This window comes from Bombina bombina, chromosome 6 (assembly GCF_027579735.1).
Source record: "Bombina bombina isolate aBomBom1 chromosome 6, aBomBom1.pri, whole genome shotgun sequence".
Lineage (NCBI taxonomy): Eukaryota > Metazoa > Chordata > Amphibia > Anura > Bombinatoridae > Bombina > Bombina bombina.
The window spans coordinates 749,160,958-749,233,046 of NC_069504.1; the positions used below are offsets into that span (position 1 = coordinate 749,160,958).

Below are 72,089 nucleotides of genomic sequence, written 5' to 3' on the forward strand. Positions count from 1 at the left end.
GCTGCACTTAATAATTAAACGCAAGGCAAATACAATTGCGTTTTAAATATACTGAGTGCCCAATAGCTTTGGGGCAGATATAACTTACAGCTAAAGGTATCGTGAATATATACCCAGTACAACTCAAGGTTAATTTTAACTTATTAGGCAATAGCCACTAACGTAATTCTATTGTCCAGTTATTGTATACTATAAGATTTAGAGTTAGCCATTACAGGAGGAATAGCACATTCGGTACCAGCGCTAAACATTAACACATAGTTAGATTTGAGCATTCAATAATACAAGTTAAATCATAGTTGACTACAGTAATTTGCGGTATCTTAAGGCTGTCTAAAAACACAGGAGCTCCTAGGACTCCTCACCATTGCCCTATCGTCCCTAACATGTTTCGCAACTTCACGTTGCTTTTTCAAAGGTCTCAAGTACTAGGAGCAACAATCTTAACTTATATTTATTTGCTGACATCAATAAAATTGGTGCTTAAGTGTGATTTTAAGTTCATTCCTATTTTAAACGCAACCCAATAAAAGTTATATTTTAATTTGTAATCTGTTTTCTCCCCTTTCACTTATTCCTTAGGGAATAATTTGTGTCACCCAGTTAGATTCAATTTACCTTTAGACCTAGGTGTGCTATAAGTGTATACTTTCTCTCTTTCTTTGCTACAATCATCTTTAGGGAACAGGCAGATTTAATAGTACGCTTTGGTAGTGTTTAGTCTTTTTCATTGTATTTTTTAATGTTACTGATATTGATACAAGATTCATATACAAGGAATACATTGAATCCAATTTTGACTTACACTGAATGTTTTAAGGGGTTTTCTCTAGCTTTGTAACAGCTATTTCCCATAGTATCAGCTGTCCCTTTAATTTTAATGAACAGGTGCTCACATTGTGACGTAGGCAGGTAAGCCTTTTAAGCTGTTTGTGTATTGACATGTTAAGTCCCTGACGAAGTGCCTCCGGGCAGGAAACGCGTCAGACGTTTTCAGTTGTTCTCAGTGTACCCCTGAGTCTGTTTACACCCTGTTAATGTTTTTCGACTTACAATAAAGTCTCTTTTTACCTGCACCGTGCCCTGCGGTTGTGTTCAGTCCTATTACGGGTAATCTTTGTCATTTATTATTGCCTGTGCTTTTGGAAATCGGAGGAGTGGTTTCATACCTGTTAATAGGACGGCCTGAGGGGGGACTCTGAAAGCGGCAAGAGTGGTGAGATTATACCTGGTTTACCTTATAACCTGCAATTCATATACCGGAACTATTGTACGGTTGAACATTATTACCACTAACACTTGTTTGCTGCATAATCCTATCCTCAGTAATCATAGACTCACTACCTTCACTGATTATACGTTACATTTTGTCTGGCACTGTTTTCTTAAACATATGGCATATGCTATATGTTATTCACTTGCTGTATTTGCGAAGACTCTTTGTATTCAATCAGTGATTTGATCCACAACGTGCAGCTACTGCAACTGTGTGTTTAATTCACAATTCAGATTTGTTAAGCAATCTATAATTGTAATTGGGTTAACGCTCACTTTTTTTTTTCTTTCATGGAGAAATGTGTTTACTCAGCTAAAACTAAATCTCCTATAATGCCACCTAAAAAAAGATAAAAATAAATCCAATAATAAATCATCTCAAGATAGTATAATAGAAAACTCTTCTGTAAGAATGGATATAGATATACAGCAGCTGGTTAACCCCTTAGTGACCGCAGCACTTTTCCATTTGTTGACCGTTTGGGACCAGAGCTATTTTTACATTTTTGCGGTGTTTGTGTTTAGCTGTAATTTTCCTCTTACTCATTTACTGTACCTACACATATTATATACCGTTTTTTCTCGCCATTAAATGGACTTTCCAAAGATACCAATATTTTTATCATATTTTATAACTTACTATAAAAAATATAAAATATGATGAAAAAATTGAAAAAAACACTTTTTTTCTAACTTTGACCCCCAAAATCTGTTACACATCTACAACCACCAAAAAAACACCCATGCTAAATAGTTTCTAAATTTGTCCTGAGTTTAGAAATACCCAATGTTTACATGTTCTTTGCTTTTTTTGCAAGTTATAGGGCAATAAGTACAAGTAGCACTTTGCTATTTCCAAACCATTTTTTTCTCAAAATTAGCAAGTTACATTGTAACACTGATATCTGTCAGGAATCCCTGAATAACCCTTCACATGTATATATATTTGTATTTAGTAGATAACCCAAAGTATTGATCTAGGCCCATTTTGGTATATTTCATGCCACCATTTCACCGCCAAATGCGATCAAAAATCGTTCATTTTTTTCACAAACTTTAGGTTTCTCACTGAAATTATTTACAAACAGCTTGTAAATGCTTCTCTGGGATCCCCTTTGTTCAGAAATAGCAGACATATATGGCTTTGGCATTGCTTTTTAGTAATTAGAAGGCCGCTAAATGCAGATGCGCAACCACACGTGTATCATGCCCAGCAGTGAAGGGGTTAATTAGGGAGCTTGTAGGGTTAATTTTAGCTTTAGTGTAGAGGTCAGCCTCCCATCTGACATATCCCACCCCCTGATCCCTCCCTGACCCTCAAACAGCTCTCTTCCCTCCCCCACCTCACAATTGTCACCGCCATCTTAAGTACTTGCAGAAAGTCTGCCAGTACTAAAATAAGTATATATCAAAGAGGTTATATACTCTCCCACATTTATGGCCCGAATAATGGGAACAGAGAATTTTGGAATAAAATTGCTAACAAAATGGAGAGAATAGGTAGATAGTAATTTAATAACAGTGGGAAATTTTAATTGTATTGCTCAATATCCCTTAGATTGTCTACATAAAGAAAAGAATAAAGGTTATAAATCTGAAATTAATCCTTTTAAAAAATTTAAAAACGCCCAAATGTGAAGGATATTTGGAGGTTACAAAATCCTGATACTAAAGGTTTTACATGTGAGTCAAAAACCCACAGGACCTTATCAAGAACTGACTATTTCTTAGTCATTGAGAAACTAGTTGGTAACGGACTGGAAGCAGACATTTTGCCAATTATTATTTCTGATCATGCACCAATTTTATTACATATTCCTTTTGACATGCTGTAAAGACCCCTCTTATTTATATTCCCAAAATATGTGTACACTAATGTTGAATTTAGGAACTGGTTAGTTGAAAATGGAAAGATTTCATGTATTATAATGAGAATTCTGTGCAAAATCCAGAAATACTTTGGGAAGCTTCTAAGGTGGTTTTAAGGGGGGAAATTAAAGTCTATGGTGCTAGATGTAAGAAAAAATTAGGCACGTAGTATTCAGCTCTCTAACCCACTTATTAATATATTTAACACGTATTTAAGGGACAACTCTGTAAGGAATTGGAAATTATATGAACAAGCTAAAAAAAGAGAGAGAAATTTATCTGCAGCAGAACTTAGCAATTGAAGTATTACAAGTTAACTCTAGAATGTATAGACATGGGGGTAAAAAGGGCAAATGTTTGTCCAATTTAATAAAACAAGCAAGGGGCAATCATAGTTATATATGCTGAAAAGGCCTTCGACTCAATTAACTGAAGTCATCTGTTTGGGTCCTTAGAGCAGTTTGGCTTTAATGGCCCCTTTACCACCTTTATACATACTCTTTATGATAAGCCTTGTTCTGCTCTGATAGTTAATAGATATATTACAGATAGTAAAAGGTTGCCCACTCTACCTGCTTCTCTTTAATTTGAGCATTTAACCTCAAGCAGTAATGCTTTTAACTAAATTAAGTGATATAATAGAAGGCTCTAAAGAAATACAAATATTCTTATATGCTGATGATCTGTTGGTTTTTATCAGCAATACAAGGGAGAATATCCCAAAACTTTTGGAAATTCTGAAAATCTTTACTGCATTTTCAGGCTATGTGGTGAACTCATAAAAATCTGAATGGTTGTGGATACAGAAAACTAGATACTCGATGGAAAATATACCATTTAAAAATAATTATAAAGAAGTCATTGTTAAAGTGCAGAAAAATCTTAAAAAGTGGGTGGCCTTTCCTCTTTCTTTGGCAGGAAAAATGTATTTAATTAAAATGGTCATCCTCCCCAAATTATAATATGTAATGCAGAACATTCCTCTTTTTTTATAAGTCGTGTGATATAAAATTATTGAATACCACATTTGGGAATTTCTTATGGGGGCATCATAAACCTAAAATTTCGCTATTTAGATTGACTCAAGGGAAAGAATATGCAGGTTTTAATCATCCATGTATCCAAAAGTATTATTTGGTTTGTTTAATGAAGATCATACCCGATTGGTTGTTAGACACCGACCACTATTGTTTGAAGGATATTGAATCTAAACTTTTTGGACCAATAACTTTAAAAGCTGCTGCTCATTTCGATGTTCATGATTTACCTATTATTATTATAAAGATGATTACTCTTAAAACCTTTGATTGTGTGTATTGCAAACCCTGCTGTTATAGAGTGCTAAAGATACGTGCACGCTGATGAGCTCCTATGGGCAAGATTTATCATTGCTATTCTCCGAAAAATGTTCATGAGGAATATTTCCCCTATTTATCATTCACAACTGTGCCTAAAATTGGGCAAGTTTGACTGTAAAGTTCTCCTACTCTGTTCCCATTCTCCTCGGAAAAACATGTGCTAAAAAAAAAATTATTTCATTTTAGTCACATTTCCTATAGTACTCCTCATTCTCCTAGTTACATAAGTATCATTTATTTTCTTCTATAGAGGACTGAAAGTTCTCCTGCAAATTCCTGCATTAAAGTTCACCATAACTACTGAGAACAGCATTAGAGAGTGCTAAAATATTAGCACAAAAAACAATGAAAAATTAGATCTATTTTCTTCCATGACAGTTTGTTGAAGAGGGGCGTTAACAAAGCTACCATTGGGGCTGTATATTTATATTAGTTTATATATGACTTACTTGGGAGAATAGTTTATTTTTTAATAATAAATAAGGTGCAGATACTAATCCCATATAGTCTACCTCAATTTACTCTTCAACAAAGGATCCAAATAGAAATAAGCAAATGTAATATCAGAAGTAAACTGGAAAGATTGCATGCTTTCAGTTTATTTTGACTTTTCAGTCCCTTTGCATAATTATGATATGTATTCTTAAGAAAATAAATGTATTAAATACCACAGCCAAGGAAACCAATCAGTGATAGTACAACTGGCACAAAACTTATACTTTAAAATACTCCTGCTTTTTTGTTGATAGGCAAATCATGACACACAGTGCCCAACATAGCATAAATCTAATAATAGCTCGACTGTCTTTTGTTAATAGGTGCGTAACTCTCTGATATGGACGCGCGTTTCTTATCTCTAGGGATTGCTGACTACCACGCCGAGATAAACTATAAGGGAAAGGCAACTTTCCGCCTACAAATTAAACTAAAATAAGATCTGCAACAACATTATTCTCCCAATCTCATTATACTATTTTAATATAAAGTTAATTTTCTCTTTGAAAACGCGACCTGCGAATCTAACAGACGACTACATTTTCTTGAAATCACGTCAGAAAAAAAAAGGGAAAGGGAAGTGGGAACTACTCCCATTCAGTCAGATGGAAGTGACGTCAAAATTCTGGCAGGGAGTCGGAAAGCGGTAGCAAACAGCGTATAGGAATGAAGCAAAGGAAATGACGTCGAAGGGTGGGCAGAAGATTGTCAGAGCTTTCCAGAAAGGAGGTTCGCTTTCTGTAACGAAGTGCTGCAGTTGCTTGGTGGGTATCAAGATATTTTTTTTAATAATTTTTAAGAACTGTATTTACTGGTTTATAACTTCATTTATGTGAGACATATAAACTATATGCACATGCTTCTATATAAATATGTTTCTATATACAGTACACATAATCAGTTACGTACTTATATTCTAGAGCTAGGTTTGTGCATGTGTGATTAAATACTGGCCTGTGCAATAGATCTGCAAGTTGCAGGAAACTTATATGTGTGTAGTTATTTATAAGTGTTGTAACTGTGTAGATGTTATATATTATATCTCTTTTTTTGCACAACCTTGTTATAATTAAACAGTATTTGTAATGTTCTGTTTCATTGTTAGGTAAGCTCCAGCTCATTTTGTTGTGAGCTTCAAACTCACCCTCATTTGCAGGATGGTGGATTACAGTGTGTGGGATCATATTGAGGTATCTGATGATGAAGATGACACTCATCCCAACATTGATACTGCCAGTCTCTTCAGATGGCGCCATCAGGTAAAGAAAAGAGAGATGTTGTTTTTTGATCACATATAAAGGGACATGAAATCCACAATTTTTATTCTAATTTACTTCTATTATTACGTTTTCTTTGTTCTCTTGATATCTTTTGATGAAAAGCAGGGTCGTAAGCTCAGACACATACAAATGTCTGAAGCACTATATGGCAGAAGTTTTGCTAGAATGTAATACATTTGCAAGCGCACTTGATGGCAGCATTATTTACCTAGGTATTACCTGGACTATTTGTTCATATAGGTGTATATTTAACAGGACATGAAATCCCACATTTTAAACAAGTTTTCAGTTTACTTCTGTTATTGAATTTGCTTTATGCTCTTGGTAGCTTTTTGCTGAAGGAGCAGCTAAGCACGACTGGGAGCTAGCTGAACACATTGGGCGAGTCAATGACAAGAAGCATATATCTGCAGTCACTAATCAGCAGCTTGCTCCCAGTCATGAATTGCTGCTCCTGAGCCTTCATAGTTGTGCTTTTCATCAAATGACTTCAAGAATACAAAGCAAGTTAGTATAGAAGTAAATCAGAATAATAATAATGATAATAATAATAGAAGTAAATCAGAAAGTTGTGTAAATTCTCAGGGTCTATCTGAATCATGAAAGTTTAATTTTGACTTACTGTCGCTTTAACCCTAGGTTCTCAATTTTGTATTCAGCTCATATGCTTTTACATAAATGTACACCCCTCTTACTTCTACAAGCCGGGTCTCATTTGTCTACATCGGAACAAAGTTCCAATGTAAACAAATGAGTAAAAATGTAAATCATGCGATCAAGTGATTGCAATGATGGAATTGGGTCAGGGGGGAGTGCCTATAACGCTATACACGCCCACAATCCCATATAGGAAGCGGCTAAGGTTTCAGGACAGCGGAACAGGTAGGACCTGCCATGCTTAAAGGGACACTGAACCCACATTTTTTTCTTTCGTTATTCAGATAGAGCATGCAATTTTAAGCAACTTTCTAAATTACTACTATTATCAAATTTTCTTCATTCTCTTGGTATGTTTATTTGAAAAGCAAGAATGTAAGTTTAGATGCCGGCCCATTTTTTGTGAACAACCTAGGTTGTCCTTGCTGATTGGACAGCACCAATAAACAAGTGCTGCCCATGGTCTGAACCAAACAATTGCTAGCTAATTAGCTTAGATGCCTTCTTTTTCAAATAAAGGTAGCAAGAGAATGAAGAAAAAATTATAATAGAAGTAGATTAGAAATTTGCTTAACATTGTATGCTCTATCTGAATCATGAAAGAAAAAATTTGGGTTTAGTGTCCCTTTTAAGCCCTGCACAGTTATGAGGGCATAGAATGTCCTAACGGCTGGAAGGTGTTAAAATATTTGTGAATAAGTTAAGTATATAGAAATATTGTTTTGCTTACAATCCTGCCTTTTGGCCCAAAACCTTCCTCTTTTGAAGAAGCGTTAGGGGTCGATTTATGAAAGCCTTCGCACCCCTTACAACTGCAGGTTCTCACAAGAGAACCTGCAGTCCGTATTTAACAAGCAGCGGTCATCAGACTGCTGCTTTCCTAACCTTTCGCCAAATTTCAATTTGGCAAATTTCAATCTCCCGGTCTCGTCCGACAAAAAATATACAAAAGAAAATTGTTGAAAAATATATACTCCATGTAAGGAGAATGCATACATTGCATGTTTATATGACACTTTTGAAAAATATAAATATATATATCACTTGCCCATCAAACTGCATACCTTCTAAAGGAAATATGAGGCCACTTATGGACCCCTTACTGATATAATGGATACTAATTAACAGAAGGTGTTCTTGAACAAAAGGACACCACTCTTAGGTCTCAAATGGTGAAACTCAATTTATTTTTCTATATATGGTAAACTTGAAATATGACAATGCAAAAACTGAGCACTTTTGGACCTTGCTCTAGCTATACCATACAATTCCACAGTGGGTAATTTAAGAGTCAGTGAGAACTTGTAAAGTGAACCAGCTGTCAATGACTATAAGGGCCACACTTAGACCTTGGTGTTCCCAGAGGGATAATATAAGGGAATATGAGACAGTTTTACAGTAAAATAAAAATAATTTGTTTCTATGATACATATTCTTTGGATATGGACTATGTCTATAGAATTAGGTAGGGTTAACACCATCGTATGTATAGTGCAAAGGACATACATCTTCAAGGACATAGCTATACGTGTAAACTACTAACATATTAATAGGCAGACTATCGTATATGAGGAAGGGATGAAGTATGGACCTAGGTTGCTAGTGAATCATAGTCAGTATTGCATAGTAGTATATATAGACTATTGATGACCAATTCTCTAGCTAAAGAACCTCGTACAAAATGTGGAGCTGCCTGGACATGGATAAGTAGCAGGGTAATGCACACACAAAAGTATACATAATAAAGAATAGACGTATGTAAGGAGCATTTCCTGTCTGATAGATATCTAGAATACAACTGAAGCTAGTTAGCTATATGAACCGAGGCTTAAAACCAACACACGTAAGAGTCTCTTTAAACTAAGTGTCTAGTCATAAACAGTTGTGCCTAATAAAAGGTATGGTACAGATATACTCTAAAAAAATCATGCCAGACCATCTCAGCTGCTAGCAGTCATGGGGCAGAGCACATTTTTTACACAGAAGCAATATGTGTACAACGGGTTATGAAACACAAAATAACTTTTCTCCCGTGTTTCAGGTAGAGCATGTGATTTTAAACAACTTTCCAATTTGCTTCTTTTAGCTAATTTGTTTTGTCCTCTTGATATCCTTTGTTGAAAAGGATACCTAGGTAGGCTCAAGAGCTGCTGATTGGTAGCTGCATGTTATTGGCTCACCCAGTGCATTGCTGCATCTTCAACAAAGGATACCAAGAGAATAAAGCAAATAAGATCATAGACGTAAATAGGAATTTGTTTAAAATTGCATACTCTATCTGAATCATAAAAAGTGCACTGTGACTGAAATACACAAAGCATTACAGGTTTGGATATAAGCATTTTTATTTTAGTCAGTATATTAGTGATCACTTTTACAGTACATGGGCATGATGGTATATTTATATTGGATAGAAATATCCATATTAACTCTATCCAAAACCTATATTGAAAACAACAGCACCTCTTATACACTTGCTGCTTATTTAGTACCATATAAAGAACCTGATATATGTGTGTACACACTGTGTGTACACACTTTCCTGTCGCTTAGCCCCATGCATTAGTTGGCTTCTTTGTATGGCTTATGCTCAACATAGTAATCATTTACATAAATATGACCGTTTTAATCTGTAGAAGGATTCCTGCCAGCCGCCAGTGATATCATGTGCTATTGCTGTGCTCTGATTAGAGAAACAGTGAATTACATCATGACATCTATTTTAAACCAGAGTATGTAATAATTGTATTATAATACTGGTACTGGCCGTTCTTGTACATCTGTTAGCCACTCTGACAAAATGCATAAGAAATATCAGACTGCCTGTATGACGTAGTTTTAGGAAGTTGTTCGATTTCATTTAGACTGACTCTAGCTGACACTCTTAGCCGGATGAGACCGTAATCGTGTATCTGCAAAAAACTGACCTTTTAACATCAATAAATAAAAACAAAATATACAGTGACATATATCCACCAAAAATAAAAAACAAACTAATCCTATACGTCAATACAACCTTCCAAATCTAATGTGATACTTAAAAAAAAAATGCCTGTCACTATGCAAGCCCGATCACCGGGGTAGGAGCGGGTGGGAGCCCCCAGATCTCCCTCAAGGTGGGAGGGTGCTAGTGACGGCTCTGAGCCGTCATTAGCACCAGAGTGGGAAACTCTGTGACGGCTCAGAGCCGTCATTAGCACTCAAGGGGTTAATTAATAAAAGCCCTTTATTTAAAAATATTAAAAACATGGGCACTTTAATTCATTACAACGTTACTTTCTTTTTTTTATATATACTTACCATTTTGTTACGGTAAGCATACCGCCAATCCCCCGTCCGCATTTCCTTCTGTATTGAGCATATCGATAACGAATCCGGCATCCACCAATCATTGCGTGCCCCTTGAGCTGAACGCCAAAGGAGGCAGGCAACGATTGGAGGAAGCCGGATTCGTCATCAATATGCAAAATACAGAAGTTGATGCGAGTGGGAGATCGGTGGTATGTTTACCGTAACAAGCATTTAAAAAAAGAAGCGTCTTTGTAAAGTTTAATGAATTAAAGTGCCCCTGTTTTAAGATTATTTTTAAATGCTGGGCTTTAAATCATTAATCTGTAATTAGCTGATGGTTGTCACATGACATTTTACTATCCACTCTGGTACTGTAGAAAAATATAAATCTAACCAGCTTCAGGTTTGCACATAATATCCCATATATTGTTAGTATATGTAACTGTAAAGCACAAGTGCAATACTAAATGCAGAGTAAATTGAGTAGTTGTGTCTATTTCCCTCGTAGGCCCGGGTGGAAAGGATGGAGCAGTTTGAGAAGGAGAAAGAAGAGTTAGAGAAAGGAATGTCTGACTGCAAGAGGAAGCTGGCAGAGTGTCAGAAAAAGATGAAAGAGCTGGGCGTCCAGGATGCTCAGAAGCTGCAGACTGATATAGAGCAGCTGAAAAAGGAGGAAAAAGCTTGGGCCAGGAAGGAAAGCGAACTGAGAAAGAAAGAGAAAACTTTGCCGTGGAACGTGGACACACTGAGCAAAGAGGGATTCAGCAAGGTGAGTATAAAAACTCTTGTAGAAAGAGCAATCCTGAATCTCCTTCTTTTGTGTTCTTTCGCTGCTGTTCTGTTTAACCCTTTCCTGTCGGGGTTAAAGTGTCTACATCAAAACAATTGTTCCGATGTAGACAAATTGAAATCACGGTATCGTGCACACGATCACAAGATTTCAATTATTGGATCGGGTCTGGGGGGCGTCCCTATAACGCTAGGAACGCCCCCAAGAACGCAATCAAATCCAGGAAGCGTAGTAGGCTTCAGGACAGCCGTTGGCTATGACGCTCTATTCCGTCATAACGGCGCTAAAGCCCAGTGTAATTATGACGGAATAGAACAGCATAACAGCGTTAAAAGGTTAAAGTGATTGTATAGTTTAATGAATTACTGCCCAGTATCTAAAAATAAACCTTAAAAACAGGGGCACTTTAGTTCATTAAACTTTACAAATACCGTTCTTTTATTAAATATTTACGACTGCGTTATGGTAAACATACCGCCGATCCTCCGCCCCGCATCTCCTACTGTATTTAGCAGATCAATGATCCTCCAATCGTTTCTTGCCCCCTTTGGCGTCCAGCTTGTAGGGTACGCAACAATTGGAGGAAGATAGAGATGTGGGCGGAGGATGAAGCATTGTAAATGTTAATGAATTAAAGTGCCTCTGTTTTTAAGATTATTTTTAGATACTGGGCAGTAATTCATTAAACGTTACAATCACTTTAAAGTTAAAAGGACATGAAACTCAAAAATGTCTTATGATTCAGACAGCACGTACAACTTTCCAATTTACTTCTCTTATCGTATTTGCTTCATTGTCTTGGTATCTTTTGTTAAAGAAGCAGCAGTACACTAGTGGGAGCTAGTGAAAACACACGATGAGGCATATATGTGCAGCCACCAATCAATACAAAGAGAAGAAAGCAAATTGGATAATATAAGTAAATTAGTAAGCATGCTTTATTTGAATCATGAACGTTTTTAAAGAGACAGCATAAAATGTATGAAACAGTGTTCCTTTAGGTTTATTTTCTATATGAAATGGCTGGGTTTGTTCTTTTACCCCACAACTCATTAAAATGGGTTAGGCTTACAGGGAAATCAGACGATCTGCTTATTTTAGAACCTTCTATACACACAAATGCTTCCTTATCTTATCTCCATCTCCATTTTTTATGGCCAAAACATAAGTTCAGAAATACCTCACTAATACAGCAGGTTACAGAACGGAGCGCCACCTTAAAGCGGAGCAAGACAGTTTTAGCTTTCTTTTTCACTTGCCAGTGTGTTTATAAATTTGAAAACATTTGAACTAACATTCTCTTGGTATCTTTCTTTAAAAAGCAGGAATGTAAAGCTTAGGAACTGGCCCATTTTTGGTTCAAAACCTGGGTTATTCTTGCTTATTGGTTTGCTAAACGTAGCCACCAATAAGAAAGCTCTATCCAGGATGCTGAACCTAAAATGGGCTGGGTCCTAAGCTAACATTTCTGGTTTCTCAAAAAAGGTAGCAAAAGAACAAAGAAAAATTGATAATGGGAGTAAATTCGAAAGTTGCTTAAAATTGCATGCTCTATCTGAATCATTAAAGAAAACATTTGGATTTAGTATCCCTTTTAAACTGCACATTTAATATATGTTAGTTCAAGTATCACTTTAACGCTAGCACAGTACAGTATTCAATTGATATTCCATAAAAACTGTTAAGTACCTGTAAAACAGTGACAATTCCTGTAGTAAAATTTGCCACACTAAGAAAGTGAGAAACGGAGTGCACTGCAATGCTGTAAACAGACCAAACTCTGCATAACAAAATGGTGCCAGTCACCTTTCTCGCAATCTCACGATGTATTAACAAGTCACTGGTTTCAAAGAACAAAAATATTTACTTAAAGGGACAGTCTACAATAGAATTGTTATTGTTTTAAAAGATAGATAATCCCTTTATTACCCATTCCCCAGTTTTGCACAATCAACACAGTTATATTAATACACTTTTTACCTCTGTGATTATCTTGTATCTAAGCCTCTGCACACTGCCCCCTGATCACATGACTTTTTATTTATTATCTCTTGACGTGCAGTTAGTACTGTGTTGTGCTAAATCTTAAATAACCCCTCGGGTGTGAACACAATGTTATCTATAAGGCCCACATGCACTAGCAGTCTCCTGTTGTGAAAAGCAAATACAAAAGCATGTGATAAGAGGCTGTCTGTAGTGGCTTAGAAACAGAAAACAATAACAATTTTAGTGTAGACTGTCCCCTTTTTAAAGGGATATGACACCCCAGAGCATACAATTTAAAAAAAAAAAAAAGAAAATTCCAATGTACCTCTTATCAAATTTGCTTGGTTCCCATAGTATTTTTTTTTTAAATTAGGTGTCTGGAGCACTACATGGCAGGAAACTATCTTGCTGATGTATAACATTCTTGCAAAACTGCTGCCATATAGTGCTCCAGACGTGTACGCTTCTGAGCTGACGTCCCTGCTTTTCATCAAAAGATACCAAGAGAACGACAAACGTTTGATAATAGAGGTAAATTAGAAACTTGTTAAAAATTGCCTGCTCTAATTGAGTATTGAAATAAAACCTTGTTTCATGTCTCTTTAATATGCAAAAATTAACCTAAAGGAGCAATATGCCATACATTAAATACCCTGCAGGTGGAATAACAATAATACAGTGCCCCTTTAACTTCCCATTAACCCCTTAAGGACCAGCGACGTACCCTGTATGTCGCTGGACATTTTTTGGGACTTGATTGTTTTATAGCGCGGTCTTGCCACCAGCGTTGAGACTGCTCTATTCCACAAAGCCTGCTGGAGGGAGGGCATTAATAGCGTGTTGTTGCTAGACTTGCACTATTATGTCCTGAAAAAACCCTTAACGACCAGTGACATACAGGGTACATTGTGGTCATTAAGGGGTTAACCTGTGTGAACAAGGTGGTTCCATAGACCCACCTTTTAGCTTTGACGCCTAACATTGTTATATTGAACACAACCATTGTGTAACTCATTTCGATCTGTCCCTAATTGGTCTCTGAAGAGGAGATAAGAAAACTGCCTTTTAAAAATAGGGAAACAGCATGAATTACAACATAAGGCAGCACTTGGAAGCAGAAAAGGGCGCCCACTATAAATAATTTAACATTTCTATTGCAAACGCAATATATGATAGAACAGTTTGATAATGTAAATAATTTAGAATGGCAACAAAATAAATATATTATAAAATGGATAGATTTTATTAGACAATACAAAAATACTAATATACAGAATCAGTTGTTAACACCATTAGAAAATATGATATAAGATGAATAAGAACAGGTGACGGGGCTGGTTTTGTTTTACTTTCCCCATTTTTTATAGCCTCCTCGGGGGGGGGGGGGGGGGGTTCTATTCCCCTTTTTTATTTTTTGAGGGGTTCTCCCTCCCCCAAGCTCCTCAAGTTAGGAATCTGATAAACGATTCTTTGGTGGTTTCACTTCTTCAAACAAACTGAAGGTCGAATCTGTGAAAGAATAAGGCTGATTTGTTATTAATGGTACTTGTAACTATAAATTTTCCTTATTATATTGCTTCATATATATAAAGTGATTTATTTGTACAATTAATGCTGACACAGGTTAAGATTGTGTTAATGATTGTTTTGTGAAAGAGAGAAAAGTTAAATATGTAAAGTTGGATGTATTGTATTCAAATTTTAAATGTTATTTTTCTCTCTTATTTTTTTTATATATGCCTTAAATGATACAGTTGCTTTTTCTTTTTGTCTGTACTCATACTATGACCTTTAACAATAAAAAGGAAATATTTAAAAAAAAAAAAAAAAAAACGTAAGGCAGCACTTATTACTTTATGGAGGCTAAAACTTTACACTTCCTCCTTCAATATTTTTTTAAAAAAATATTTACTTACTATTCTCAAGCTAATCTGTTCTTTGAATACAGCATTATACTAGTATGTATTTAGTGTTTATTAGCTTTTTAAGAAACAATTTTTAAAAACAAATGCATGAGCAAAAAGCACATTGTTTGATAAACAGGCTAAGTATGAATTATTTGCTAAATTAAAGACTTTTTGTATTTTTTTCTTAATATTACACAGAGCGTTTTTAATGTTAAAGCAGAAAACAAAGAGGACTCGGAAGAGCAGAAGGAACAGAAACATAAAACTTTTGTAGAAAAGAATGTGAAACAACTGAAACACTTTGGTAAGTGATGCTTTGTTGTGTAGTTGCCACAAATCTTAAAGGGCCATAAAACCCCCAAAAAATGATTTCATGATTCAGACAGAGCATACAATTTCAAACAGCTTTCCAATATACTTTGATTATCAAATGTACTTCATTCTCTTGGTATCCTTTAGTTGAAGGAGCAGCAACACAATACTGGGAGCTAGCTGAACACAGGAGAGCCATGCACTTATATGTGCAGTCATCAGTTAGCTACCAGTAGTGCAATGCTACTCCTGAAACCATGTCCCTTTTTAACTTCTCTGGTTTAAAGGGATAGGCTAATCAAAATTAAACTTTCATGATTCAGTTAGGGCATGAAATTTTAAACAACTTTCCAATTTTACTTTTATCATTTGCTCTGTTTTCTTTGTTGAAGGCTAAATCTAGGTAGGCTCATAAGCTAATTTCCAAGCCCTTGAAGGTCGCCTCTTATCTCAGTGCATTTTGAGTGTTTCACAGCTAGACAGTGCTAGTTCATCTGTGCCATACAGTTAACATTGTGCTCACTCCCATGGAGTTACGTAGGAGTCAGCACTGATTGGCTAAAATGCAAGAACTGAAATAAGGCCGATGCTTAGATACAAGGTAATCACAGAGGTAAAAAGTGTATTAATATAACCATGTTGGTTATGCAGAACTGGGGAATGGGTAATTATCTATCTTTTTTTTTTTTTTTTTTTTTTACAATAAATATTCTGGAGTAGACTGTCCCTTTAAAGCTAAATTGGAAAATACTTGTTTAAGAAATACAGGTAAGGTTTGGGGAAAAGCTATATCATCTTACACTTTTTGGGTTTTCCCTTTTTGTTTTATTTACAAATATTTTAGCTTCTCCCATTCTTGCGCAAGAAAGGACTGAAATTGTCATCTGGGAAATTATCATAAATGAGGAAAGTAATTGTAATGTCAAGTTTTACATTGGTCTGTGATATGGTTCAGATAGTTAAAGGGACATGAAGGTCTATCTTAAGCTTTCATGATTCAGATAGAACATACAATTTTAAACAACTTTCCAATTTACTGTTATCAAACAGGAGTGTGCACGTGTCTGCAGCTCTATATGGCAGCAGTTTTGGAACAATGTTGTACATTAGCAGGTGCACTAGATAGCAGCACTATTTCCTGTCGTAGTGCTTCAGGCATGTGCACGCTACCTAGGTTATCCCTTCAACAAAGAAAAAAACATGAGAACAAAGCAAATTTGATAATATAAGTAAATTGAAAACTTTTTAAAAATTGTATTCTCTATCTGAATATTGAAAGACAATTTTTGGGTTTAATGTCCCTTTAAATTGACTTTGTTTCTGTGATATCTTTGCTGATAAGCATACCTATATGGGCTCAGCAGTGCACTACTGGGATATAGCTGGTGGCTACACACATGCCTCTTGCTTTTGGCTTACAATATGTGCTCAGCTAGCTCCCAGTAGTGCATTGCTACTCAGGAGCTGAAGTTAACCACCCAATTAACCCCTTGAGTGCTAACGACGGTTCTGAGCCGTCGCAAATTGTCTCAGGTGCTCAGAAGATCTGGGGGCTCCCACCCACTCCTACCCCGGCGATCGTGCCTGTATAGTGACAGGCATCGCCGGGGTTTCATGTTTTGCGTGGTGACGTCACGTCATGTTTTTTCATGTTTTGCGTGGTGACGTCACGCGCAATGACGTATTGACGTCACCGTGCAACTTTATTGAAAAATTACAATGACAAGTATAGGGAAAAGGGAGCATGCTGCTTAGAAGTCTGTATCTCAGGCATCTACGCAGATCCCCAAGACCCACCGTTGGAAAGGTAATTGCCTAGCTTTTCCAATGGTATAAGTCTTGGGGATCTCAAAAAAAATAAAGTTTACGTTTTTTTATATATTTAAAAAAAAAAAAAAAACTCAAATCAACTTAGCACCCAGATGGGAAAGTGCTTAGTACTCAAAGGGTTAAACACATAATTATATGCAATCAATAGTGAAATTTATTATATTGTTGTAAAATTATTAGATCATTTCCTTTTTGCGCTTTTATTCCTCAATGTATCAGCTGAAGTAAATTTTAATCTCGCGGTCACAGGATCTACTCACAGCCAATCCACCTTCTTTAATCGTATCCTTCTAAAGTGGTGGTTGACAAATGTATATAATACTAAGAACCCAGAACCACTTTATTTTTTATTTTTTTTAAGGGAAGGAATTTTATTTTATGAGCTTTGGCTCCCATGATTTGTTAAAATCAACGTTAAATACAATAATTTCTATTTAACTGTGTTGTATTAAATGATTTAATTAGCCAATCTTGATGCCATGCAGTAAACCACCATGAGTCCCTTTGAAAAGTCCTTTAGAATAAAGTTACTTTATAGACAAATAATTGTAACCCACGTCAGTGTTCTCCACAGAAAATGTTGCCTGCTGCGAGGCATTATGAAGCAGTCAAGCACAAATTAATTTCCTAATTTATACTAAATGCTTTTAATGATAATTTGTGCAATAAAAATTGAACATTTTAATATTAGCTTAAAGGCACAGTCTTAAAAAATAGATATTCCCTTTTTATTACCCATTCCCCAGTTTTTTATAACCAACACGGTTATATTAATATACTTTTTACTTCTATGTCTACCTTGTATCTAAACCTCTGCAGATTGCCCCCTTATTTCAGTTCTTTTGACAGACTTGCATTTTAGCCAATCGGTGCTGACTCCTAGGTAACTCCACGGAAGTGAGCACAATGTTATCTATGATACACACGCTAGCGCTATCTGGCAATGAAAAACTGTTAAAATGCACTGCGATAAGAGGTGGCCTTAAAAGGCTTAGAAATTAGCATATGAGTCTACCTATGTTTAGCTTTCAACAAAGAATACCAAGAGTACAAAGCAAATTTGATAATAAATTGGAAAGTTGTTTAAAATTACATGCTCTATCTGAATTATGAAAGTTTAATTTTGACTAGACTGTCGCTTTTAATATTGACTACAATTTTAGCCAGGTGGTCAGATAGAACACATTATTTGTCAACTTGCCTACATGAAGCTAAATGCACAAACAAGTCCTTGTTGTAGTTCTCCGCACTATTGGTGGGAAACTGCAACTTTGAAGTGAATTAAATCGAAATAGGCGGCTGATGTATTACCTTGCATTACTGTCTACCGGTCCCGGAGCTTAAAGGGACAAAAAACACAAAGACTTTTTTTTTTTTTTTATGATTCAAATACAGCATGGACATTTAAAAAGCTTTCCAATTTACTTATATTTGTTAATTTGTTTTGTTTTCTTGGTGTCCTTTGTTGAAAAACATACCTATGTAGGCTCAGGGGCTGCAATGCACTGCTGGGAATTAGCTGCTTATTGGTAGTTGCACATATATACACCTCCTTTTAATTGGCTCACCCAATGTGTTCAGCTAGAATTGAATGCATTGCTGCTGCTCCTTCAAAAAATGATACCAAGAAAATTAAGCAGATTTGATAAAAGATGTTAAGATGAAAGTTTGTTGTTTTTTGTTTTTTTTGTTTTTTTAAATCCTATGTTATATCTGAATCATGAAATAAAAAAATGTGGTTTTCATGTCTTTTAATTTCCCAGGTGGGGGTTTAGAAAACAGTTAATCTTCAGGGCATGTGGTGTATGCACTGTTGTCACAAGGCTATAAGAAGCTTTACAAATCACTGGGGGAGCTTTGAAGAATAATATCTACCCCTCACAAGGCACTAGGTATATGCATGAGGATCCTATGTGAGGATCTGAATGCAGAAGTAAGCAGCCGCTTGTTCCCTTTGGATATTTCCATTGCTGGATTGAAACCTGTACAAGATCCCGACTCTAAGATCTGGATTGCACATATCTTTGTAGCTTGATTGATTCCTGTAAAAGATATCTGAAGGGAGCGTGCAACTGTTTACTTTCGCAGTCGGATCCTCACAAAGGATCCGAATGCACATCCATACAAGCCAAAAGGGAGTGCCCCCTTTAAAATAAAAGGATCCATTGCATTGCCTCACTAAAAGTACTCAAATGTTAAAAACACTACTTTCTTTTTTTAAGACACGACGAGTCCACGGATCATCTTAATTACTAATGGGATATTCACCTCCTGGTCAGCAGGAGGAGGCAAAGAGCACCACAGCAGAGCTGTTAAATAGCTCCTCCCACCCTAGTCATTCTCTTTGCCTACGTTAGTGATAGGAAGAGGTAATGTGAGGTGTTAGTATAGATTCTTTATTCAAGAGTTTATTAATTTCTTTCATGTAATTAGCAAGAGTCCATGAGCTAGTGACGTATGGGATATACATTCCTACCAGGAGGGGCAAAGTTTCCCAAACCTCAAAATGCCTATAAATACACCCCTCACCACACCCACAAATCAGTTTTACAAACTTTGCCTCCTATGGAGGTGGTGAAGTAAGTTTGTGCTAGATATGCGCTCCGCAGCAGGTTGGAGCCCGGTTTTCGTCTCAGCGTGCAGTGAATGTCAGAGGGATGTGAGGAGAGTATTGCCTATTTGAATTCAATGATCTCCTTCTACGGGGTCTATTTCCTAGGTTCTCTGTTATCGGTCGTAGAGATTCATCTCTTACCTCCCTTTTCAGATTGACAATATACTCTTATATATACCATTACCTCTACTGATTCTCGTTTCAGTACTGGTTTGGCTTTCTACTACATGTAGATGAGTGTCCTGGGGTAAGTAAGTCTTATTTTCTGGGACACTCTAAGCTATGGTTGGGCACTTTTATATAAAGTTCTAAATATATGTATTCAAACATTTATTTGCCTTGACTCAGAATGTTCAACGTTCCTTATTTCAGACAGTCAGTTTCATATTTGGGATAATGCATATGAATCAATCAATTTTTTTCTTACCTTAAAATTTGACTTTTTTCCCTGTGGGCTGTTAGGCTCGCGGGGGCTGAAAATGCTTCATTTTATGACGTCATTCTTGGCGCAGACTTTTTTGGCGCAAAAAAATGTTTTTTCTGTTTCCGGCGTCATACGTGTCGCCGGAAGTTGCGTCATTTTTGACGTTTTTTGCGCCAAAAGTGTCGGCGTTCCGGATGTGGCGTCATTTTGGCTAAAAAATATGGGCGTCACTATTGTCTCCACATTATTTAAGTCTCTTTATTTATTGCTTCTGGTTGCTAGAAGCTTGTTTACTGGCATTTTTTCCCATTCCTGAAACTGTCATTTAAGGAATTTGATCAATTTTGCTTTATATGTTGTTTTTTCTATTACATATTGCAAGATGTCCCAGATTGACACTGAGTCAGAAGATACTTCTGGAAAAACGCTGCCTGGTGCTGGATCGACCAAAGTTAAGTGTATCTGCTGTAAACTTGTGGTATCTGTTCCTCCAGCTGTTGTTTGTAATGAATGTCATGACAAACTTGTTAATGCAGATAATATTTCCTTTAGTAATGTTACATTACCTGTTGCTGTTCCGTCAACATCTAATTCTCAGAGTGTTCCTGTTAACATAAGAGATTTTGTTTCTAAATCAATTAAGAAGGCCATGTCTGTTATTCCTCCTTCTAGTAAACGTAAAAGGTCTTTTAAAACTTCTCATTTTTAAATGAACATCATCATTCTGATTCTGATAATGGTTCCTCTGGTTCAGAGGATTCTGTTTCAGAGGTTGATGCTGATAAATCTTCATATTTATTCAAAATGGAATTTATTCGTTCTTTACTTAAAGAAGTCTTAATTTCATTAGAAATAGAGGATTCTGGTCCTCTTGATACTAAATCTAAACGTTTAAATAAGGTTTTTAAATCTCCTGTAGTTATTCCAGAAGTTTTTCCTGTCCCTGATGCTATTTCTGAAGTAATCTCCAGGGAATGGAATAATTTGGGTAATTCATTTACTCCTTCTAAACGTTTTAAGCAATTATATCCTGTGCCAGCTGACAGATTAGAGTTTTGGGACAAAATCCCTAAAGTTGATGGGGCTATCTCTACTCTTGCTAAACGTACTACTATTCCTACGGCAGATAGTACTTCCTTTAAGGATCCTTTAGATAGGAAGATTGAATCCTTTCTAAGAAAAGCTTACTTATGTTCAGGTAATCTTCTTAGACCAGCTATATTTTTAGCGGATGTTGCTGCAGCTTCAACTTTTTGGTTAGAAGCTTTAGCGCAACAAGTAACAGATCATAATTCTCATAGCATTGTTAATCTTCTTCAACATGCTAATAACTTTATTTGTGATGCCATCTTTGATATCATTAGAGTCGATGTCAGGTATATGTCTCTAGCTATTTTAGCTAGAAGAGCTTTATGGCTTAAAACTTGGAATGCTGATATGTCTTCTAAGTCAACTTTGCTTTCCCTTTCTTTCCAGGGTAATAAATTATTTGGTTCTCAGTTGGATTCTATTATCTCAACTGTTACTGGAGGGAAAGGAACTTTTTTACCACAGGATAAAAAATCTAAAGGTAAATTTAGGTCTAATAATCGTTTTCGTTCCTTTCGTCACAATAAGGAACAAAAGCCTGATCCTTCACCCACAGGAGCGGTATCAGTTTGGAAACCATCTCCAGTCTGGAATAAATCCAAGCCTTTTAGAAAACCAAAGCCAGCTCCAAAGTCCACATGAAGGTACAGCCCTCATTCCAGCCCAGCTGGTAGGGGGCAGATTACGTTTTTTTCAAAGAAATTTGGATCAATTCAATTCACAATCTTTGGATTCAGAACATTGTTTCAGAAGGGTACAGAATTGGCTTCAAGATAAGGCCTCCTGCAAAGAGATTTTTTCTTTCCCGTGTCCCAGTAAATCCAGCGAAAGCTCAAGCATTTCTGAAATGTGTTTCAGATCTAGAGTTGGCTGGAGTAATTATGCCAGTTCCAGTTCTGGAACAGGGGCTGGGGTTTTATTCAAGTCTCTTCATTGTACCAAAGAAGGAGAATTCCTTCAGACCAATTCTGGATCTAAAAATATTGAATCGTTATGTAAGGATACCAACATTCAAAATGGTAACTATAAGGACTATCCTGCCTTTTGTTCAGCAAGGGCATTATATGTCCACAATAGATTTACAGGATGCATATCTGCATATTCCGATTCATCCAGATCACTTTCAGTTTCTGAGATTCTCTTTCCTGGACAAGCATTACCAGTTTGTGGCTCTGCCGTTTGGCCTAGCAACAGCTCCAAGAATTTTTACAAAGGTTCTCGGTGCCCTTCTGTCTGTAATCAGAGAACAGGGTATTGTGGTATTTCCTTATTTGGACGATATCTTGGTACTTGCTCAGTCTTCACATTTAGCAGAATCTCATACGAATCGACTTGTGTTGTTTCTTCAAGATCATGGTTGGAGGATCAATTTACCAAAAAGTTCATTGATTCCTCAGACAAGGGTAACCTTTTTAGGTTTCCAGATAGATTCAGTGTCCATGACTCTGTCTCTGACAGACAAGAGACGTCTAAAATTACCTTCAGTCTCAATCATTCCCTTCGGTAGCCTTATGCATGGAAATTCTAGGTCTTATGACTGCTGCATCGGACGCGATCCCCTTTGCTCGTTTTCACATGCAACCTCTTCAGCTCTGTAGGCTGAACCAGTGGTGCAGGGATTATACAAAGATATCTCAATTAATATCTTTAAAACCGATTGTACGACACTCTCTGACGTGGTGGACAGATCACCATCGTTTAGTTCAGGGGGCTTCTTTTGTTCTTCCGACCTGGACTGTAATTTCAACAGATGCAAGTCTGACAGGTTGGGGAGCTGTTTGGGGGTCTCTGACAGCACAAGGGGTTTGGGAATCTCAGGAGGTGAGATTACCAATCAATATTTTGGAACTCCGTGCAATTTTCAGAGCTCTTCAGTCATGGCCTCTTCTAAAGAGAGAATCGTTCATTTGTTTTCAGACAGACAATGTCACAACTGTGGCATACATCAATCATCAAGGAGGGACTCACAGTCCTCTGGCTATGAAAGAAGTATCTCGAATACTGGTCTTGGCGGAATCCAGCTCCTGTCTAGTTTCTGCGGTTCATATCCCAGGTATAGACAATTGGGAAGCGGATTATCTCAGTCGCCAAACGTTACATCCGGGCGAATGGTCTCTTCACCCAGAGGTATTTCTTCAGATTGTTCAAATGTGGGGACTTCCAGAAATAGATCTGATGGCTTCTCATCTAAACAAGAAACTTCCCAGGTATCTGTCCAGATCCAGGGATCCTTAGGCGGAAGCAGTGGATGCATTGTCACTTCCTTGGAAGTATCATCCTGCCTATCTCTTTCTGCCTCTAGTTCTTCTTCCAAGAGTAATCTCCAAGATTCTGAAGGAATGCTCGTTTGTTCTGCTGGTGGCTCCAGCATGGCCTCACAGGTTTTGGTATGCGGATCTTGTCCGGATGGCCTCTTGCCAACCGTGGACTCTTCCGTTAAGACCAGACCTTCTGTCGCAAGGTCCTTTTTTCCATCAGGATCTCAAATCCTTAAATTTAAAGGTATGGAGATTGAACGCTTGATTCTTAGTCAAAGAGGTTTTTCTGACTCTGTGATTAATACTATGTTACAGGCTCGTAAATCTGTATCTAGGAAGATATATTATAGAGTCTGGAAGACTTACATTTCTTGGTGTCTTTCTCATCATTTTTCCTGGCATTCTTTTAGAATTCCGAGAATTTTACAGTTTCTTCAGGATGGTTTGGATAAAGGTTTGTCTGCAAGTTCCTTGAAAGGACAAATCTCTACTCTTTCTGTTTTTTTTCACAGAAAGATTGCTAATCATCCTGATATTCATTGTTTTGTACAAGCTTTGGTTCGTATAAAACCTGTCATTAAGTCAATTTCTCCTCCTTGGAGTTTGAATTTGGTTCTGGGGGCCCTACAAGCTCCTCCGTTTGAACCTATGCATTCATTGGACATTAAATTACTTTCTTGGAAAGTTTTGTTTCTTTTGGCCATCTCTTCTGCTAGAAGGAGTTTCTGAATTATCTACTCTTTCTTGTGAGTCTCCTTTTCTGATTTTTCATCAGGATAAGGCTGTGTTGCGAACTTCTTTTAAATTTTTACCTAAGGTTGTGAATTCTAACAACATTAGTAGAGAAATTGTGGTTCCTTCATTATGTCCTAATCCTAAGAATTCTAAGGAGAAATCATTGCATTCTTTGGATGTAGTTAGAGCTTTGAAATATTATGTTGAAGCTACTAAGAATTTCCGAAAGACTTCTAGTCTATTTGTTATCTTTTCCGGTTCTAGGAAAGGTCAGAAGGCCTCTGCCATTTCTTTGTCATCTTGGTTAAAATCTTTAATTCATCATGCCTATGTCGAGTCGGGTAAAACTCCGCCTCAGAGGATTACAGCTCATTCTACTAGGTCAGTTTCTACTTCCTGGGCGTTTAGGAATGAAGCTTCGGTTGATCAGATTTGCAAAGCAGCAACTTGGTCTAATTTGCATACTTTTACTAAATTCTACCATTTTTATGTGTTTTCTTCTTCTGAAGCAGTTTTTGGTAGAAAAGTGCTTCAGGCAGCTGTTTCAGTTTGATTCTTCTGCTTATAATTTCAGTTTTTTTCATTATAAGATTTAAACTTTATTTTGGGTGTGGATTATTTTCAGCGGAATTGGCTGTCTTTATTTTATCCCTCCCTCTCTAGTGACTCTTGCGTGGAAGATCCACATCTTGGGTAGTCATTATCCCATACGTCACTAGCTCATGGACTCTTGCTAATTACATGAAAGAAAACATAATTTATGTAAGAACTTACCTGATACATTCATTTCTTTCATATTAGCAAGAGTCCATGAGGCCCACCCTTTTTGTGGTGGTTATGATTTTTTTGTATAAAGCACAATTATTCCAATTCCTTATTTTTTATGCTTTCGCACTTTTGTCTTATCACCCCACTTCTTGGCTATACGTTAAACTGATTTGTGGGTGTGGTGAGGGGTGTATTTATAGGCATTTTGAGGTTTGGGAAACTTTGCCCCTTCTGGTAGGAATGTATATCCCATACGTCACTAGCTCATGGACTCTTGCTAATATGAAAGAAATGAATTTATCAGGTAAGTTCTTACATAAATTATGTTTTTAAAGTAGTGCAAGATTGTGCTGCTTTGTTCTAGGGTGTGACCGTAGTCCATACCAGTCTCTTCAGTAGAGCTTTGGTGGTTTTAGAGCAATGGGAACTTGTGGGACATAAATCTCACTGCGCCTCCCATATTTTCTTGCTGCCCTATTTCCTGCAGTCTGAGGTAAATGTTGACTCAGCACTTTATTTTCCTCAGGTCGATGTGAGGGAGAGGACCTCTCAAGCCTGAGAGCTGCCTTGCTGCCAGGCAGAAGCTAAGGTAAGTTCTACTTTAATTTCTGGGGCACATTGAAGGAAGACTCAGAAACACAGCACACTCTGAACATAAGGGGCTATAAGGAGGATGGCTCTTTATGTTGGGACATTGAGCTTTCCTGAACGGAAGGTGTTTGGGCAGCGTTATTTGGCAGGCACTGGGGCTGGAGTTTAGCTTAAAGGCAGACATGTGTTGTTAGGAACGTATGGCTCTGGTGGTTTCACTCTTTTTTTTTTTTTCTATCTAGAACGAGTTTGGCATAGGTTAACGCCCACGATGGGCGGTCCTTCCTGTTTGCGCACCACTTTAGTTGCGCTTCAGTTCTGAGAAGGCTGAGGGTAATGCGACATTAGGAAGGATTTACTGGTCTGTTCTAGAGTCGCATGCTGAGAGCAATCATGCGTTGCTAGTACAGAACCGGTATTTCCTTTTTCAGCAGCGTATCGTTGTTTGATACTAACGAATCGTCTAGAGCTGAAAGGAGGGGAAAATTGACTGATCTTGGGTCAGGTAGGAGCACTTCAGCAGCTTGCTGAGGTGCAGAGGTTTTATTTTTTTTGTTAATACGTTTGTTTGCTAAGTTGAACGTTTTGCAGGAAAAAGAAACCATTTGAATTTAAAGAGACAGTAACGTTTTTTTCTAATTAATATTTGCAAATATATTTAAAAAAAAATATTTACTATTTGGCCATTTTTGAACAAGCATGGACCAAGGGGACTTGCAAGATGTCACTTGCTCTTTATGTTTTGACGCCAATGTGGAACCACCAATCCTTTTCTGTCCTTCATGTATTGAAAGGACTTTGAATTATAGGGGAAAGTTTTTTTCAGAGCCAGTCTCCTCTAAGGCGGATGTTGTCCAAGAGTCTAATGATGAGGGTCAATATATGCCGCAGCTTTCTCCCCAAGTTTCCCAAATTTTACCGCCTCACAAGCAGTGCCCTGCGCTTCTGCAATAGTTCCTTCTGGGGTTTCTTTACAAGACATAGCTTCAGTAAGTCCTGATGCAATTGTTGCATTTTCGGAGGTACCCTCTCCAGGACACGAAGAGGAGGATACTGCTGTAGCATCTGAGGGTGAGATCTCAGATTCAGAAAGTGTATTGCCTCTGACAGACTCGGAGGTTGTATGCTTTAGGTTTAAACTAGAACACCTCCGCCTGTTACTCAGGGAGGTCTTGGTTAATTTGGACGACTGTGACTCCACGGTAGTGGTTGTCCCTATGAAGTCTAGTAAATTGGACAGATATTTCGAGGTACCTTCTTACTCAGACGTATTTCCAGTCCCAAAGCGAGCTTCGAAGATCATTAATAAGGAGTGGGAGAGACCAGGCATACCCTTTTTTCCCTCTCCTATTTTTAAGAAGATGTTTCCCATAGCTGACTCTTTCAAGGAGGCTTGGCAAACAGTTCCTAAGATGGAAGGGGCAGTTTCCACCTTAGCCAAGAGAACCACTATTCCCATAGAGGATAGCTGTGCTTTCAAATATCCTATGGACAAGAAGTTAGAGGGTCTACTTAAGAAGATTTATGTTCACCAGGATCTGCAATGGCAGCCAGCTGCGTGCATTGCTACCATCACTAGTGCGGCGGCATATTGGTTTGATGCACTGTCTGAGTTTCTCAGGTCTGAGACTTCTTTGGAGGAGATCCAAGACAGGATAAAGGTTCTGAAGCTAGCTAATGCTTCCCTTCAAATTATTAAACTGGGAGCTAAGATTTCGGGCTTCTCTATTCTAGCCCGCAGAGCCTTATGGTTAAAGCCTTGGTCTGCGGATGTTTCTTCTAAGTCTAAGCTTCTGGCTCTTCCTTACAAGGGGAAGAATTTGTTTGGGCCTAGTCTAAATGAGATTATCTCAGCTATCATGGGAGGTAAGGGTCATCTCCCTCAAGATAAGAGAAACAAACAGAAAGGACGACAGAGTAATTTTCGTTCCTTTCGAAATCTCAAAGGAAGCTCTTCCTATTCCTCCTCTAAGCAAGAACAACCGAAACCGGCATGGAGGCCTAACAAGTCTTGGACTAAGGGAAAGCAATCCAAAAAGCCTGCTATTGAATCCAAGACGGCATGAAGGGCGTGTCCCCGATCCGGGACCGGATCTAGTATGGTGCAGGTTTTCTTTCTTCACTCAGGTTTGGGTTCGGGATGTTCAGGATCCCTGGGCAATAGAGATTGTGTCCCAGGGATACAAACTAGAGTTCAAAAGTTTTCCTCCCAGAGGCAGGTTTCTTCTTTCAAGATTATCTGCAAACTAGACAAAAATAGAGGCGCCCTCGGAGTGATTGTTCCTGTTCCAGTACTGGAACAGGGTCGGGGTTTTTATTCCAATCTATTCGTGGTTCCCAAAAATGAGGGAATCTTCAGACCAATTTTAGATCTCAAGAGTCTAAACAAATTTCTAAGGGTTCCGTCCTTTAAGATGGAAACTATCCGTTCCATTCTTCCCTTAATCCAGGAGGGTCAATTTATGACAACTGTGGATTTAAAGGATGCGTACCTACATGTCCCTATTCACAGGGATCATCACAAGTTCCTAAGGTTTGCCTTCCAGGACAAACACTTCCAGTTCGTGTCTCTTCCTTTCGGCCTGGCCACTGCTCCCAGAATTTTCACAAAGGTTCTAGGGTCTCTGTTGGCGGTACTTCGGTCACAGGGCATTGGGGTTGCGCCTTATCTGGACGACATTCTAGTCCAGGCGCCATCTTTTCAACAAGCAAGATCCCACACCGACATAGTGTTATCTTTCCTAAGAACTCATGGGTGGAAGGTAAATTTGGAAAAGAGTTCACTAGTTCCAGACACAAGGGTCATCTTCTTGGGAACCATAATAGACTCCCTGTCTATGAAAATTTTTCCGACAGAAGTCAGGAAATCATAGATTATCGATACTTGTCTAGTCCTTCAGTCCACTCCTCGGCCGTCAGTGGCTCAGTGCATGGAGTTAATCGGACTGATGGTGGCGGCAATGGACATCATCCCGTTTGCTCGCTTCCATCTCAGACCTCTGCAGTTAAGCATGCTCAGGCAATGGATCAGAGATTATGCAGACTTGTCTCCTCGAATAACTCTGGAGCAGGAGACAAGGGACTCTCTTCAATGGTGGTTGTCTCTGGATCATCTCTCCCAGGGAACCTGCTTTCGCAGACCATCTTGGGTGATTGTGACAACAGACGCCAGCCTTCTGGGGTGGGGAGCAGTCTGGGGCTCCCTAAAGGCTCAGGGTCAGAGTCTGTTGTTCCTATAAACATTCTAGAACTAAGAGCAATCTTCAATGCCCTTCTGGCCTGGCCCTGGTTAGCCTCACTCCGGTTTATCAGGTTCCAGTCGGACAACATAACTTCAGTGGCTTACATCAATCATCAGGGAGGAACGAGGAGTTCCTTAGCAATGAGGTAACCAAAATAATCCAGTGGGTTGAAGCCCACTCTTGTTGGCCATCGGCGATCCATATCCCAGGGGTGGACAACTGGGAGGCGGATTTCCTGAGCAGGCAGACCTTTCATCCGGGGGAGTGGGAATTCCATCCGGAAGTGTTCTACAGTGTGATTCTCAAGTGAGGTCAGCCGGAATTAGATCTCATGGCATCGCGACAGAATGCCAAGCTCCCGAGATACGGGTCGAGATCCAGGGAACCCCAGGCGGAACTAATAGATGCGCTGGCGGCCCCTTGGACCTTCAATCTAGCATACCTGTTTCCTCAGTTTTGCTCTTCTTCCTCGAGTAATTGCTTGAATCAAACAGGAAGGGGCCTCAGTGATCCTCATAGCACCAGCCTGGCCTCACAGTATTTGGTATGCAGATCTGGTGGAGATGACATCTCTACCACCTTGGAGACTTCCATTGAGGAAAGACCTTCTGATAAAGGGGCCCTTCCTTCATCCAAATCTAGTTTCTCTGAAGCTGACTGCTTGGAGATTGAACGCTTAATTTTATCCAAGCTGGGTTTTTCTGACTGTCATAGAGACCATGATTCAGGCTTGTAAGCATGTTTACTAGAAGGATATACCATAAGATTTTGCGTAAATATCTCTATTGGTGTGAATCCCAGGGCTACTCATGGAGTAGAGTTAGGATTCCTAGAATTTTGTCCTTTCTCCAAGACGATTTGGAGAAAGGTTTATCGACGAGTTCACTAAAGGGGCAAATCTCGGCCTTATCTATTTTGTTACACAAACATCTGGCGGATGTTCCAGATGTACAAGCATTCTGTCAGGATCAGGCCTGTGTTCAAACCAGTTACTCCTCCATGGAGTCTTAATTTGGTTCTCAAAGTTCTTAAAGGGGCTCCGTTTGAGCCTATACATTCCTTAGATATTAAGTTGTTATCTTGGAAAGTTTTATTTCTTGTTGCTATTTCTTCTGCTCGGAGAGTGTCGGAGCTCTCTGCATTACAGTATGAGTCTCCTTATCTTATTTTCCATTCAGATAAGGTAGTTTTACGTACTAAATTAGGATTTTTTCCTAAAGTTGTTTCTGATCGGAACATTAATCAGGAGATTGTTGTTCCTTCCTTGTGTCCTAATCTTTCTTCTCAGAAGGAAAGACTTCTGCACAATTTGGACGTGGTCCGTGCGTTCGTTTTACCTGCAGGCGACTAAGAACTTTCGTCAGTCTTCTTCTTTGTTTGTGGTTTTCTCAGGAAAACGTAAGGGACAGAAAGCTACGGCTACTTCTCTTTCTTTTTTAGCTGAAGAGTATCATACGTTTTGCATATGAGACTGCTGGACAGCAGCCTCCAGAGAGAGTTACGGCTCATTCCACAAGGGCTGTTGCTTCCTCATGGGTGTTCAAAAATGAAGCTTCTGTGGAACAGATTTGCCATGCTGCAACTTCTTGGTCCTCTCTTCACACTTTTTCAAAGTTCTACAAATTTGACTCTTTTGCCTCGGCTGAGGCTGCTTTTGGGAGAAAGGTTCTTCAAGCAGTGGTGCCTTCCGTTTAGGTTCCCTGTCTTGTCCCTCCCGTATCATCTGTGTACTCTAGCTTGGGTATTGAATCCCATTAGTAATTAAGATGATCCGTGGTGTCTTAAAAAAGAAAAAAATTATGCTTACCTGATGATAAATTTATTTATTTTTTGACACGATGAGTCCACGGCCCGCCCTGTTCTTTTAGACAGGTTCTGGGTTATTGTTTGTAAACTTCAGACACCTCTGCACCTTGGCTTTTCCTTTCTCTTCCTAACTTCGGTCGAATGACTGGAGTGGGAGGGAAGGGAGGAGCTATTTAACAGCTCTGCAGTGGTGCTCTTTGCCTCCTCCTGCTGACCAGGAGGTGAATATATCATTAGTAATTAAGATGATCCGTGGAATCATTGTGTCCAAAAAGAAATAAATTTATCAGGTAAGCATAAATTTTCTTTTTTGTCATATGATGATGAGAGTCCACAAAGCAGCCTCCAGAGAGAGTTACGGCTGTGGTTACATGTGGGATAGAATTACCACCATTAGGAGTAGGCAAAGAACCCCAAAGGTTTAGCCAATGTTGAAATGGCTTCATCGACCTTGGGAATGGATTCCCATAATTTCATGTTCTGATCTGGTATTGGGTACACCTTTTTAAAACTGGAAGATGGAGTGAATGTTATACCAGGTTTCTTTTATCCTTTAGAAATTATGTCTGTGACCAAATTTGGAACCTAAAAAACTTCAAGAGCCTTCGGAGGAGCTTTGAAAACCAATTTACAGGCTTGTCATTCGTTTTGTTTCCGCAGATTTGCGTTTACGCTTACTTGGTCTGGGGAAAGTTGCCAAAAACTCATAGTCTGGCGTAGATTGTTTTTAAATTCAAGGGTAAAATCTGCTCCTTGAGTAATATATACAGGAGCAGGACGTAAACCCTTGGTGGGAACAATGGCTGCAGGCTGATTTACATGCTTGAGATGAGGTATACAACTATTATACTGGTAAAGTTTTGCAAAGTGCACATAGGAATTGCAGAGATGTATGTTCAGAAAATCTACCCTCTGAAGCAACAAACATAATATGAGGTATACAACTATTATACTGGTAAAGTTTTGCAAAGTGCACATAGGAATTGCAGAGATGTAGAAAATCTACCCTCTGAAGCAACAAACATAATAACAGCAGAGACAGGAAAGCTAGGTTCTATAAATATACCGTTTTCTGTTTCAAATAACAATAACAGTGTACAACAAAATTTATGCAAGCAAAAACAGAGAAGAGAAAAAATCTGCTACTGCTGAAAAGCCTAATACTTGCACCCCAGTACACCCAAACAGAGAGAACTTGGTATAGTAAAAAAAAAAGTGTATATAGATAAAAATCCCTATACACCCCTCAACAGCTCTTGCAATTCAGGTTACTCACCCCCTCCAGGGATAAAAAGAGAGCAGGATACAATAATCTTCCAGAAATATTTCAGAGTGCTTGATTCCTGCAGCAATGGCTACTGGTGCTGACAGTCGGAGAAAAGAGCACCAAAAAGCGGTAGGGAAATGGCCCTCAGCGCTCCTAGTAACGCACTAAGCAGAATACATAAAAGTCCCAAAGGTTGCTATTTTATATTAAAATTGTAATAAAAATGCCCCCTGGGGTGATAAAACTACAACTGCTTACAACCACTGCTAAGTGTTAACTGAATTCAGCGCTTAGCGGTTTCTTCAAGAGACAGTACCCCAAATAAAGATACAGTACCCCAAATTTAAAAAAATCCTTTTATTTTATTTTTTTATTTAAACCCTATGCAAATGATGTGTAGTCCTAAACAAACCAGTGTAAACTGCTATGAGAGGGTGTCTAGCCTGTGGGCTGCGTGAGTGCTGAGTTGAGTCACTTACCTGAAAGAATCACCCCTCCACTGAGCTTACCAGGAAATCTGCAGCTGTATCCAGTGGTGTACAGGTAACAGCAGAGGATATGAAAGGCAAGTACCTTGAATCCCATAGGAAGAGGCAAATGGATATGTCCGTACAACACCTGAGGGTAGTTATAGCTGAAATCCCATAGGGAGATAATGTGCTCATAACCTGACACTTCTATACTCCTTTCTTCTGAAATAGTATGTCCAAGGGGTAATAGGTCTGAGCTCCCATAAAATAATCCAAATTTGACAAACTGAAACACCTCTATCTTCACCTTCACTCCTAGGAGGCAAAGAACAAACTGGGAGTTGGGAGGGATTACATGCTCTTGTTATTGGGGTTCTTTGCCTCCTCCTAGTGGTGGGAATTCTATCCCACACGTCAAGGCTTTGTGGAGTGTCATCATCCTAAAAGAAAATAATTTATCAGGTAAGCATCCATTTTGTTATTCAGGGATGCAGTTATCTGTCTATTTTCTCAACTCAGATATTCTCCCTTTATCATATAAATTATAGAGCCCACATGTCCTGTCGGCCACCTTTTTTAGAAGGTGAATCCCTACCCCTCTTCATCAGATGGCAGTTTATGGGCAGGGCCCTCTGACCTTTCATCAATTTTATAATTGTCTTTTTGTCGATTTTTCTTTGGTCATCATAAGTTTATGTTAAATATTAATGAGGGGTTTTATATTGTGTGGTAATCTGTTTTGGTTTTGTTTTTATTCTTCTCCCTACTTATTACTTAGGAATGCTACACCGCTGGGATGACAGTCAAAAATATTTATCTGATAACCCTCACCTAGTATGTGAAGAGACTGCTAATTATCTTGTTATATGGTGCATTGATTTAGAAGTGGAGGAGGTAAGTTCTATCAACAGTACATTTATTCCTAAAATGTGATAGTGCAGCTATGCATCCGACTATATTTTTTGTGGGGTGTTTTTATGAAATGCATGTTTTATCATGTTTATGATACCTAATGGATATCTTAATAGCTTTATCCCTTTCTGATACAGAATTGTATTGTTATTGGCAAACGCTTAAGGGGGAGAAAGCCAGGGTACCTCTCTCTTACCATTCCGTAATTATTTTGAAAAATGCTCCTGTTAAATAATTCTAGCAGTAATAACATAATGTGCATAGAACCTATTGAAGTAATTGCTGTAGGTTGCCTTCATGTGCATTTATTTCAAGTTATTACTGCTGCATCCCCCGCATAATTTTGCTAGAAAGGCAAATGCATGTAAACCGTTATTTTGACAGTGATAACTTAAAGGGACATGACACCCCAATTCTCTCTTTCGTGATTCAGTTAGAGCATAAGTTTTTAAACAACTTTCTAATTTACTTCTAAAATCGAATTTGCTTTGTTCTTTTGGTATATTTTATTGTATAGCATACCTAGGTAGGCTTAGAAGCTGAGATTTAGTTATTGATTTGTGGCTGAACATATTTGCCTGTTGTCATTGGCTTTTGGATGTGTACTGCTAACGCCCAGTAGTGCATTGTTGCTCCTTCAATAAAGGATACAAAGAGAGAAAAGCACAATTGATCATTTAGAAATAAATTGGAAAGTTGTTTAAAATGGGTATGCGCTATCTAAATCATGAAAGAAGAAATTTGGATTTTGTATCCCTTTAACAGAATATATTGTATATTGCACACATGCTTTTGATAGTTTATGAAATACACTACAAATCTATAGTTCATGTTGCTGGATAGAACTGTATTAGTAGTGATGGTTATAGTTATGCACTGCAGCTATTATTTAACAGTAGGAATTGATCTACCTGTAGTCCAACAAGCTGTTTGTTTTAATGGAATAGGAATATATCTTAACGCACATGCACAAAATTACTTATAGTGTAGTGTAAAAATAGACAGATCTTTAAAGGGATATAAAAGCATAAATGTTTCCTTCATGATTTAGCTAGATCATACAATTTTAAATAACTTTCCAGTTTACTTCTATTGTCTAATTTGTTTTGTTCTCTTGGTATCATTTGTTGAAAGGCGTAGCTTTGTAGGCTTAGGAGCTAGCTGCTGATTGGTGGCTGCACATATATGCCTTTTTTTCATTGGCTACCCGATGTGTTCAGCTAGCTCCCAGTAGTGAATTGAAAGTTATTTAAAAATGGTATGCTCTATCTGATCATGAAAGAAACATTTTGAATTTCATATCCCTTTAATACAGGGTGTAATATACAGAAATAGTTTATTAGTTATTATACACAGGTATAATCAGTTGAGTACATGAAATGAAATAAAATGGAATGCACAATAATCCATATTAATAAAATACCAAGTGTAAGCATCTGTGTTAATTTGTAATGAGTATTAAAGGAACATAAAAGCCCCAGTATGCAGCTGGTGACTGGTGCATACACTCTGGTGCACAAGTTTGGATGAGAGATAGGCAAGTGTTTTGGTTGTACACAGAGTTAAAGGGATAGAAAGGTCAAAATTGAAATGTGCACAGGTGCATTTAATTCTTTTATAGAAGCATTTTTGCTGCTTTATTTAAAATAAATAGGCTTCTAGTAAAAATGATTGCTGTTTTTCAGTGGCAAACACACATTGTGTAAGGGCCATGCAACAGTATTCAAAGAGCTGGGGGTGGTGTGTATTGTGCCTATGGACACGTCATTGTTGTCATATAAGCCACTGCTAATTCCCTGAGAAGTTGTGGTGTTTGAAAAATGGTGCAAGGGCCCTCGCAGGATATTTGCGTATGCTGCTGGGAAACAGTAATATCTTTTACTAGAAGCATTTTTGCTAATTGAATTATATTGCAAAAATGATTCTATTTAAAATTGAAATTCACCCATGTACATTTTCAGTTTTGACCTTTCTATCCTTTTAAAGAATGTAGGGGCTGATTTAATTTTTTTTTTCCCCTTTAACATTTATGCACAATAATTTGGAGTGTACTGTGTTGCTTGTGTCATTGTATGTGAGGATTGAATGTATTAGCCTTACAGTGTAAATTAAAACATGCTTAGTGACAACTATATCATTGCAGTGGTCTTTTTTGTGACTCTAGATTATGATACTTTAATCTGTAGCTTTCTGCAAAAAATCGTCATTTTTAATTTGAGTAAAATAAAACTGTATTTTTTTTTCTTTTTTTACATTTAGAAACATGCTCTCATGGAGCAGGTCGCTCATCAAACTATAGTTATGCAGTTTATTCTGGAATTGGCCAAAAGCCTGAAAGTTGATCCCCGAGCTTGTTTCAGGCAATTCTTCTCCAAGATAAGGGTAAAAGTCTTCAATACATTTTGATGGATTTACTAATAAATCTTATTTTTGTCTAGAACACCTAGATAACCGCATAGCAGTTTTATCCATTCCCTCCATTACCAATGTGGCTTTTTCTTAAAGGGAAATTAAACATATATAAAATGATAAATCGTATATATTAAAAAAATCTACAATATAGTTTCATTATTTATTTTGTCTCCTTTTTCTGTAATTCTATTCTTAAAGGGACATTAAACACTTTTAGATGGTAATATACAATTTATCATTTTATATATAAAACAACTCTGCAATATACTTTCATTATTTATTTTGTCCTCTTTGCCTGTAATTCCATTCTGAAATTGTGAGCTTTTCAGTTCCTGTTAGAAATGGAAGTGCAGAACACTGTTAAATCCAGCACAACCATTGGCTGCCGCACTAGTGACCTATTTATAACTGACCCTAATTGGCCACAGCAGAGAAGGTAACACAAGTTACAACATGGCAGCTCCCAGTGTTTTATAGATACTAAAACTTTACACTTATTTTGTCACGTTTTCAACAACTAATGAAACTTTAAAAAATACATCTGCATGTTAGTCATGGACTAATCTTTTCTTTGAATGCATCGTTCTATCTAGCATGAATTTAGTGTTTAATGTCCCTTTAAATTGTGAGCATTTCAGTTCCTGTTAGTCATGGAGGTGCAGAACACTGTTATATTCCACACAGCCATCGGCTGCACACTCTAGGGGTCTATTTATAACTGTCCCTACTTGGCCACAGCTGAAAAAGCAACCTAAGCTACAACATGGCAGCTCCCATTGTTTTATAGACACTAAACCTTTACACTTATTTTGTTACAACTAATAAAACTTTAAAAAAAAAATACATCTACATCAGATTATTCTTTTCTTTAAATGCATCATTCTATCAAGCATTTGTTTAGTGTTTAATATCCTTTTAATCCCCTTTCTATGGCTTTAAAAAGTGACTGTAGGAATATAAGATTTGGGGAGTTGGTCACACCACAAGTGTTACTAATACATTTTCCTGTAGTCCACCCTTGCCCGCTATTGTCTGCTAGTGACCACTTTGGAACTCTAGTAGTATCCAGGCCTTGCCCTTTAACCCAAGGTTATTATGATCAGGCTTTATTGCAATTATCCACTTTTCTTTAGACGGCTGACCAGCAGTATATGGATGCTTTCAATGATGAGCTGGACTCTTTCAAAGAACGAGTTAGGGAGAGAGCCAAAATCAGGATAGAGAAAGCTATGAAAGAGTACGAGGAAGAAGAACGGAAAAAAAGACTGGGCCCAGGTGGACTAGACCCTGTAGAGGTTTATGAAACACTACCACCAGTAAGTTGCCTCACTGCTTTACAGCCTTTTTAAAACATGTTGTGCTTGATGGACCTTCTAGTTGCAAAAGTATCACTATATCAAGAGCTGCTAATACAAATATCTGTTTCATGTATCACTTTAAACGCCTAGTATGTTCAAGGACAGTTCCTTGATCTAAACTCCTTATGTTCATATATTAAATCAAATTTTAAATCCATTATACTCGTAATTGTACCTAAAGGTTGCTAAGATTTAGCTACCACCAAGTAACTAAGCTACTGTTTTAACATAATAATTAGCTTCTATGAGTATCTAAAGTTGTAGTATTATGTGCAGGATTTTACATAATATATTTTAGAAAGAATTGCCATATACAGGTAATTTTGGTAGCAGTGCACATTATGATTCATGTTTTATATGTAAGATTTTGTTTGCATTTGCCAATAACCTGCTAGTCAATCTATTTCTACCTATTTGCATATGCTAGTCCTATACAGCGAGAGAGGGAGGGATGGCAATACCTTTTTTAAATTTTAAAAACTTTCCTGTTGTAACTAGAATTCAATGTAATTTGCACAGATATTAGCTAGGAGCAGCCTACTAGAGGTCTTCATAGATAATGAGTAATACTTTTGCTATTGCATTTCACTTATTTTCATAGGAGCTTCAGAAATGCTTTGATTCCAAAGATATTCAGTTGTTACAAGATACAATCAGTAAAATGGATCCAACAGTAAGTTGAACTTTTATTTTGTTGTCACATTTTGTTTTCTTTAAACTGGTTTATTCCCCTCATCTATTAGGCTACAACAAACATGTATTTATTCATCCCGAATAGCACAAGGTTAAAGGTACATAACTCTATTTCTTTCTAATGACACGATGAGTCCACGGATCATCTAATTACTATTGGGAATATCACTCCTGCCCAGCAGGAGGCGGCAAAGAGCACCACAGAAAAGCTGTTAAATATCACCTCCCTTCCTTCCCTCCCACCCCAGTCATTCTCTTTGCCTATGTTACAGCAAGGAAGTAGTAAAGGTAGGTGTTAGAAAAGATTCTTCAAGCAAGATTTTATTATTTTTTAAGTAGTGCAAGATTGTGCTGCTTTGTTCTAGGGTGTAGCAATAGTCATATCAGTCTCTTCAGTAGAGCAGTGGTGGCTTTAGAGCAATGGGAACTTGTGGGACATAATTCTCACTGCGCCTCCCATATAGTTAATGCTGCCCTAATACTGAAAGCCTGAGTAAGATTACTCAGCCTTTATCTCCTTTTTCCACAGGTCCCTTTGAAGGAGAAGACCTCTCAAACCTATTGAGCTGCCATGCTGCCTGGCAGATTTAGGAGGTAAGTGCTGACTTTATTTTTCTGGGTACAACAGGAAAAAGTGGGCACTTTATTCACTATGGGACACACAGTTTTTCTCCTATATGTTATGGGGAAGATATAATGGCAGTATGTTATGGCAGGCACTGGGGCTGAGGAATGTTAGAAAACAAAAAAGACTCATGTGGTTTCACTTCTCCCGGCGGCTTGACTTATAATATGACCTCCTCAAAGGTCCTGGAATCTCTGCTAGCGGTGCTCTGATTACAGGGCATTGCATTGTCACCTTATCTGACATTCTAGTTCAAGCGTCTTCCTTTCAACAAGCAAGATCTCACATGGAAATGTTATCTTTCCTGCGGTCTCACAGATGGAAGATGAATTTGGAAAAGTGTTCCTTAGTTCCAATTACAAAGGTGATTTTCTTGGGAACCATAATAGATTCCTTATCAATGAAGATTTTTCTGACAGTGAGGAAATCAAAGCTTTTTGATTCTTGCCTAGCACTTCAGTCCTCTCCTCTGCCATCAGTGGCTTAGTGCATGGAGGTAATCAGGCTGATGGTAGCGGCAATGGACATCATCCCAGTCATCCGTTTCCATCTCAGACCTCTGCAGTTTAGCATGTGCAGGCAGTGGAATCCTGCTTTCGCAGAACCTCTTGGGTGAACTTAACAACAGTTGCCAGCCTTCTGGGAGGCTCTCTAAAAGCTCAGCTCAGTCGGAGTGTGTGCTTCCCATAAACATTCTGGAACTGAGAGCAATCTTCAATGCTCTCCTGGCCTGGTCTCAGTTAACTTCGGCCCGGTTCTTCAGGTTCCAGTCTGACAATTTAGTCTCAGTGGTTTTCATCAACCATCAGGGAGGAGCTAGGAGCTCCTTGGCCATGATAGAGGTAACCAAGAGCATTTTGTGGGCAGAGACCCACAATTGCTGTTGCAGATTTCCTGAGCAGGCAGACCTTTCACCCGGGGGAGTGGGAGCTCCATCCGGAAGTGTTTTCCAGCCTGATTCTCAAATGGGGTCAGCCAGAGTTGGATCTCATGGCAACTCGGCAGAATAATAAGCTCCCAAGGTACGGGTCGAGCTCTAGGGACCCTCAGGCGGTACTGAGAGACGCTCTAGCGGTACCTTGGAATTTCAGTCTAACATACCTATTGTCTCCATTCACTTTTTTTCCTCGGGTCATTGCTTGAATCAAGCAGGAGAGGGCGTCGGTAATCCTCATTGCACTGGCATGGTCTTGCAGGGTTTGGTATGCAGACCTGGTGGACATGTAATCTCTTCCACCTTGGAACCTTCTATTTTTATGGGCCTTCCTTCATACAAATCTAGTTTCTCAGAGTCTGACGGCTTGGAGATTGAACGCTTAATTTTATCCAAGCGTGAATTTTCGGACTCGGTCATTGAGACCACGAGAAATATTTACCAGAAGATAGCTATATCAGTGTGAATCCAAAGGCTACTCTTGGAGTAGAGTTGGGATTCCTAGAATTCTGTTTTTTCTCCGAGAAGGTTTGCAGAAGGGTTTATTGGCCCCTAAAGGGTCAAATATCTGCCTTCTCTATTTTGTTACGTAAGCGTCTGGGGATATCCCAGACGTGCAATCGTTTTGTCAGGCCTTGGTTAGGCTCAGACCTGTGTTCAAACCAGTTACTCCTTCCTGGAGTCCTTTTTTAGTTCTTAAAGTTCTTCAAGGGGCTCCGTTGGATCTTATGCATTCCTTAGATATTAAGTTGTTATCTTGGGAAGTTTTTATTTCTTGTTGCTATTCTTCTACTCGTAGAATGTCAGAGCTCTCGGCATTACAGTATGAGTCCCCTTACCCTATTCTTCATCAGATAAGGTTGGCTTTATTTACTAAATTAGGGTTTCTCCCTAAAATAGTTTCAGACCGGAACATTAATCAGGAGATTGTTGTTCCTTCCTTGTGTCCTAATCCTTCTTCTCAGGAGGAACGGTTTCTACACAATCTGGACGTGGTACGTGCACTAAAATTCTTATTACAGGCGACTAAGGAGTTTCGTCAGTCTTCTGTTTAACGTAAGGGACAGAAAGCTACGGCTGCTTCTCTTTCTTTGTGGCTGAAGAGTATCATTGGCTTTGCCTATGAAACTGTTGAACAGCAGCCTCCTGAGGGAGTAACGGGTCATTCTACGAGGGTTGTTTCCTCTTCCTTAGTATTCAAAGATGAAGCCTCTATGGAACACATTTGCATGGCTGCAACTTGGTCCTCTCTTCACACTTTTTCAATCTTCTATAAATTTGTCTTTTGCCTCGACTGAGGCCTCTTTTGGGAGAGAGGTTCTTCAAGCAGTGGTGCCTTTCATTTAGGTTTCCTGTCTTGTCCCTCCTTTATCATCTGTGTACTCTAGCTTGGGTATTGATTCCCAATAGTAATTAGATGATCCGTGGACTCATCGTTTCATTAGAAAGAAAGAAAACAAACTGTATGCTTACCTGATAAATGTATTTCTTTCTTGACACGATGAGTCCACGGCCCGCCCTGTTATTTAGACAGGTTGTGTTAGTATGTTATAAACTTCAGACACCTCTGCACCTTGTTGCTTCCTTTCTCTACTTTACTTTGGTCGAATGACTGGGGTGGGAGGGAAGGGAGGTGATATTTAACAGCTTTGCTGTGGTGCTCTTTGCTGCCTCCTGCTGGGCAGGGGTGATATTCCCAATAGTAATTAGATGATCCGTGGACTTACCGTGTCAAGAAATAAATAAATTTATTAGGTAAGCATAACATTTTTATTTTTATTTATGATTGAGATAGAACATACAATGTTAAACATCTTTCCCATTTACTTCTGATCTCGAATTTGCTTCATTCTATTGTTTTTCTTTTGTTGAAGAAACAACACATGGGTGAGCCAATAACATGAGGCACATATGTGCAGCCACCAATCAGCAGCTTCTAAGCCTACCTATGTAAGCTTTTCAGCAAAGGATACCAAAAGAACAAAACAAATTGGATAATAGAAGTAAATTGGAAAGTTGTTTAAAATTGCATGTTCTGTCTAATTCATGAAAGAAAAAATTTGAGTTTCATGTCCCTTTAAATAAGTGAACAAACCTGCGTGGAAGTGATCGTTGTTACTATGGCAATCAAAGAACCGTTATAAGGACATGAAACCCCTTATATGAATGACAGGATTCCCTTTTAAAGACCATCCTGAATCTAAAAGTAAAGCAGTGGACAAAAAGGGAATTTTAAATAAAAATTAGTTAGAAAGGCTTAAATTGTGTTGCCTTCTGGGTTCTGACTCCCAAAATTCACAAAAGGATTAATTAAACACAGTAACCAAAGGCACTGCTGCCCTTAGCACTTAACATTGTCGTTCAGCTGTTGAAGATAAGTAACTTGTTATTGTTTAAAAAGATAGCTAATCCCTTTATTACCCATTCCCCAGGTTTGCATAACCAATACTGTTATATTAATACACTTTTTACTCTAATTACCTTGTATCTAAACCCCTGCAGACTGCCCACTTATCTCAGTGCTTTTTACAAACTTGCATTTTAGCCAATCAGTGCTGACCCATAAAAAAACTAAACAGGAGTACAATTTTATCTATGGCACACTTGAACTAGCACTGTCTGGCTTTTGTGCAAGATTTTAAAAGCTAATAAAAAGCGCTGAGATAAAGGGGAGCCTGCTGGGGCTTAGAAAAAAAAATGCAAAATCAGGTTATAAACTATATTAATGGGACATGAAACCCAACATATTTCAGACAGAGCATATAATTTTAATCAACTTTCCAATTTACTTCTATTATCTAATTTGCTTCATTCTCTATGCATCCTTTGTTGAAGCATGGGACTATTGTGAGCCAGCTGAAAGCATTGGGTTTGCCAATAACACAAGGCATATATTTGCAGCCACCAATCAACAGTTCCTGAGCCAACCTAGATACCCTTTTCAGCAAAGAATACCAAGAGAACAAAACAAATTAAATTATATAATTAAATTTGAAAGTTGTTTAACCCCTTGAGTGCTAACGACGGCACTGAGCTGTCGCAGAGTTTCCCACTCTGGTGCTAACGACGGCTCTGAGCCGTCGCACTCTACCACCTTGAGAGAGATCTGGGGGCTCCCACCCGCTCCTACCCCAGCAATCGAGTCTGCATAGTGACAGGCATCGCCAGGGCTTCACGTTTTGCGTGGTGACGTCACTCTCAATGACGTGATGATGTCACCATGCAACTTTATTAAAAATTTACAATACAAAGTATAGGGAAAGGGGGCATGCTGCTTAGGCGCCTGTATCGCAACTACAGACCCCCAAGACCCACCGTTGGAAAGGTAATTGTCTAACCTTTCCAACGGTGTAATTCTTGGGGATCTGGGGAAAAAAATACAAAGGTTAAAAAATAAAAAGTTAAAAAATAAAAATTAAAAAAAAAAACAAATTACCTTAGCACCCAGGTGGGAAAGTGCTTAGCACTCAAAGGGTTAACGTCACTTGCTTTATCTGAACCATGAAAGAAAAAAATGTGGGTTTCATGTCCCTTTTAATATAACAATGTTTGTTATGGGGAATGGATGGTAAAGGCGTTGACTCGTTTTAAACAATAAAAAAAAAAATCAAGTAGACTGTCCCTTTAACACACTTTAAAGGTGCATTTATTTTATGAAAAGAAGAGGGCACCTAAGGTGCCTCCACACCTGTAGAAACCTGCACACTGTTGATCCTTTCCAACTTTCTAACCTTATTCAAAAACGCTTTGCCCACACTTCCACGGTATCCTGCCCTGACCTTGCTACAAATCACTATAACAATACTCTCTCTTCTCTGCACTCCTTGCTCCTCCACAAATACGCAAAACCCCACGTCTTCAGCTCCAGCCCTGGCACTCTCAGCAAACACGCTATCTACAAAAATGCTCCCGTGCTGCTTAACGTGCCTGGAGGAAATCTCGCTCTGAACCCGATTTCCTACACTATAAGTTCATTCTTTATTCTTACTCCTCTGCCCTTCACTTAGCCAAGCAAAACTACTTCTCTTCTCTCATATCTTCTCACTCCTCAAACCCTAAATGTCTCTTCTCCACTTTCAACACTCTCCTCTATCCACCTGCACCACCCCCTTCATCTGACTTTAGTGCTCAAGACTTGGCAGACTACTTTTTTTTAACAAAACACTTACCATCCGAAGTAACATCCCACCACAAGACTGCAACCTTCCATCTCGGCCCCCGGTCACCCTCTCCAACACGCAGTACCTTCCCCCCAACCACTGAGAATGAAATTAGTTCCCTATTGTCTTCCTCACTACCTGCCCCTTGACCCTATCTCTTCACATCTAATACCTTCTCTGTCCTCTACCCTCACCCCAGCTCTTACTCACATATTCAACCGATCCCTTACTACTGGTTCATTTCCATCATCCTTCAAACATGCAAAGGTCATCCCCATCCTCAAAAAACCCTCCCTCGACCCCTCCTGCAAATTACCACCCCATATCACTACTTCCGCTAGCTTCTAAAGTCCTGGAAAAACTAGTTTTCGATCGCCTAACACACTTCCTATCCTCCAACTCATTGCTTGACCCCCTGCAATCTGGCTTCCGTCCCCAGCACTCAACTGAAACTGCCCTCACCAAGGTTACTAACTATCTTTCTGCTAAAAGCAATGGCCACTATTCTATACTTATCTTACTTGACCTGTCTGCTGCCTTTGACTCTGTTGACCATCCCCTCCTCCTACGGACTCTCAGTTCCCTTGGGCTCTGTGGCATTGCCCTCCCCTGGATCCACTCTTATCTCTCTAATAGGTCCTTTTCTGTCTCATTTGCTGGCGGCGACTCCTCTCCTTTGCCTCTTTCTGTTGGAGTACCTCAAGGCTCTGTTCTAGGCCCTCTACTCTTCTCTATTTATACTTCCTCACTGGGTAAACTTATCAGTAGCTATGGCTTCAACTATCCCCTCTATGCTGATGATACTCAGATCTACCTATCCACCCCTGCACTCTCTCCTTCTGTCCTTTCCCACATCAGCGACTGCTTATCTGGCATTTCTTCCTGGATGGCCTCTCGCCACCTAAAAATCAACATGTTCAAGACTGAGCTTCTTCTAAAACCCCCCCCCATCTAATTCTACTCCAGTTTCTAACTTTACTATCACTGTTGGTGACACCACTATCTCCCCATCACCCCAAGTCCGCTGCCTAGGAGTTACACTTGACTCCAATCTGTCCTTCATACCCCACATCCAATCGCTCTCTTCATCCTGTCGCAACCACCTACGCAATATCTCCAAAATTCGTCCTTTTCTGAGTGCTGAAACTACTAAACAGCTAATCCATTCCCTAGTAATTTCCCGGCTTGACTACTGTAACAACCTACTAACTGGCCTTCCTCTCTCACGCCTCTCCCCCCTTCAATCCATCCTAAATGCCTCTGCTAGGCTAATCCACCTCTCCCGACGCTCTGTATCCGCTGCATCCCTCTGTGAGTCCCTTCACTGGCTTCCCATTCACAGCAGAATTAAATTCAAAATTCTCACTCTGACCTGCAAAGCCCTTACCAATGCAGCCCCCCCATACCTGTCCTCAATCATCAACAAATATACTCCAGCCCGCCCCCTAAGATCCGACAACAATCTGCTCCTTGCCTCTTCTACCATCACCTCCTCTCATGCCAGACTACTGGACTTTTCTTGTGCGGCACCAACCCTCTGGAACGCACTTCCTCAAGCTGTCAGACTTTCCCCCAACCTCTCCTCCTTTAAACACTCCCTTAAGACCTTCTTGTTCAGGGAAGCCTATCACCAAATCATCAACTAATTCCACTTGCCTAATAGTTGCCCTCATCTAACTCCACACTAACGTCATTCCCACCTTTGCAGTCCCCACCTACTGTTTCTCACCCTCCTACCCATTTAGATTGTAAGTTCCCACGGGAACAGAGTTCCCATTTCCTCCTGTATTTGTTTGTTAAATTTTGTCTGGTGTCTCATATTGTACTGTCCTTTTACCTTTGTTACCCATGGACAGCGCTGCAGAATCTGTTGGCGCTTTATAAATAAAGAATAATAATAATATATCAGAACTCCAAATTCACAACCTCATACTTTAGTGAAGTTATACCCACAAATCCGAAACACCTCTAGGTGTTCTGGGCACACCTGCAATCCCTGAGCTGATTGAAACATTAGGCTTGTCTTTATTTTCATTTCCTGAGAACACTTTCAGTGACTATAGAATATGTCTGGGCTATTAGCTGGTGTAAAAAAATAAATTAAAAAAAACACCTTTATAACCTAACAAGCCATATGTCATCCACAAGGGAGACCAGACAAATATACTAAATCGACATTTAAAGGGGCATATCCCTGGACTACTTTGCATTTGTGGAAACCATCACATTTACAGTCTTCAATACTTTTTTTAAAAAATGTATAGTGTATGTTGATTATCCAATAATTAAACAAGTTCTACTGAATGTGTATAAATATTTACCTTAATATTCAATTAAGAAACATAATTAGTTTAACTATAAATTTTTTTTAGGTTAGAAAAGAGATATACTCATTTTCATTATATTCTTCTTCCATGATGTCCTTTTAGGAAGCCAGATATTATATGAAGCAGTGTATTGACTCAGGACTTTGGGTTCCTAATGCTAAAGGAGATGCTCCAGAGTCTGTGGGTCCTGAAGAGGAACCTGTATACGAAGAGGCCAAGAAAGAGGTCACAGAAGAGAAACCAACATCATAAGAGAAGAAAATTGAGAACTCGATGTTTCCCTATCTGTTATAATAGAATTATCAGAATCTCTTCCACGGACTAGAGGAGGAAATGCTAATTCCGTTAATGTTCCTATAAATCAGGGAATTTTGAAAATATGTGATGTTAAAGTGACAGCTATGAAAACCCCCACATAAATGGATCATTCCAAGAAAGGAGGTGGGAATAGACTCCCTTAATGGCAGCAGCCCCAGCCAGTCACAATAATATATTCCTTTTGAGCTCCTTTGTTGTGATTTTTTTTTTATCATGGAATAAGACTCTTTACATAAAAAAACAAGGTTGAAATTCTCAAAGACTGAAACCCCTGATTTATTTAAATTCAATTGCTTAGCTCCTCTTACTCAAAAAGAAAAGTGAACTAGGGGTATATTCCAGTAATTGTGAATTCTTTAAGGTCTAAGTTTAAATAACTCCCTATAGAAAGTTTCCAGTACATCTGCTGGTTGTTTTTTTTTTTGTTTTTTTTATGTAAAACTAAAAAATTTTTAAATACAAATGCATAGGTTAAGGAAAGACAGCTAAAATATAAAAGTGGGATTTCCAATAAATTTGCATGTTTAGTGAATAATGGAATCTGTTCTAGGCCAAGAAACTGCATGAATTTCAGAAGCCATTGGAGGGATTAAGATTATCAAAGCCGAATGTATCATACAGAAAAATCTAATAAATGTATTTGTTACAACTGTTTTGTCTTCAAGATTTGGTCTTAGCACTTGTTTTTGGGGGTTTTCTGCTCTGTTATTTTGACTTGCAGTGTTACACATAAACATTGAAATTGCTATAAATTCACTTTTTCAACCTTACATTGTGTGCTCTATTATTTCTTAAAGGACCTGTAAATACATTAGATTGCATAATCACCAAATGACAAGACAATTAATAAATGTCTTACATTATCAAATTTTCTTTTTCCTTGATATCCTTTGTTAAAAACCAAAAAGGGAAGCTCAGACGCGTGCACGTGTTAGCCGCACTATATGGTAGCACCAGTCAGTTGAAGAATACATATAGTGCAAGATTACAAGTAGAGCACTAATTAACGCTCCTGCTCAAGCTTTTTGCGCTTGTCGGGTTGCACTCATATTATGAGTTGAAAGTAAACTGTTTTTGCTCGTGCATGTTTGTGTAATCCCCCATAGAAGTCAATGGATCAAGAAAAGTTGTTAAAAATACCTACTCGGATCACATATTCTCATGTGTGCTAACCCAACATGAAAATATGAATGTAACATTCCAATGTTCTGCACATTGCAGAATAAGTACAGTTTATTCATAAATACATATTTATATATATAAAATGTTTTTTTTTTTTTTTTTTACTATATATCTGTATATGTGTGTATGTATATATATTATACACTATAACACTTTATTAAAATTAATATTGCGGGGGGCGGAGCCAACTGCTAAAGAGATCAGTCGCACATAGCAAGAGCTCCTGCATACTTATCGTGCAAAATGGCATTATTTGCCTGAAAATTATGTTATTCTACAATCTTAACAGATAGCCCAGATAATACTGATACCTATTCAGTATCGGTTCACATATGGAGCGTCAATACGGAAGGAAAAGACCCTGAAATCTACGCTGCATAGCTTATAGCAGAGGCGCGAATCTCCATCTTGGCACATGGAGGCTCTTTCCTACTGACTCTCTTGTGACAACGCTGTCGACTGATCACTTGGATACACTTATAATGCGGCTGTAGCGCCTTAGCTATAGACAGCCTGTTATTACTCATACCAGCTGGATTCAGAGCTTACACATTAAGTGTTCTCAATTACCCGCACAGCATAATGGAGGGCTTGAAAAGATGGGAATCGGAAGTGGCACAACTCTTGGCTGACCATTTTAGAGACTTAAAACGAGACTTGGAGATTGTCTTCGACAAGCTGTATGGATCCCCACCTAATCAGATACCGATTATGGAACTATCAAGCCCTGCAGATCACCCTCCCTTACAGAGCACAGGTGTGTGCACCACAGAGGAACTGTCTGTTAAGCAGGGTGATGTAGCTACTGCGATGTGCATTCAAGTCCCTACAGAACCGCCTGACAGTCTGCATGGGCAGCTGCTGGATAATAACGGTCTAGAGGCTGATTTGTCATCCCTACCATGTGTCCCGGGTACGCATCTACATACTTCAAACATCGTCCGATCTAGCAAGAAAGTGGGTGAGATACTGGAGCAAGACCGGAGCTATTCACAGACCAAGAAGAATAACCCAGCAAACACCTTAGCTTGGCGGGGCACTAGTGGTAAACGGTCTCAGCGACAGGGAGTCCAGGAGAATGCTCGCCTTAACGATACTGGGGCCAAAAGCAAGAAAACACGAAGGTCTGTATTTGCAGGGAAACCAGCTCAGCACAGTTGGGACTCACAAAGCGTAATTGAGGCAGACTGGCTTGTAATGATACTCCCTACATTATTTAGTATCAAATCTGGCATTGGTTGAAGACTCTCTATGTTTCTACCGACACTGGCCATTTAGGGACTGTGTTTGCTGAACTGAGCATCAAAGTTTGATAGAGACCTAGATTACCTGGGGATTTGTGTTTGCCCTTGTTCACTGTCGGCCTTAGGGCCGGGGTTAACGCATCTACAGCATAACACCTGTTTTGTTCTCTAGCTCCTTATGGCTATGTTATAGCAACCAATGCGCTCCGATGTTTTTCTTTGTCAATGTTATGGGGATATGTGTACTGTGGGTATGTCAGTTCACGCTTTAATGGTTTATATCTTGTTTCTACTTATGTTGCTGCGACATGTTTAATGATATAACTCTATAGACGCTGCACGCAGGTTTATCACGTCTACATTACAGGCTCTGGACTTTACTATTTTGTTCTACTGTTAGAAGCTTGTTTCAAGGTTCATGTTTCCTTGTTTGTTGTATATGAGCAGTCCTACGCCTGGATATAGAAATAAATCATCGTTACTTTAGTAAAGTTGAAGCAAGCTCAACTATTCAGGACACACTGCTGCAGAGTATATGGATATTTGTTCATACTGTTTACATTATTGCTTGTGCAGCCTCTCATTTACAGCTCTCCCAGATAGCTCTTCTCCATAGGATCATATTTTCATTTAGGTTGCAGTACTTAATGGTGCAGCATATAACACCGGTACTGTCTGGTTTATACACATGCAGAGCTTTGCTTATAGCACGCTCATGTTATGCCACATCCATCTACTTCACTCCAAAGAACCCACTACTACTACCTTGCTCTCTGTTTTTAATAGGCCTTTGCAATGTATCGGCTGTACACTTGTTTACAATTTAATATTCTTACTTTAATGTCCAGAATGTCTGCAATTGCTTAACCTTAATACTAATGTTCTCTGAATTTCTAAAGTTCCAGACCTAGCGTAGGATATGCATGTAATTTGAAATTTTTAGGTTGTTCGAACTGTTTGTAAGCGTACCTTGTATGTTTCATTACCTACCTTAGTCACTGCTCCAGAGACTCTTTTTATTATAGCCAGAGCCCATATGGAGAAAGTTTTTGTATATTGTATCTCCTGCATTAATTTGATACATTAGTACCATGTTTAATTGTTATATCCTACATTTTTAGCACTAATGGGTATTTGGATACTGTGCACCCCTACAAATCAGACCTACTATCCCATATGTATCCAATTTTAGCACAATATCTATGTTCATCTAATATTGTAAGGCTATAGCACAGTTCCTAGTTATGTGTTTACTCTAATACACTTAGCTCATAGGTACTAAGCACCTGTTCGCAAGTTGATGTCTATATGTACCCATAGACATTCCTAGTAGCACTCTAATTTAAAATTTTCAACTACTTTGGAGCACCATTAGTCTTTGAGTCGGCTGTATGGCAGTAATATTGGAGATTTTTCTCTGTAAGAGTATATGTTGAACATAGGAAGGATTCAAGCCCTAGACACAGTTCCTTATAAATTTTGACTACTATTTACTTGCCTAAAAATATTTTTTCAACCCCTGCTTACTGGCCTTGTATTGTATGGAGACACTGCCGGCGGCCGAGGTGGTGAGCCATGCATAACATGATTAATTACATTACAATACAGGGGGTTATTTTCAATTCACATAAGCCACTAACTGTACTGGGTTATTTGAGTGTATATGTTTTCTTTCCTTTCTGCAATATAACCTCTAAAGCCATATAAATAGTAGTTAAGCCTTTGCGCTATAGTTTAATTGTTTGAGTCTGATAGGACTATGATGTGATTTGCAGCTCTGTCACATAGCAGTAGGGGATAGGTTTCTAGTGCAGGCTGGACCTGCTCTGTTACTCTTATCTCCCTATTTATAGTACTCCACATAATTCGCATAAACCTTAGTTGACCTACCACCTCCTCCCCTCACCCCCCCCCCCCTGTAATATACCTCCTAATGCTGGAGGGCTATCTATATGGCTTATCTTGTCTATGTCATACTCTAACTATTTATACCTGTATACTTTACAACTCTTTTTACACAGCAAGTTTATTTACCACACTATTTACACAGCAAGTTTATATATTTACTCTTATTGCTTACAACACCAAGTACTAACTATTTAAAAATCCGAGGTTTATCAATGAGACCCAAAAGTGGTCTCCTTAGTAACAATTTCCTTCTTTCGCTTCATTACTACCTGTTACTTTTGTTGGTCCAAAAGTACTTTATTGTGTCATATGGAAGGTTCCTGAAGGATTAGCACCCTATCTGTATAATGTTTGCAAGCTATGTAACTTGGTGGCTATACGTCTCTTTCATGTCTATTTTATTACTCCTGTAACATTGAAGCCTTATCTCTTGTGACATGAGAAGTTGTTCTGATATTCTATGTATGCCTTTAACTAAACCTCAATAAAAAATTATATTTAAAAAAAAATTTAAAAAAAATTAATATTGCATAAATGTTTTCATCTACTTAACTGCAAGTGTCTTTAACGCACTTCTATATACACATATTAATACATATGTAGGGCTGGGCAATATGGGCAAAAATGATAATTGCGATTGCTATTTTCTTATAAATGACTAACACCTTAATGTTTTAATAAAACATGTATTTAACACTACAGAATCTTAATCTACTTGTTTCTCAATGTCCAATACAGTCTTGGATCATAAAAATACAAACCACAAAATAGGTAAAATAAAATTAGCTGCCTGTGCTGTGGTTACATAGTAGCCACTAGCCAGTTCTTAGGTCTTCTGACACAACATTGTCATGTTTTCTTGGGCAGTCAGTCTAGCTGTGGTACGATTAACATATGAAGCAGTGTAAGCATGGAGAAACCTGAAAAGTGCTGACTTTACAGCAGTATGATTTATATATAAGTGCAGTAAAGGTAGTACAATGTACACACTTCTGCATGTGTTATTCATTTAGATGAGTGACTGTCCAGGCAAACTTGAGGGATGTGGCATTGACAAGGTCAATCCTGCAGCCTGTCATATTACATCACACGGCTATTTTGTAGTAGTAGTACATAACAGAACACTAAGAACAGTTATAGTTAGAGTACATAATACAAACAAGTGAAAACACATACAAAGCTAATTGAAATTAAATTAGCTGGCCAGTTCTTACCACATTGTCCATGTTTTCTTGGGCAGTCAGTCTAGCTCTGGTATGAGTAACATATGAAGCAGTGTGCATGCATGGAGATACCTGAAACGTGTTGACTGTCCAGAGCATGATTTGTGTTTCTAAGTGCAGTAAAGGCAGTACAATGCACACTGCTGCATGTGTTGGGGGAATGTGAATCAATAAGTATTTGAGCTGACAATATCACAATGGGTTAGTCATAGTGAGTGACACATTAAGTACAAACTATAACATGTGTTAGCTTGTAACAGGAGGGCCCATAAAGAAATTCTGATTTGTAATTTGTATTACTAGTAAATAATTTAGTAGTATGTAATAACATAATATATAATATTATTTACTATATATATATTTAAAATAAGAGAATAACATAAATATTAAATAGCTTTAAAAATTTGCATGGTTTACTGATTGGTTAGGTTTTTTTCTTTTTAATGACACGATGAGTCCACGGATCATCTTAATTACTAATTGGATATTTACCTCCTGGTCAGCAGGAGGCGGCAAAGAGCACCACAGCAAAGCTGTTAAATAGCTCCACTCCAGTCATTCTCTTTGCCTACGTTAAAAGCAAGGAGGTGGTAAATTAGGTGTTAGAAAAGATTCTTCAATCAAGAGTTTATTATTTTTAAAAGTTTTGCAAGATTGTGCTGCTTTGTTCTATCGTGTAGCCGTAGTCCATATCAGTCTCTTCCGTAGAGCATTGGCGGCTTTAGAGCAATGGGAACTTGTGGGACATAATTCTCAATGCGCCTCCCATATATTGATGCTGCCCTGCCTCTTGAAAACCTGAGAGATTCTAACTCAGGACTTTCTCTTCATTCACAGGTCCATGTGAGGGATAGGACCTCTCAAACCTGGAATCTTCCAGGGAGCATATAAGGTAAGTGCTGACTTTTTTTTTTTTCTGGGGGGAAATGGAGTCTCAGAAATAAAGGAGGGCACTTTATTTATTTACAAGCCTCATTATTATTTTCATAGTCTCCCCCCTAGTCATAGGGAACATTTGGGCAGCGTTGCAGCAGGCACTGGGGATTAAAGAAAATGGAATCTAAGAAATAAAGAGCACTTTATTTATTTTGTACATGGGACAAGCCTCATTATTATTCTCATAGTCTCCCCTTAGGCATAGGGGACATTTGGGCAGCGTTGCAGCAGGCACTGGGACTTAAAGAAAATGGAGTCTCAGAAAAAAAGGTCACTGTATTTACTTTATACATGGGACAAGCCTCATTATTATTCTCATAGTCTCCCCTTAGGCATAGGGGGCATTTGAGCAGCATTGCTGCAGGCACTGTGGCTTATTTTACTGACTTAGGTGGTTCCACATCTCCCAGCGGGTTTGGAATTTTAGAGCCGACCGGGAGATTTCCTTGGCCACGCCCACGATGGGCGTAGAGTAATTGTGCGCCCTTTTTACTCCACTTCAGGGTAACTGGATTCTACGCATGCGCATATCATTGCTGCGCATATTTTCCTAGTGAAACTTGCGTAACTACTCCGGAGATCGTCTGTGCAAGGAATCATAGTTTCACTCAATTCCTGTTCAGAGGACATAGGCACCTCAGCAGAAGTGCTGTTGAGGTGTAGGGGTGCTGATACGTTCATTTTTAAAATAATAATGCTTAGACGTTTTTCACAGTAAAAAAGTTAGTTTTATTATTTAGAGACAGTAACGTTTTTAGTTTTTTTTTGCATTTCTAAGAAAAATTTATCTTTGGATGATTAAATTGTTTCAGTTTAATGTTAGAAATGGACCTAGAGGTTTTGCAATGTGTCACTTGCTCAATATGACAATGCCAATGTAGAACCACCAATCCTTTTTTCTGTTCCTCATGTATTGAGAGAACTTTTAAGCTACAGGGATAAACTTTGTTCTGAGCCAACATTTTCTAACTAAGACATTGTTCAGGAATCTAATGACAATGCTCAATATATAACGCAGCTTTGTTCTCAAACGTCCCAGAGTTTACCGCCCTTACATGCAGTGCCCTGCACTTCCTCTCAAACTCCTGCTGGAGTTAGCGTACAAGGAAAATCAGATATTCAGTAAGCAAGGTTTCTGACGCAGTTGTTGCTATTTCAGAGGACCCCTCCCAGAAGCCTGAGGAGGATACCGTAGTAGCATCTGAAGGTGAAATTTCCGATTCTGCCAGTGTAATCCCTCTTGCTGATACTGAAGTTGTGTCTTTCAGGTTTTAGCTAGATCACCTCCATCTGTTACTTAACCTCTTAAGGACATATGACGGAATTTTTCCATCATAAAACAATTGAGCAAACTGAAAGCTGTGTCCTTAAAGGGTTAAGGAGGTTTTAGCTACTTGGATGACAGCGACTCCACGGTCGTTGTTGTTCCTAAGAAGTCCAGTAAGCGGAACAAATATTTTGAGGTTCTTCCGCGATAGACGTGTTTCCGGTAACAGACCGAGCTTCTGAGATCATTGCTAAGGAGTGGAAGATGTTTCCCATAGCCGACTCTGTTAAGGGGGCTTGGCAAACAGTCCCCAAGGTGGAAGGAACCTTTTTCTTCTTTGCTAAGAGAGCTACTATTCCCATAGAGGATAGTTGCTCTTTCTAAGATCCTATGGACAAGAGAGGTTACTCAAAAGGATGTATGTACACCAGGGCTCACAAGGGCAGCCAGCTGTGTGCATTGCTACCGTCTCTAGTGCGGCGGCATATTGATTCGATGCGTTGCCTGATGCTATCAGGACAGAATCTTCCCTGGATGAAATCCAGGATAGGATAAAGCTATTAAATTAGCTAATTCCTTTATTTCAGATGCTTCCCTTCAAATTATTAAACTGGGAGCAAACATTTCAGATTTCTCTATTCTACCTTGCAGAGCCTTAGGGCTAAAGCCTTGATCTGTGGATGTGTCCTCTATGTCTAAGCTTTTAGCAATTCCTTACAAGGGGAAGACCTTGTTTGGACCTGGCTTGACGGAAATTATCTCTGATATCTCGGGAGGTAAAGGTCATCTTCTCCCTCAGAATAAGAGAAACAAACAAAAGGGATGACAGAGTATTTTTCTTTCCTTTCAAGATTTCAAGGGAAATTCTTCCTTTTCCGCCTCCAAGCAGGAACGGTCTATACCTTCAGGGAGACCCAATCAGTCTTGGAATAAGGGAAAACAATCCAAGAAGCCTGTTATTGAACCAAAGACGGCATGAAGGGCCTGCCCCCGATCCGGGACCGAATCTTGTAGGGGGCGGACTTTTCTTCTTCGCTCAGGTTCGAGATGTTTAGGATCCCCGGGCAATAGAAATAGTGTCCCAGGGATACAAACTAGAGAAGCGTTCTTACACTGTGTAGGAGACCTCTCTGACCTGGGAGTGATTGTTCCTATTCCGATATAGGAACAGGGTCTGGATTTCAGGCTTACTTTAGATCTTAAGAATCTAAACAAATTTCTTAAAGTACCGTCCTTCAGGATGGAAACTATTCTTTCCATTCTCCCTTTGATCCAGGAGGGTCAGTTTTTGACAACAGTGGTTTTAAAGGACACGTACCTGCATGTTCCCATTTACATCACTAGTTCCTAAGATTTGCCTTTCTAAACAAACTCTTCCAATCGTGGCTCTTCCATTCGGTCTTGCCACAGCTCCCAGAATTTTCACAAAGCTTCTGGGATCGCTGTTAGCAGTGCTTCGGTTACAGGACATTGCAGTGGCGTCCTACCTGGATGACATCCCAGTCCAGACGCTATTCTTTCAACAAGCAAGATCCACACACGGACATTATGTTATCCTTCTGGCGATATCACCGGTGGAACAGGGTCGGCTCCAAGGGGGGGCTTTGGGGGGCAATGCCCACCCAAATGGAATGCTGTGCCCCCTCAAAACACAGGATTTTTGTAAATTATTTTTTTAATTTTTTTTTTACTTAAAATGTTTTATTTTTTTGCCCCGCACCTTTTCTGGGGGCGGGGCTTGTGCACGCTCAAATGTGCACTCAGTCAGTCAGTGCAGTGGAAGGCTGGGGTATGACTTAGCTATACCTATTTCACAATAGGTGGCTGGCACTGCTGAAGATGACTGACTGATCCAGCTGGCCTCACATGATGACGCTGCATTCTCCCTGACACTCATCATGACTCATCACTTCCTCCCACCCAGAGTCCCAGCGCGGGAAGAGTGAGAGCTGACTCGTGAGAGGGAATCAGCGTGAGGTGATGCAAGGAGGAAAGAAGCAGCAAGACTAGGCTGGTCACGGTGAGAAAAAACATCACATTCAGCAGTGATGTTATTTATATTTGTTTTGCTCAGTCAGTCTAAGTGTAAGGTGTATTCTGCACTAGGCACACATTCACAAGGCATTTACTTAGGGCAGCAGCTGAAGCATTGCTCTAAGGCAGCTGTAGTGCAGGCAGGTACTTTTTATGGGTAATTTTCCCCATCCTCACCTCTCAGTGCACACATCAGGCCTAGCTGTCATGCTGCCTCCCATGTATTTTACAAAGCAGCAAGCTCAGATAACAAATAATGTATACAGCAAAATGTATTATCTGGCTTGGTCCCTTCCAGCTAACGTACCAATAAAGTCACAGCCCTCACATCACAGGTCCTTCAGCCGGATGGGATCTAGCTGCAAACGTATCTGTAAGTGTGAGACTGAGGGAACCTTCTTGCAATATAGTAAGGTACTGAGGAGGGGGTTGTGTATATATTATATAAGGTAATAGGGAGGCTGTGTGTATGTGTGTGGCAAAGCAGAGGGAACCTCTCTATAATGTTATAAAATTGTGTATAAGGTGTGTGACTGAGTGTGTCTGTTAAGAGAACCTCTCTATAATATTATTTATATTTATATAAGGAGTGATATTTATATTTATTTAAGGTACTGGGGAGGGGGCTGTGTGTGTGGGAGACAGAGGGAACCTCTTTATAATATTATATATTTGTATATAAGGGATGATATTTATTTTTATTTAAGGTACTGGGGAGGGGGCTGTGTGTGTGGGAGACAGAGGGAACCTCTTTATAATATTATATATTTGTATATAAGGGATGATATTTATTTTTATTTAAGATACTGGGGAGGGGTCTGTGTGTGTAGGAGACAGAGGGAACCTCTTTATAATATTATATATATGTCTATAAGGGATGATATTTATATTTATTTAAGGTACTGGGGAGGGGCTGTGTGTGTGGGAGACAGAGGGAACCTCTTTATAATTTTATGTATATAAGGGATGATATTTATATTTAGACAGGGGGAACCTCTTTATTATATATATATATATATATATATATATATATATATATATATACCATATATCCATAATATATATTGTATTTATACATTTCTGGAAGAAAATTAATATAAAAAAAGAGCAGCACACTATTTTGACACATTTGTATTTAATACTTTTTTTTTATATTATGCTTTATTTAACATTTATTATGTTTATACTAAACTATACTATTATACTAAAGGGCCAGGCAGCAAAGTTTAAAATAATCTTGGCAACAGCAGATAAAGCTTGCTAAACTCCTTCAGCAATCCATTCATCAATACCATTCATTCACACATTCATCCATTTACCCATTCAGGTATTTTACTAACTTATTTGTGTCTGTGCCTGGAAATAAAAAGAACTTCTCCCTACAAAAAGATTTAATTAATTTATTAAGTGGCAATAAACAAGTTGTTTGCCAAATCCTAACCATTTATTATTACTACGATATGTGCATAAAATGTGTAAATATGTGCAGGTTAGATTATATAATCAGATGTACTGTAGGACACACTATATGACATATAGTGTGTCCTACAGTACATCTGAGTTTAAGGGTTTTGGATCATGGTGATTAAGAGGTGAATTATTTTTAAGGAGCTATTGCACTGGGGGTCTCAAGTTTAATGGCTCTGTTTTAGTGCACTGCATAAGATTTAGACTTCATTCTTTTACCTAGTGATTTAGCACATATTATCCAAATGTTAATAGTGGGGGATAAGCCAGCTAGAAGCTACACTTTCCTGCAGAATATGTAGGTCTGCTCTTATTTTGACTTTCATATATGCTTTGTAAATGCGTGCCCCCTCGTCAGAAAAAAATGCCCCCCCATTTCATTCGTTCTGGAGCCGACCCTGCGGTGGAAGGTAAAATCGGATAAGAGTTCCTTAGTTCCTAATACAAAAGTAACTTTCTTGGGAATTATAACAATTACCCTATCAATGTAGATTTTTTCTGGCCCAGTGCAGGGAGGTAATCGGGCTGCTGGTTGCGGCAATGTACATCATCCCATTTGCTCAGTTCCCACCTCAGACCTCTGCAGTTAAACATGTTCATGCTATGGAACGGAGGTTAGACGGATTTGTCTCCTCGAATACTACTGGAGCAGGAGACAAGGGATTCTCTTTAATGATGGTTGTCTCAGGATCATTTCTCCCAGGAAACCTGCTTTTGCAGACCATCTTGGGTGATTGTGACAATAGTCGCCAGCCTTCTAGGGAGGGGAGCAGTCTGGGGTTCCCTAAAGGCTCAGGGAGTTTGGACTCTGTCAGAGTCTTCCTATAAACATCCTGGAACTGAGAGCAATCTTCAACGCTCTTCCGGCCTGGCCTCAGCCTCGGTCCAGTCTATCAGGTTCCAGTCGGACAACGTAACTCCATCCTGAATTGTTCTCCAGCCTGATTCTCAAGAGGGGTTAGCTGGAATTAGATCTCTTGGCATCAACAGAATGCCAAGCTCCCGTAATACGGGTCAAGGTCCAGGGACCCCCAGGCGGAACTGAGGAATGCTCTGGCGGTTCCTTGGATCTTCAGTCTAGCATATCTCTTTCATCCGTTTGCTTTTTTTCGGGTTATTGCTCAAAGCAAGCAGGAAAGGCCATTGGTGATCCTCATTGCACCTGCTTGGCCTTGCAGGAATTGCTATGCAGATCTGGTGGACATGTCATCATTGCCACCTTGGAGACTTCCGTTAAGGAAGGACCTTCTAATTCGAGGGCCCTTCCTTCATCAAATTCTAGTTTTCTCTGAAGCTGTCTGCTCGGAGATTGAACGCTTAATTTTATCCAAGCAGGGTTTTTCTGACTCGGCCATAGAGACCATGATTCAGGCTCGTAAGCCTGTAACTAGAAGGACTTACCATCAGATAGGGAGTTTATATCTCTTATGGTGTGAATCCAATGGCTACTCATGGAGTAGAGTTACGATTCCTAGAATTTTGTCTTTTCTCCAAGAGGGTTTGGAGAAAGGATTGTCGACAAGTTCCCTAAAGGGTCAAATCTCGGCCTTAACTATTTTGTTACACAAACGTCTGGCGGATGTTCCAGATGTACAATCATTTTGTCAGGCCTTGGTCAGGATCAGGCCTGTGTTAAAACTAGTTACTCCTCCATGGAGTCTGAATTTAGTTCTCAAATTTCTTCACGGGGCTCCGTTTGAGCCTATGCATTCCTTAGATATTAAGTTATCTTGGAAAGCTTTGTTTCTTGTTGCTATTTCTTCTGCTCGTAGAGTGTCAGAACTCTCGGCATTGCAGTATGAGTCCCCTTACCTTATTTTCCATTCAGATAAGGTAGTTTTACATACTATATTAGGATTTCTTTCTAAGGTTGTTTCTGATCGGAACATTAATCAGGAGATTGTTGTTCCTTCTTTGTGTCCTAATCCTTCTTCTCAGAAAGAACACGACTTCTGCACAATTTGGACGTGGTCCGTGCTTTAAAGTTTTACCTGCAGGCGACTACGGACTTTCGGCAGTCGTTTTCTTTTTTTGTGATTTTTTTCAGGAAAACCTAAGGGACAGAAAGCTACGGCTACTTTTTTTTTTTTTTTATTTTATTTTTATAATATTGAAAACTTAACAATAACAATGACAGATAAGTAAACTGTTGGTCTAGAAATTAACTTTTGCACATTTACAAATCACATAAACTGATGTTTTGAAGTGTACATAAGTTGTCTCGAGCTTAAAAGTTCCTTTACATTTGAGCTTTGGTTTGGGAGGATTTAAGATTCTAAAAGACATGGCTGGCATATTCATCTTCCCGTCTGGTCTTAAGGTGAGATCAACTAATGTTTACAACAACATTGTCTTTAAATGAATGTCCAAAATGTGAGCAAACAATATTAATTTAGTAAATTTCTAGTACATATAGGCGTATGAGAGTGCTTAATCTCAGTTCACTAGAAGGAAAGAAAAGTAGTAGAAAAGTTTAGACTAGAGAAGGAAGAAGGTAGGGTGACCATAGTATTGCGTTTAATAGCTTGTGTTGCCTAAATTTGAGCCGTTTTGTATAAAGCCCTTTTGGATTGCGTTGGGTAGGATATTTCACTGGCTGGAGTTAGCAGTTCGTTCCACCTTATCTATGTGGATGAACGATTCCCATAGGAATAGTATATCATGGTAAAAATTAAGCTGACCTAATTTGAAATAGTAATATCTTTCTAGAATCACGTTTTTATCAACAAGATCTTTCCAATCTGACATACAAGTACTTCTCTTTCTTTTTAGCTGAAGAGTATCATACATTTTGCATATGAGACTGCTGGACAGTAGCCTCCTGAGAGAGTTACGGCTCATTCCACGAGGGCTGTTGCTTCCTCATGGGCATTCAAAATGAAGTTTCTGTGGAACAGATTTGCAAGGCTGCAACTTGGTCTTCTCTTCACACTTTTTCAAAGTTTTACAAATTTCACACTTTTGCCTCGGCTGAGGCCACTTTTGGGAGAAAGGTTTTTCAAGTAGTGGTGCCTTCCGTTTAGGTTCCCTGTCTTGTCCCTCCCGTATCATCTGTGTACTCTAGCTTGGGTATTGAATCCCATTAGTAATTAAGATGATCCATGGACTCAACGTGTCATAAAAAAGAAAAGAAAGGGGGCGGAGCGAGCAGCCGAGCATAATGGCCGCACTTCACTGAAGCTCTGAATGCGGGCCGGGTACTAATGCTCTTAAACACGACTAAATGCTCGAATAATAAGCCCATAACAATTGTAAGCTGTATTTAACATCTGGTAGCCGGTTTGAGGACCCGGTGGCCCAGCTCCTTACCGTGTACACTATCGAAGTGACCTCTTAGGCTTGCGGCCTTTACCGCAGCAAGTAACACCCTTGAAGCCCGGATCTAACAGCGCATAACTTAGAACAAGCAGGATCAGAGACACTACATGAAGACCGCATAGGAAACTTTCCTCGCAGCACATAACACTCTGAACTTTTAACGCTGCAGTTTGTGTTCTCTCATGGGACCGGACCACGCTTTACAACGCCCGGTAAGCCATAAGTTTCACACGCTTCATCTTACACCTCACCCTAACCACAAATTATCAACCGGGGGACACGCTTCCAATTAAACAGCTCAGAAGCCACTCCAATGCACAGATTGTACTTCTGCAAAGGCGCATACAACCCCAGACAAAACAAGATTAAAGATACACATATGAGGCACGCAATTGTTGTAACCATCTTGCTGCTACACTACTTTAAACACTAACGTATGGGAAAATTACATACATATAAGGACTGTTTCCAGTGGGCACTCTCCTCAACCTTAAAGCCACGTGGGGCAACATTAAACACTCCAAATTAAAAGGACGCATCAGAAGCTACTCCTTTCTCTTATATAAATAAGCCATCCTAACTGGTAACGCTGTGCTCACTACTAAATGCGCAGCTCCTAAGGCGACAGAGCAGATAAGATTCCCTTGTGCGCCACCATAGCTCCATATGCGCTGTCTCACTAATATACACAGCCGCAGCTTAATAAAAGTTTTTGTATATCTCAATAAGCAGGCATCCATGTCAGGAGTACAGCTGGGGCCTAACTTATCCTTTCTGACATTAAGCATCTGAGCCCCAAGCTCACGAAAGAAATTACCCCTTTACCAGTGCCAATGGGGTATATAGACTGTAAGAATCTTTTGGCTGCAGACAAATAATTTAGGCACATATGCTCCCAATACTGTGACTTTAATCATTGTGCGCCTTGCACACGTACCCCCGCTCCCTTTCCCGCCCTACCACGGTGCGGCGGGTCATACCCCACTCTCCCTTCACCGTAATCGCCCTGTGAGGGTAAAATCCCCAGGGGGTGCAGTGTGTGGCGATACTTTCAGTCAAATCAAGTGCCCCGACACCACTTCCTGGCACTATGTCACAAAGAAAAAACACTCGTCAAGATAAACCGCAAAAGCTTCCACAAACTAACCAGCCTGCAGTACATGCTTTCTTCAAGCAGGCAGACCACCCATCTATGACTAAAACAACAGATTCCACTTCGGACGCTACAGAAGAGGAACAAGTCAATAGTCCACCTATAACCACTGAAGCGGCAACTACAATCATGGCCCAGGAGGAGGACGCACCAATAACTTACAAAGCTATTGCAACCTTAATTGAGCAGGTTAAGACATGCATCAAGGAGGAATGCGCTGATCTGAAGAAGGAGATCAATGACCTGGGCCACAGGGTAGACACTCTGGAGGAACATGAGTATGTGGTAGCACAAAAACTAGCACACCTTTCAACTAGCCAAACTCAACAAGATCATCATATCTCAGAACTTGAAGACAAAATTGACGATTTGGAAAATCGCACCAGAAGGGGAAATCTTCGCTTCAGGGGGATACCAGAGTCGGTATTAAACAATGATATACGAGACTATCTCCAGGCTTTATTTGCGGACATACTAAGAGAAAACTCCCCTGAAAATCTAGACATTCCACTAGATAGAGCTCATAGAGCACTACGTCCAAAGCCTCCAGATGACTCCCCTCCAAGAGACATTGTGGTACATTTCCAAAATTATTGTCAAAAAGAGGAAATATATAATGCTGCCAGGAAAAGACAAATTATACACTTCCAAGACCATCGAATCCAAATCTACCAGGACCTATCACTCAGAACATTACAGAAGAGGCGGGACTTTCAACCCCTAACAACATATCTCCGCTCACTTCATATCCCATATAGATGGGGATTTCCTACTTCAGTAATAGTGATGAAAAACGGGAAGAAGACGGAATGCTCTTCACCATCCGACATTCACAGATTCTGCAACATTTTAAAAATATCTTTGCCGGATATAACGAATCATCAATCGTCCCAAAGACCACAAGATGGTTCAAACGGCTCCAAACCCCAGCGGAGACCAGGTCCAGACACCGACTCTAAACAGAATAAGAGAAGACAAATATCTTCCACTAACTCAGACACCATGGACTCGGGCTCTACCAGATGAGTAAATGCAATGTACTGTTTGTCTTTGTATGCCTCTTTTTTCACTAGGCTCTGATCACCACACATAGGCTGCCCATCACATATAGACTATTGTGCTATAACCACCTAAGGGCACTATATTCTGTTTGTATTGAGCTATGTTCCATATTAAGATAAGTTCTATTATGTTATGTTATGTTATTCACTGAGTTTGATGTGATATACATGTTCTGATGTTTTACATTTCCCTGCAAGCATTGACGCACTGCTCTTGAACTCTAAACATGTTACAAGACAATTTCCCACCTCTGTTACACACTTAACCACACTAATGGACCTAACCTTCCCCTTCCTTAGGACCTCAAAACTGAACCTATACATATGGCTCCCGCAGAGAGATCCCTTTTTAGATTTTATACAATCTCCTATACACAACCTGGGACTTTGCTGAGGTTAAATAGTGCCATGATACATTGACTATTTAGGAACTCGTGACTTCCCAACTTTTGACTCAACTCCAGTAACTTGGACAGTATGTATACACTTCAACATCTCTGAAAAGTGAACACACTTCAGCTAACAGTATAGGAAATCCACATAACACCTTCTACTAACCCCAACACCCCACTAGACAGGACACAATAAAACTGACCGGACTTTCTGAACCAAGGCAATGTACAGAGGATATATGTCCCCCCTTGCCAGAATACTGCCATACCAAATTAGTCGACCTTCACACTACTTTACTTCACATTGATACCCGGCCTGTAACAACGGCCCCCGAGTTCAGAGTTACAAGTTACGAGTTGAGATTCTGTTGTATAATTTCTTTTCTCTTTTCCCCCAGCGCAAGACTTGTATTTTACATTAATGCTGATCGAATTAATATTGTCATAAATATTGTTATTTACTCTAACACCGTTTTTAAAGTCATAACTTCTCTCTTTCCCTTTCCCATCCTCACTGACTCCTACTGACTAACATTCCTACTGATACTCTTCCTTTCCAATACTAGCAGTAGGAGCCCTCTCCCTCTTCTACTTAGTGTCCCATCCGGTCCCCACATACCGAGCAGTGAGATAGCATTAGACACTTGACATCATGACGACTCCTATAACACGCCATAAGGAAGAAACCTTACACATAGCCACCCAAAATATTAAGGGCTTCCTCTCAGCCGAAAAACGCTCTATAGCGTTTCATGATTTTTACAAACGAAAAATTGACATTATTTTGGTCCAGGAAACACACTTTAAGAAAAACCGTGAACCTACTTTATCCAAAAGATATTTCGACCAACACTACTGTAGTTCTGGTACACATGGGAAAAATGGGGTCAGCATTTCATTTAGACGCGGCTTCCCATTCGAACTACTGCAGAAATACACAGATACTGAGGGTAGGATCCTAATTCTTGTTGGCCTGTGCTACGGCACCCCGGTCACACTGGTAAACACCTATGCACCAAATAGACCCACCCCCAACTTCTTCAAACCCCTAGCTAACAAGATACTAGACCTAGCTTAGGGGCTCATCATTGCTGGCGGGGATTTTAATTTCCCCATGAATCCAATATTAGATACCTCCAGTGGGAAATCCTATCTACGCAATAATAGTCTTAACTCTAACTGTGCAGCCTTACGAACTATCAACCTATTTGACACCTGGCGAGTAGTACACACTAACAGGAGAGATTACACCTTCTTCTCGCACCCACAACACACATATTCCAGGTTAGATTACATTCTGTGTGATCAGGCTCTGCTCTCTGCCCTTGTACACTCTAAAATCACGCACACCTCATGGTCTGACCACAGTATGGTATCTACAGAATTCAAATGGACTAGCAAACCCCATACTACATTTAATTGGAGACTCAACGACCATATACTGACTAGCCAAAAAACAGTCGATGACATTAAAAAACACTCGGCAGAATTCTTCGCCCTAAACAAACCTGAGGACACGTCACCCGCGAACAACTGGGAGGCATATAAATGTTTTATAAGGGGGGTTATAATAAAACACACCGCCACACAACGCAAGATTCACAATGCCCAGTTCACTTCACTGTCTAACGACTTAACTACCTGTGAAACCACTCTCAAAGCAGACCCATCCTCTGCGACCAAGCTCTCCAAACTGACTGACGCTAGAGAAGCCCTAAATAAATTTCTGATCCAAAAAGCCCACATGAGGGCGTTAACCACCAAATCTAAGTTTTTCGTAGAAAGTAACAAAACAGGTCGTCTATTGGCCAGGTCCCTTAGAAAGCAAAGACTCTCCAATTTCATTAGGACAATTCGCCACCCATCTGGTGAGCTAACCCACAAAAATGAAGAAATTATCAACTCGTTTGTTTCTTACTATAAGAAATTATACAATTTAGTAGACTCCTCGCCACAAGACAAGAAAGAGAAATTAGAAACATATTTAACCAACGTCCATACACCCTCTATCACAGAAGATAACAAACAACTCTTGGACTCCCCCATCACCCTAAGAGACATCAATCTAGTTATTAAGTTCTTGCCGAATGGCAAATCCCCAGGCCCAGATGGCCTCACATCCAAATTTTATCAGCTCCTACAACAACACATAAACCCCCAGCTTCTGACACTCTTTAACAACATAGATCGGGGTGCTGTCCTGCCTAGTTCCCTCTTAGAAGCAGTGATCACAGTGATTCCTAAGCCGGGCAAAGCTACTGACGTGGTCAGCAACTACAGACCTATCTCACTTATAAATATTGATATGAAAATATATGCCAAAATCTTAGCCAACCGTTTGAATGCAATATTGCCCAGTATAATCCACCCTGATCAGGTGGGCTTCATTGGGGGGAGAGAGGCGAAGGATAACACCACCAGATTACTCCACTCACTGCAACAAGCCCACCTTACCCACTCACCTCTAACCTTACTTTCGACAGATGCTGAGAAGGCATTCGACAGGGTGGACTGGCAATTTATGTGGTCCACCCTGTCGAAATTCGGCTTTTCCGAGTTCTTCATTTCCAGAATAAAGGCCCTTTACCACAACCCGAGCGCAAAGATTAAAATCAACAATAACATATCACAGCCTTTCCCCATTTCCAATGGCACGCGTCAAGGATGCCCGCTCTCACCTCTATTATTCGCTATTACAGTTGAAATACTGGCACTGCAGATTAGACATTGTCACCATATACAAGGCCTAAAATTTGGAGACACTACCCAAAAATGCCTTTTGTTTGCGGATGACGTGATCTTCACTTTACAATCCCCAACCACCTCCCTACCCGCTCTCATACAAACCTTAGAAGCATACAAGCAGGTCTCCAACTTCTCCATGAATATTGAGAAGTCGGGAATATTGCCGATAAATCTAACCCCTCAAGAAATGCTATCTATCACGCGACAAACAAAGTTCACACTATCAGATAAACTTAAATATCTAGGCTTGATAATCTCCAAAGATCCACGCACACTCTTTCCAGATAACTTTAACAGCCTCCAAATGAGCGTTAAAACCTCGCTAGAGAACTGGCATAGACATGGACACTTATCATGGCTAGGGCGAATCAACACGGTGAAGATGATGATAGTTCCCAGATACTTATACTTGTTTCAAGCCCTTCCTCTGCCCTTACCAAAGCCCTTCCTCCTAACACAACAAAAAATTATTAATTCCTTTATCTGGTCCTATAAGCGCCCGAGAATAGCTCAACCCACCATGTATTTGAGTAAGGAAGATGGAGGCCTCGGTGTCCCCAATCTTACTAATTATTACAAAGCTGCACACTTAGCCAGAGTTGTAGCTTGGAACCATGCCAACCCTTCGAAGCTGTGGATACAGATGGAGAGCCACCTAGCACAGGTTGACCCCATGAGAGACTTACCTTGGATCCCCAAAGAGTCCAGACCCCGCACTATACAAGACAATGACTATATCAAAACCACCCTAGATGTGTGGGATGACGTACTCACTCACACAAAAGGAGTTTCTACCATGTTTTCTCCCCTGACTCCCCTTCTTCGAAATCACCTCTTTCTCAAACACAACCTATTCACTCATAACCCAGCTAATAGGCTCCATAGATCCCTACCAATTTACTTAGTGACCAACACCTCAGGAGTTAAAGACAGACTTACCCTCAATGAAGAACTAGGCCCACCCTTTCACTGCTGGTACTCCTATCTACAGATCAGACATGCGATCAACCACTGCCCGCACAAAGAAATGATACTTAGACCCCTAACCACTTTCGAGCAGTTATGTATCAACTCGAATATAAATAGAGCGCACCTTTCCCTGGCGTACAAAATTCTCAGGGGTTCTTTCCCTGAAAAGACCTACATATCTGACAAAGTGGGCAGATGAATTCCAAAGTGATCTAGACACTGAAACCTGGAGGCAATGCTTCTGCCACACACACTCTATCTCTCTATCCTTGACCATATCTGAATTGAATTACAAAATACTAGCTCGGTGGTATCTAACCCCTCAGCGCCTGAGGATCATATACCCTACTGCCTCTTCCAGCTGCTGGAGGAGATGCGGGGAGGAGGGTACCCTTACCCACATATGGTGGTCATGTCCTCTTCTACACACCTTCTGGAACCAAGTAGAAAGACACATAGCCAATGTTCTGGGTGTAGTTATCAAACTTTCCCCACCAATCATAATTCTTAATCTCATCCCCAAAATCTCTTGCGTCTATCGCAGGAAACTACTTCTTTTAATGCTCTCCTGTGCTAAACGCTTAATCCCTAGGAAATGGAAGACATGTGAGATACCCACCATTGCCCAATGGAAACTTGAAGTAAACCACGTCCTCACGTTAGAAAAGATGCATTATTGTTATCTAGGTAAACAAGACATGATCTCCAATATTCAATTTATATGGGAGCAGGGATCTTACGACGATCACACTTAAACAGTTTACTCGACATCTTGTACCTGAAGCTTTTAAAACTACACCTATATCCCTCTCCAACCCTTGCCTTATTTCACCCACTAAATCCTTCTATATCTTCTAATGTCATGTTATGACTCATCTCCACTTTTAAATAATCTTGAAAATACCTATGGAAATTGGATTAATCATTGACGATGACTGTCTTTATAGTGAACTGCTGTTATGTTATTGCTAAATAACTGAAACTATATATCTTGTTCATTTTCAATGCACCGATTTTCAATAAAAATCATTCAAACAAAAAAAAAAAAAAAGAAAAGAAAATTTATGCTTACCTGATAAATTTATTTATTTTTTGACACGATGAGTCCACCGTCCGCCCTGTTCTTGTAAGACAGGTTGTTGGTTATTATAAACTTCAGACACCTCTGCACCTTGGTTTTTCCTTTCTTTCCTTAACTTCGGTCGAATGACTGGAGTGGGAGGGAAGGGAGGAGCTATTTAACAGCTTTGCTGTGGTGCTCTTTGCCGCCTCCTGCTGACAAGGAGGTGAATATCCCATTAGTAATTAAGATGATCCATGGACTCATCGTGTCAAAAAAGAAATAAATTTATCAGGTAAGCATAAATTTTCTTTTTGATAAAAAAAAACAACAACATCTGATTATGACAGTAGTACCATTTTGGATTTCAAGCATTACTGCTGGCTAAGATTTTTTGCTAAAAAAGAAAACCAACATATGTACCATTTCTGGCTTCAAGCATGAACATTGATAGGTCACCACATTTCCTCCTGTGCTAAACACCCTGTCTGATGGTGAACTAGTTACAAGAACACAGATATTTCTGTGCAAGCTTGCTCAATTTGGGAAAGTTAATCTGATGTAGTTTCCACCATTGCAGATTATTCTTCTCACTATAAATGGAGGGAGAAGGCAGGTAGCTGTTCAGCTCTGGTGCTATGGCTTCTTCAAGTTGCAGAGATGGCGCAGCGGACTCAGTCTTGAAAAAGCATCCTAAAGACTTTCTTGATTTCTTTGCAGGAAGCGGACCATCTGCTGCAGTTGCTGGCACTGATTCTTCTTCTACATCTATTACTTTGCATGGGGGACTGCTGATTGCTTGACTTGGCTCCTGCACAACTTGCTTCTCAGACACAATGGCCATATCAGACATTACCCTGGCCTTAATGCTTGTAATTTTATCCGCATTTATGTAGGTTGTCTTGAAACATGGATCAAGGAATTATGCCATATCTAGCAGATCTAGAGTATCTTCAACTTCATAATTCCTATTCATATATTCAAGAATTTTGGATTTCAATGTCTTGGTCAGGTCAGAATCATCTTCCTCCAGAGCCAGTATCTTTGTGTTTAATAGATGCAGAACTGGTTTCAGATATGATACACTGATATAGTTCTCTCCAGAAAGGGCATCAGTAAAATCTTGAACTTGACCCAGTGCCTTACTCACAGATTCAAGAACATCACTGGCCTGCCATTGTGGAACCAGATGTCTGTTTTTTCTGTCTGCAGAGAGAACCTGAGGCAATGCTCTATGTTGCTCTAAAACTCTCTCTATCATCTTTTGTCTTGAGCTCAACCTTGTTGGGCACTCAGTTATAAGTGAATGCTTTGGCAGTTGAAGTTCTTCCTGTGTTTGAGTTAATGCCATCTTGTTTTTCCAATTGTGTGAGAAATGGCAAACAATTTTATTGCACAAGCCTGCAGATCTAGAAATGTGAGGCTCATCTTTCAATGCATTTTCAATTGCAAGATGCAACCTGTGTCCAAAACACTGTAGTCTTGTCAATTTATTCAGAACGACAGCCTTGACGATGTTTGTGCCATTGTCTGTGGTGATTGACACTTGTTGCTCCTCATGGAGTTCCCATGAGGCCAAAGCCTCTCTCAAACCTTGGGCCACATTCTCTCCAGTGTGGTCAGAAGGAAAGTATGATCATCCTTGATGAAGTGCACGGTTAAACTCATATATGGCTCTATTGTTCGGCTTGACCACATATCTGTTGTTGTTGCATAGTATTTCAATTGTTTTATCTCAGATTCAACTACAGCTTTGCATTTTGCATACATTTCTGGGATTGCAACTACTGAGAAGTAATTGCGAGATGGCAGTTGGTATCTCTTGTCGAGTGTGTGTATCATTTTGAAGCCTTCTTTACTAACCGTGTATGCAGGCAACATGTCTTTGCATATATAATATGGTTGGTTATTTCTCTATGCCTTTTTTAGGTCTTCGCATATGGTGATGTGCTTGCAAATGCCTTTATGACTGATTGTTGCTGCTCAACTTTAGCTTCACAGCTTGTTTATGTTATCTTTTGTCTGTCAGGTTTTTTTTTTTTGCGATACATTGTTCAAAGATTTCCTTATGCCGCTGTTTAAGGAGCTGGAACGGGTTTGATGTGTTACTTTGCTTTGCTGCAACACTCGTTCCACAAGTCTTGCAGATTACTTGGTTCTGTGTCACAGCATCTTTTCTGAATCCAAAATATTCCCAAACAACTGATGTTGAATTGTTCTTTGGCACTAACAATTCATCATCAACATCATTATTATTGTTGGACACGAACAGCTCTTCAGAACTCATCTTGAATTGTATCTACCGCGCACACACTACCAGCTGGCACAAAAAAATAGGAGATTTATACTACCGCACACACTGCCAGCTGCCACAGAAAATGAGGAGATTATACTACCGCACACACTGCCAGGATCAGTAGGGTGGCAACCGTGGCACAATGAGAGACAATAGACCACAGGCTTGCACTTGAATAGAAAGACAACAGTTGAACGGGCTTGATGATGTAGTTAGCTTAGCTCTGATGATGTTAGTATAACTTCTTCAAGTTGCAGAGATGACGCAGTGGAAGCAGTCTTGAAAAAGCTTCCTAAAGATTTTCGAATATCAATTTTTTTTGATCAATAAGGAGGTATTCTGCTTCTGCTGCAATTAAGACAAGAGACCACAGGCTTGCACTTGAATATAAAGAAGACAACAATGGGCTTGATGATGCAGTTACCTTGATTGAAGAGAACGCAGGCTTGCTGCACTTGACTATAAAGAAGACAACAATGTGCTTGATCATACAGTCACCTTGATTGAAGAGACCACAGGCTTGCACTTGAATATAAAGAAGACAACAATGGGCTTGATGATGCAGTCACCTTGATTGAAGAGACCACAGGCTTGCATTTGAATTTAAAAATGACAACAATGGGCTTGAAGATGCAGTCACCTTGATTGAGAAGAGACAAGAGACCACAGGTGTACACTTGAAATGAATTTAATATAAAGAAGACAACAATGAGCTTGCTCATCATCATGTTTATTTGAGACTGAAGCAACACTGGCTTTCACTGGAGGAGATTGACCTTGCAGTTGTAGAATACAATGGCTCTGGAGAACCAACCTTGCTGTTGTAGAAAACACTGGCTTTGGATGACTGACCTTGCTGTTGTAGAAGACACTGGCTATGGATGACTGACCTTGCTGTTGTAGAAGACACTGGCTGAATGGCTGACCTTGCTATTGTAGAAGACACAGGCTTGCAGTGCACTTGCAGGATGACTTTGCTGTTGTAGAAGACACAGGATGTGGATGACCATGCTGTTGTATTAGAAGAAACAGGCTGCAGGATGTGGATGACCTTTCTGTTGTAGAAGAAACAGGCTGCAATCTGGAACCACAGCTGTTGGCTGAGTTTGTTGAACTTGATACTAGAAGACAACACACAAGCAGTCTTTGCTGTTGGTTGAACATAAAAGAGTTATAGAATAAAGTGGTGGGAGGGAGAAAAAATAGACATAGAATGGTAGGGGGGTCAGGGGAGACAAGTTATATTTTTTGGAAAGACAACAACAAACACACAGAAGCAGTAAGGGACTGGGAGGGACATCAAAGTAAAAAACACTTTTTTTCTTCTTTAAATTAATTTATTTAATTTCTATTCTGAATCAAGAGCAATAGAGCATGCAATTTTAAACATTATTCGCAATTGAATTGACTTATATTAGCTTAGCTATTTTCGTATTTTATAAACACAATTGGTTAGGCGTACTCAGGACTGCTATTTTATGGCTGCACAATGCATATGCACAGGTTAACAGGGCATTGCACACCTGACACAATGAATGCATTGCATTTAAGCCTCATGCTATTTTGATTATTTTGGCTCACCAAAATGCATTAATGATTTGTTATTGTTGCAGCACTAGCCTAGCAGCAATGATAAGGAAAACAAACTGACTTGCATTGATTGTAGCTTACATTAAAAAAATGATAAAATATTTATTTTATTGCAAAAAAATATTTTAAAAGCTGAATTGCACTGCAGCAGCATCCATCCACAATATAAAATGACAAAATAAAAATTGTAT

At 39.3% G+C, this 72,089-nt stretch overlaps 1 protein-coding gene across 1 annotated transcript; it reads left to right on the top strand.

Annotated features, from left to right (window-relative positions):
* Positions 1-5,684: 5,684 nt before the first annotated feature.
* CDC37 (cell division cycle 37, HSP90 cochaperone) lies at positions 5,685-46,823 on the top strand. Its single transcript, XM_053718014.1, has 9 exons — positions 5,685-5,761; positions 6,103-6,256; positions 10,734-10,994; positions 15,107-15,212; positions 33,093-33,208; positions 35,486-35,608; positions 36,772-36,954; positions 37,598-37,669; positions 45,838-46,823. Exons 2-9 carry the CDS (start codon positions 6,155-6,157, stop codon positions 45,985-45,987), a joined length of 1,113 nt encoding a protein of 370 aa, XP_053573989.1. The 5' UTR covers positions 5,685-5,761; positions 6,103-6,154; the 3' UTR covers positions 45,988-46,823.
* Positions 46,824-72,089: the final 25,266 nt, after the last annotated feature.

Excerpts from the sequence above, each read along its gene's own strand:
- CDC37 (XM_053718014.1), top strand. The coding sequence starts at position 6,155 with ATGGTGGATTACAGTGTGTGGGATCATATTGAGGTATCTGATGATGAA. Across the intron at positions 36,955-37,597 it reads TTTATGAAACACTACCACCA|GAGCTTCAGAAATGCTTTGA; the intron begins GTAAGTTGCCTC and ends TTATTTTCATAG. Across the intron at positions 37,670-45,837 it reads TCAGTAAAATGGATCCAACA|GAAGCCAGATATTATATGAA; the intron begins GTAAGTTGAACT and ends ATGTCCTTTTAG.